General features: G+C 33.8%; 1 protein-coding gene and 1 pseudogene across 2 annotated transcripts; one reads left to right on the forward strand and one right to left on the reverse strand.

Moving 5' to 3' along the window:
* The first annotated feature begins 748 nt into the window (after positions 1 to 748).
* Positions 749 to 55090, forward strand: LOC133199869 (atos homolog protein A-like). 2 transcript variants are annotated; one of them, XM_061335689.1, is made up of 13 exons: positions 749 to 967; positions 5230 to 5423; positions 7011 to 7207; positions 7891 to 8025; positions 8382 to 10485; positions 10783 to 10902; positions 11370 to 11443; positions 12701 to 12827; positions 13246 to 13404; positions 15168 to 15236; positions 15856 to 16022; positions 16755 to 16958; positions 55012 to 55090. In XM_061335689.1, exons 1-12 carry the CDS (start codon positions 952 to 954, stop codon positions 16909 to 16911), a joined length of 3519 nt encoding a protein of 1172 aa, XP_061191673.1. In that variant the 5' UTR covers positions 749 to 951; the 3' UTR covers positions 16912 to 16958; positions 55012 to 55090. The 2 variants fall into 2 exon arrangements, with proteins under 2 accessions (XP_061191673.1, XP_061191672.1); XM_061335688.1 differs by lacking the exon at positions 55012 to 55090 and having other exon boundaries at positions 16755 to 17231.
* On the reverse strand, positions 22082 to 49064 carry LOC133199839 (uncharacterized; annotated as a pseudogene).
* Positions 55091 to 72089: the final 16999 nt, after the last annotated feature.

Here is a 72089-nt window from a genome sequence, read left to right on the forward strand (position 1 = left end):
GAGATATCTTATTTCAATATTTGTGTTTCTGCCGTGGGGAATAAAAATCAAAAACTGTATCCCGACAAAGAGAGGGTTCTTCAAATAAATGTTAGTAATTGATAATTGACCATATATAGACACTACATAACTCTGATTTTGAAAACACAATTTAAAGTGTATAAACTCTTGATGAAACGTTAATTGTTGCTGGTTCGAGTTGCAAGCAAGGCGATCCGTCTCATATCATAGTTTGTCGGACATACACATTGAAAAGATAATTAAACTCTCTCTCTCTCTCTCTCTCTCTTCTTGAGATTATTACAACAGATATAATTTGAAAAGCAGGTATAGGCCTATACATTATTTTTTTTTTAGATCCGCGCCTACAAAGCCTACTATTGAAATACTCAAGAGTAAGTTCCCTTACAAATCTCAAACAATAACAAACGAGTGTCAACAATAAGCACCCGCTAGAAAACCGTAAAATAAACAAAGCCGACCATATTTTGAGTATTTGAGAACTTTTACAGCAAAGGATATTTTTAAACGTTAATTTTCTCACAAAAGATTTTCGGAAAGAAAAATTCGTCTGTCCGTGAAAAGGTCAAAGGTCGATGAGATCAGCTGTCAAATTCTGTGACAGGAAAAAGAAGAAACTAGTCGCCAAACTCTGAATGTGGATATCCCGGGGATAATATTTACTTTTTAGGAATTTAAGAAAAAATGTGCCGACTCGCTTCGTTCATTTAATAAAACCCGAAAATTTAGCGAAGACCAAAGTCACGTGACCTTGGAAGTTTTTCGTAAACAAGAACGGAAAAGGCGAACAGATGGAGGGATAAAACTCCGCGTGAAATTTCCATAAAAGGAGACGATTGTCATCGCGAAATCGTCGGAAGATGTAGTGTTAATGTCCGTCTGTCTGTCTGTGCACACGATGCCGTAGCAAGCGAGGATTTGGGGTGAAATATGAAGCCAGAGACAGGTAGATATTGTTTTGCCCTAAATCCATATTTCCCCACTGTCTACGTGTAAACGGTCAAAATTGTAATAATATACACAAGGTAGATCATTCGTAGATATTTAGAGCAGTAACGTTTAATGAGAAGTTAAATATCTGTAGAAATTGTGAGTGTGTGTGAGTTTTCATTGTTTCATCATCAGGTTGTCGTTGTCCTGCATGAGTCACGTCAAAACAGCTGATTGGTCAGCGAGAACTCGCACTGATCCCCACCCTGCACATAATAATGCCCCCTCTACTTAAAGTCAATAATTGTATGAGATTGTATGAGGGTGTTAATTAATAGGCCTATAGGGGATTACTTCCCCCCTTTTTCAACACCAGTACGTTCTCCAACATGGACAGTGAAGGCAGCACACAAGTTTTCCTCTTCACCTAGAACTATGTCTAAGTGTAAGCTAGGAAGTACAGTCAAACCCCAATTCTTCAGCCTTGAGAAAGAAATTGAGATATTGATCGATGTTAAATTAAAAAAAGAAAAATTGCATGGCTATTATTAAGACTTCCAAATTACTTCAACATATTATCCAAGGTATTTGGATACTGATGATCGAGATAATGATGTTTAGTTGTACAAGAATATGTTGGGGGTAAGAATGGAAGAGAAAGGGTTGGTAGCAGTGCCCTCCCTAAGAACCGGCTACCGGCCAAATTGATTGCTTCAGTTGATAAAAATGCTTCTTTGAAATAAAAAAAATTCAAATTTAATTGTTGTAAGGTCAACAGAAATTTGTCTTCAACCAAAAGCCTGTTACAGTTTGATCTCTAACCCTTTGCTTTGAAATAATTGAAGGGAAAACACTGGGTATGAACTACAAATAACAAGGGCATATATTACGTATATCACAAACTCCCCCTCCCTCCTTCCCTCTTTTCATGTTCAATCCTGCTCACATTTCTGTCCTTAGATAAAATACCGGGTAGGAACTACAAAGAACAAGGGCATATATTACAGGGTTAGGGTCCCCCTCCCTCCTCCCTCTTTTCATCTTCAATTCAATCCTGCTCACAGTTCTGTCCTTAAATAAAGTGGAAACATATCTACACTAGTTTTTAAAGGTGTCAGTGCTGAGTGACATCATTTTGTTCAAGTAAATAAAAAGCTTTGATAGAGGAACAATTTGATTAAAATCAGATCTTTGTTACGCTCAGAAATTCTGATGCTCGCTGTACATGGTCGCTGATGGCTGACCATCAGAATTTCAGAGTGTAATGGGATCTGATTTTAATCAGATTGATAGAGGAAGTACTTTTCCACATTTGACCCCCCTCCCACAACTTTTCCGTGTCAGGGTTTTCAGAATGGTAGAATAAAATGGCACTAGAGCAGATTCTTTTGCCATAGCAACCAGAGCTTGACCAGTCTCCTGCCATAGAGTTCACATTTAAGTTGCTCCTTTATATACAGTTGAACTTTGCTACATGTATCTTGAACACTGATATCTTGAATACCATGGATATGTTGAAGTGATTTGGAATTTCCAACCCCTTATTCTTTACCATATATACTTGCTTATAAGTCGGTCCGCCTATAAGTCAGTTGTATTTTTTGAGGTTACTTTGGAGGGATTTGCCATTGACCTGCTTATAAGTCGGTACAACTTATTGCCAGAATTGGTTGACAATTTCAAATCAATGCTCTGATGTTTAAACCTGATTTCAATTCATATTTTTAAAAATAAAAATGATATTTAATTTAAATCATTAAACAAGTAAGTAATGCACACTTAACATGCTTAAGATAAAAGTAAAATTATTAAAAATGTGAAATACTTGTACTTTATGTATATAATCATAGAATACATAATGATATAATACATCCGGACTTTGTTAAACGATAGTCATTGGAAATGTTTATAAAATACTACATTTCATTGTCCAGTAAAATGCGAATTTTTTATGACTTGCCTCCAAGTCGAGCATGGGAGTTTTGGATCAAAATTTTAACTCCCCCAAAAACGACTTATAGGCGAGTTTATATGGTAAGTATTTTACCCTGGATATCTCAAATCCTCTGATATCTCAAAGTTTTTTCTTGGTCCCATTGAGTTCGAGATAATGAGGTTTGACTGTATTTATAACAGATTAGAGGTATCAGATTGTATTGAGCTCGAGGTCAGTACAATTTGTTGTTGTTTACAGTTTTTTTGGTCTGAAGGAGTTAGGTGTTCAGAGAAATCTGAATAACAAGTGTATACATACATGTAAGAAATTCCACATAGTTTTCTATAATTGTTTAGTTCTGAACCAGCAAGTCTAATGAACCCAAGATTTAAGTCTAGTAAATATATGATAGTTATTTTTGAGTAAAAGTTGCTTTAAGTTCTACAGTATACACTGAACATGTAGTGGGTTTTAAGAGATTGTGATAAAATTGCACTACGACCCCACCCCACCTCTCTGACTGTGAGGCATACACAGATTACCTAGATTTTTAGCTCTACTGGTCAGAGACCAGAAGAGCTTATGCGATAGTAAGGTGTCCGTCGTCCGTCCGTCTGTCTGTCTGTCTGTCTGTCTGTCTGTCTGTCCGTCTGTCTGTAAACAATTTTTCAAAACGCTACTCCTCCTACAGTTTTGGTCCGATTTCAATATAACTTGGCACACAAGTAGACTACACTAAGATACATAATTTAGTGCATCGGTTTTTGATTTCGATGGACGGTGTTTCCATGGTTACTAAAAATAGAAATTTCTGTGAAATTCCTTTAAAACGCTACTCCTCCTACAGTTTTGGTCCAATTTCAATATAACTTGGCACACAAGTAGGTTACACTAAGATACATAATTTAGTGCATCGGTTTTTGATTTCGATGGACGGTGTTGCCATGGTTACTAAAAATAGAAATTTCTGTGAAATTTCTTTAAAACGCTACTCCTGCTACAGTTTTGGTCCGATTTCAATATAACTTGTTACACAAGTAGACTACACTAAGATACATAATTTAGTGCATCGGTTTTTGATTTCGATGGACGGTGTTTCCATGGTTACTAAAAATAGAAATTTCTGTGAAATTTCTTTAAAACGCTACTCCTGCTACAGTTTTGGTCCGATTTCAATATAATTTGGCACACAAGTAGACTACACTAAGATACATAATTTAGTGCATCGGTTTTTGATTTCGATGGACGGTGTTGCCATGGTTACTAAAAATAGAAATTTCTGTGAAATTCCTTTAAAACGCTACTCCTGCTACAGTTTTGGTCCGATTTCAATATAACTTGGCACACAAGTAGACTACACTAAGATACATAATTTAGTGCATTGGTTTTTGATTTCGATGGACGGTGTTTCCATGGTTACTAAAAATAGAAATTTCTGTGAAATTCCTTTAAAACGCTACTCCTCCTACAGTTTTGGTCGGATTTCAATATAACTTGGCACACAAGTAGACTACACTAAGATACATAATTTAGTGCATTGGTTTTTGATTTCGATGGACGGTGTTTCCATGGTTACTAAAAATAGAAATTTCTGTGAAATTCCTTTAAAACGCTACTCCTGTTACAGTTTTAGTCTGCTTCTAATATAATTAGGCATACAAGAAGACTATACTAAGATACATAATTTATTGCATTGGTTTTTGAATTCGATGAACAGTGTTGCCATGGTTACTTAACATAGAAATTTCTGTGAAATTCCTTTAAAATGTTACTCCTCCTACAATTTTGGTCTGATTTCAATCTAATTTGGCACACAGTTAGAATACACTACAATACATAATATGTATTTCTGTTTTTTTTTATTTGGGTGAATGGTGTTGTCATGGTTACTAGAAATAGAAATTTCCATGAAATACTTTCAAAACGCTACTACTCCTAATTTGATTTCAATATAACTTGTCACAAAAGTAGACTACATTAAGATACATAATTCTATTTATTGTTGCATGTTGCAATGTTTCAAATCCAAGTGCTACTTTTCTTTTGTTATACAAACAGACCAGTAGAGCTACAGTCTCATCAGAGACTTCTGGTTTGTTTATGAGAACTGTAAAGCCACAATCAAATGTGAACAATGGGATCATGCAGTTACCTGATCCAGATTTAAATGCCTCTAATGAAGCTAATAGATCCACCTCTCTATTTCTAAATCCCTGTACATGCAAGTAAATGTAGGATTCACCTGTGTATATTTCAATGCCCAAACTGTAAAATCTTGGATCCACCTATCTGTATGTCAATCCCTGTAATGTAAAATCTTGGATCCCCTTGTGTACTTTTAGGATCGCCAGACATGGAGGAATGCGTTTGGGACCCAGTGATGTTCTTTGTGGATGTTGGAATTCTGATCGTTGAAGCAAGGACCCCTGACCTTTCACCCAAAGGTCGAAGCGAGGGTCTTCACTGTCCCCCAGCACAGGGGGGGCGTGGGGTCAAGGTGAAGCCCAGTCACCTCTGTGACTTACACAGAGAACAGGTCAGTGATGCATGAAAACAGTTTGGTTTAGTTTTGTACACTGACTTCCTGCATTTTATATAAAGACAAGGTGTCAAGTTTCCATTTTTTCTGTAATCTAGAAAAGTACAGCAATCTGTTTTTCATGTAACCTTTTTTGTTAACTAATAATGTAATAATAATGTATGTAATTGAAGTTTAACATCAAATTTTGAAATTGTCACTGAGAAAACCATTGGCACTAAAGGCATTTAGAAATTAATGTCTGACTCAGTTTAAAGAAATTAACAAACTCATTTGAGGACTGACCATCATGTGATGTTTACCTTTGCGAATTTCCAGCTCTGTACTACGTAATGTTTACATTTACAATTCATTTTCTATCTCAGTTATAATATAATGTGTATGTTTATGATTTGACATTTTCTACCTAAGTTATTAATATATATTGTTTGTGTTTATGATGTTACAATTTACACTATTTAATGTTAGTAATGTTTCTAAAGGTTTATGATTTTTTAGTGCAATGCCATATACGCAGCTATGTTAAGGCTGTCCGAAGGCTTAATATGCATTAGATATATACTATTTTATTTTGAGCTATGTTTTGATTTCAATTTGTAATCTATGTATACATACACAGTTAAGTTGTAAAGAGAGTAGAATAAGGTTTTATAAAAAATGATTTTTGTGATGTCACATGACTGTGTTGATCACGTGACGGACACTTATACATTTTCTTAAATGTTGCTCAAAAATCGCATCGGCACAAGTGAAAAACAAAATTATTGTGAACGGCTTGTTACATAAATCAATTAAACGTATTCTTACGTATATATAAAGTGCTGGGGCAAGTCTGAATTTTATTTCTTAAGAAAATATTTCACGAGAAATTCAACTTACCCACATACAAGGGGTCATTTTCCACTCTTCATCGCAATTTATACAAAAAGAGATAAATTACATACAATCCCCCAGCAAAATTCAGTTAGAGGACATATTTCTCTAGTAGATTCACACAGAATATCTTCAATTAATCCTTATTATTCACTTGTGCCAGTCTAATATATACACGATTTATAAATTCTCACTCTGTCTACAGACGCGTAAGGGGGAGCGTTACACATTTTTTTTTGTAATTGTTTGAATACGTACATGTTAGACAAGAAAAAGGAATAACGATATTATACTGCAAATATTCACCATCATAACAGCCTTACAACAACAATTCAGACACATGAATTAAACATCAACGTAAAAAATTCTACATGTGATGTAAAAGTTATATCACTTTCCCCATCATGTTTGCTCAAATTTGCAGTGACTTGACGTCATATGCCATTATGACGTCATATCTAGGTAGTTCAGAGAAGTTACTGCGGCTGGTACACTGTGACGCTCTTTGGACAGCCTTATCCTAGCCGCGTAATGTTTATGTTATTTGACAATTTAACAGAAACTATCTTGCTCTGCTATGTTATGTTTACAATTTTTATGATTTTACAGTGCTGTACTATGTAATGTTTACGATTTATCAGTGCAATGCTATTTAAGGTTTACAATTTTGCAGTGCTATGCTATGTAATATTTACGTTTACGATTTTACAGTGCCGTCGAGCAGACCAGATGAAGTCACAGATCCTGGGTCTCTCTCGGAATCACATTCCACTAAACATTGATGTGATGCTGTTGCCAGACTGTGATCATGGTCGTCTGGAGGCTTGTTCTGTAGATGGGAGTGGGGTGGGATCTAATGATGACTTGATTCTGCTGGAGAGATGGGAAATTTTACTACAGCAGAAGAGGTATCTATCTGTATCTGTCTGTCAATCTGTCTATCCATCTGTCTGTCTAGCTGTATATCTGTCTATCTGTCTGTCTATCTGTATGTCTATCTTATGTCTATCTGTCTGTCTATCTATCTATCTGTCTGTCTATCTGTCTATTTTTCTGTGTCTCTAATGACTGGAATTCAGGGATATAGCGAAGTTTTTTTGAATCCTTGGCAAAATTCTCAACAAATCGTAGGAAAATATAACAGTTATAACGAACTCTGATATAACAAATTTACAGAATAGCAAACTGATTTTCTGTCCTGTAGAGGTTAAAATAATGAAAATTATATCTTTTATAACGAATTTTCAATATCTTAATCTTCAAAATATAAAACTGACATTATTCCATTCCTCAGAAATATTTAGTACCCCAAGTAAAATTTTCTATTTAATACCTCCCAGAGTATATTTGGTAGTCATATTTGAAGGAAAAGATGCATATCGCGAATTCATTATATATACTTTAACGAATTCGTTATACGGATATAACAATTATAACTGAGTTTTACTGTATTGCCTTGCTGTCTTTTTATTGTATTTTACCTCTTACAGGAGTTATCAGGTGGATATAGAAAGTGTGACAGGGTGTTTCTTACTTCAGGCCCTCAGTTTGTCTGTCTGTCTGTCTGTTTTATTTTTTTTTTTTATTATAGGAGTGATCGAGTCGACCCGGGAAGTGTGACGGGGCGATTCTTACTTCAGGCCCTCAGGTCTTATCTCCATTTCTCACAACTGAGTTCCTGGCTCATCTCTCACCGGGGTCATCTACCCCTGCAAATTATATACAGGTTTGTTCCAAAATATTCTCCTTACAAATTATGTACAGGTCTGTACTAAAATAGATAGTTACATACCAATTTTCTTCAGGTCTGTACTTAAAAATGACCTAGTCTGTACAAAAATATACATAGTTTATAAATTATGTACAGGATTTACCAAAATATATACTTCACCAAGTTTTAAATTTTTTGTACATACCAAAAGTATTCAGCATATATTATATTATAGCAATACCAAAGTTATCTATCTGCATATCTAGCAAAATCATTAATTATGTGAAAAAATGTTTTCCCTAGAAAGATATTTTCAATTTTGAGAAAAGAAAGTGCAAATTATTAAGGTTTAATGGAGTTTCTATTTATAGGCTGTACTCCCCTGGCGAGACGGGGATTCACGGATTCACCTCTGACAGTGAGACACACAGCTTCCCCATCGCAGACCTCGGGACCGAGATACTCAAAGTCTCAGTTATCTCACTACCGAGACTTCCTGAGATCCCCATGCTTTTGTGTCAAGACTATAAAAATGTCTCCATGAGGAAAAAACCTAGCCCTGAGAGGGATCTGGGGTTAAAGGTCAAGTCTGAGTCAGGCAAACTAAATACCAACAAGATATCAAGTGCAGCTGAACCAAATGTTCAGCCCAGTCCATGTGTACCTGAGGGAAAATGGAGCAAGAAAACAGAAGAGTTACGGAGGACATCCCCTGAGTTGTTTCAGGATCAGGGGACCAGTTTAACCAATCTTAATCAAAGAACCAGAGTAGAAAACATACATCAGGAAAAAGGACTTTCTGGAGGTCAAGGTTTAGGAGCCATTCCAAAAAAGAAAAACTTGATGCAGAAGCCTGGTCCTGACTCTCTAGCCTCCAAACCACCAGTTGTCAAGAAACTTCAGGCTAAGATGGGGGCTGACCAACCATTCAGTCCAGATATGTCAGAACTAAAAATGTCCTTCAAGACACGCCCACTGCCACTCCTGCCTGATGATCCTACCAATCAGAAAGACCCAGACTTCCTGATTGCTAGGTTACCAAGTCCTAAAGTCCTGTTATCAACAGCTGGAAAATCTAATCAGACGTTCTACAAAAAGCGCCATTTAGACCTCAGTTCACCAGAATCATTCGAGGACTGTGTCCTGACCAGTAAGATATCGAGCTTCGTGAAGCCTCCAAATTCCGAAGATCTGGAGAGTTACCTAGCCAGCCTAACGTCACACCAACCAGAGAAAGGCACTGGAACCAGTCTAAGCAACATTCCCACAATGCATTGTAAATTCTTTGACGGAGATGAAGCAAGTAAAAGTTCTTCTTCAATGAAGTCACACAGAAAGACTAAACAGTGTCTCCAAGAATCGTCCGCTTCACCATCACTGGCTGAACAGGTTCAAAAGAAATATCCTGGATATGACTCAAAACAAACTCCACAGAAATGGAACAATAAAAGATCAGGGACATCTGTTATCTGTGACCTTCAGTTCTCACCAGAATCTCCCAGTACCTTACACACACAGAAATCATATGAACAGAAACATTCAAGAGACCAGTTAGAAACTGACAGTGTATTACCGTCCAGTGATTCTGTAGAAAAGTGTGAAATTAAAGACAAGTATACCTCATCTCAAAGACTGGACACTGACAGAGAGTGGAGAAGATTTCAGAGTCCAGAAAGACTGTCCCCAGAATCCTCTAACACATACTCATTGTTTGATGATTTTGTCGATGATATTTACAACATTAAGCCCCAGTCCGGTAGCACACTACAGAGTATACCCTGTGTTAATAGTAGGGCCTATGTCGACAACACAGAGAGCAAAATTGTAGATGCACAAAATCCCAACTCAAATTGTTTACAAAACAAATCTGATTTAGGATTAACTCCAGACTTCCATAATAACTCTAATCTGTACAGATACTCAGATTCTAAACCTAGTTTCAAGAAAAGCTTTTCTGAACCAGAGATGCTTGGGAAGCAGTTGACATTATGTCAGTTAGATGAATTAAAACTTTCTCCCGACGAGAATCTATCAGATCTAGACGCTGTGTTATCAAAATCATTCCATGACATTTTAAGTCTCGACAAATCGTCCAGTGACTCTACACCCACCAATAGTCTTTCAGAGTCCAACGGATTCAAGCATTATTGTGATACAGATGTAGGTATAAACTCAGACAGGAATGTGACAATTTCCTCCCCTTCAAAGTGTTCAATGGACCAAGACATAGCAACTCTAGCCAATACTGTGAATAACAAATGTGATGGAGAAATAGACTCCAGAAAAACAAAGCCTGTTAAGTCTGCAAGTAGTGAAGCTGAGAGGAATGGAATTATAGAAGGTGGATCCAATAGTGGTGGATGTAAAAGGAGAGGGGACCTAGAGGATGGATCTAACAGGGGTGGATCTCAGAAAAATAAGTCTTCACTGTGTAAACAACTGCTAAGGAAAGAACTACAGCGGTCTTATAACAGTGTAAGTACTGGGAGTGTTAATCTGATAAGAATCGTCCCAAAATTATCACATTATCAGGCATATTGTATTAAATTTATTTTATACTTCTACATCAAATTGGCTTTTATTTATCTCTTCTCAGCAGATATTAAATGAAACCTTTGGCTGGTAAATGAATATGTTAATACATTATGAATATGGAGTAATTGAAATTCAGTGATTTTTTTCATGTTAATTATAAGTAAAAAGAACTCGAAAAGATCCAGAATGATTTAGAAATATTGAGAACTGAGGCTAATTTTTAAAATGTTTTTATAGGATCCGTTGGAGACAATATTTCCAACTCAAGAGCAGGTGAACCACTTCCAAAGAAATCTTCAGCAATCGTCCAATATGGTATTCAACTCGAGTACTGGTCTTCCAACTCGATCTAGTCCAGTAAGTCACAAATCACAAGCTAGTTTGTTAAGTCTCTAGCTGTTCTAGTTAAAGTTACAAGTGAGTCAACTGAGTCACAATTTTGTCCAATGAGTCAAGAGCTTAGTAAGTCACAAGTTAAAACAACGGATCAGTGAGTCACATTGATACAAATGGATAATGATCAACCACTTATCCAGCAAGAATAAAACTGGACATCAACTCTCCTGCTCAATCTAAATAAATTAAGAACATAGAATATGTCAAGGGCTAGTAGTTTGTTAAGATACAACTCAGTCTTGACTAAAAGGAATTACATATGCTATAGACTCGTGGTTCATGAGCTAGTCTAGTAAGCCATGGTTTAGTCTGATAAATCATGATCTAGTCCAGTGTAAGCAGCACTTTGTGGTAAAAGACAGTCCTATATTTTCTAAAATGACTGAGAATTGACACCCTCTTTAATGTGTAATTCTTTTTTTTTACAGGCCCCTTTGAAGAGGAGGACTGTGGGAAGGTTTGACTACGACAACACGCTTGTCAACTCCAGAGCCATCAAAAAGTAGGTCAAAAACAATGTTACAATACTCTCACCAACTCCAGAGCCATCAAAAAGTAGGTCAAAAAACTGTGTATCAGTACTCTCGTCAACTCCAGAGCCATCAAAAAGTAGGTCAAAAACAATGTAACAATAGTCTTGTCAACTCCAGAACCATCAAAAAGTAGGTCAAAAAAACAATGTATCAACACGCTCGTCAACTCCAGAGCCATCAAAAAGTAGGTCATAAAATAATGTATCAACACACTCGTCAACTCCAGAGCCATCAAAAAGTAGGTCAAAAACAATGTATCAACACGCTCGTCAACTCCAGTGCTATCAAAAAGTAGGTCAAAAAACAATGTATCAATACCGCTTGTCAACAACAGAGCCATGAAAAGGTAGAACAAAAAACAATGTATCAGTACACTGGCTAACTCAAGAGCCATCAAAAAGTAGGTCAAAAAACAATGTATCAATACACTCACTAACTCCAGAGCCATCAAAAAGTAGGTCAAAAAACAATGTTTTCAATCGAGCCAAACAATATCAAACAGTAAGGTGGCTGTTGTATGGTTGCATCTGCTCCAAAACTGTAGTGAAATCAACAAATACTGTTTTGTAACACATTCTGCTTATAAATGGAGGTTAGTAAAAGAGGAAAAAGAGCCTTTTAACTGTCATTTAAAATATTGCAATACATATATCGCAATACAGTTAAAAATATCGCAACATATCGCAATACAAAATTTCCAGCCGATTCCCAGCCCTATATGAAAGTGTTTCAAGTTCACCATCATCAGTACAAACCAGTAGAGCTACAGTTGTGTGTTGTTTCAGAGATTTTTTTTTTGATTGAAATAAGAGTTTATGTCATGAAGTTTATATATTACTTACTAAATCAAATATGGACATAGGAGAAGAATGCAGACAAATGTGAATATGGAGACTATATAGAACTCACAGCATACAGTGTATAGAATTTATTTACGGCTTAAAGAATCTTACATGTACAGCAGAAATTATTGAATGTATTCAAATGAAATGTCTTTTGATGCAAGAGGGATAACTCTTGTTTACTTATCTCATAGTATATCTAGGCAAATCACAATTTCAGATGTTATAACTTGATTTTATTTTTAAATCTTCAGGAATAAAATAAGGAAAAAAAGTTAAAAAGTTTATTCAATCTCCACTAAAGTTCTTGATGATGTGTTTATACTTGTTATGTTATACTTTTGCATTAATTAAAAATTAATGTGAAATTAATTAACTTGACAGTGCTCTCTCCTGTTCCAAACTGGCCTTGGAGTCTGAGAGTTCAAGGTCATCTGTCACACCTGACCAGTCACGAACCCTCAGTACATCTGCACCGGCCTCCACCAACTGCCTTCTGGGAAACTTTGAGGTAAAGGGTCAAATTTATGTTTTTAGGCCAAAACCTGAGAAGCTCATGATGCTTAAATAGCTTGAGCCATGAGTCTCTGGTTTGCTAGAGTTGATAGAATTTTACAGATAGTTACAAATGGATATGTATGTGTTATATTATCTTGTTTAATTCACTAGACTTCATAATTGAGACAGTGAGAATGTACATTGGAGCATAATATGACATAATTTTAGCATATCTTAAATAATTTACTTTTGCTGAAATGCATGCATGTTCAGTGTTTTTAACTTTATCAGAATGAAATGCATCAATCCTTGTTCAATATGTTAAAGTATATTTTTCCTAGTTTGGTATTTTTTCAATGTTTTCATTATTTAAAATTTTAGTCTATTCAGAGACTTTGAAGTAAATTTGTTGTGTGATATTTACTTTACAGGAGTCTGTGTTGAACGGTCGGATTGAGCCAATAGGAGCAGTGGAGGGGTTTACCTGTGATATTGGAGCGGGTGGATCATTCTGTCCCAAACATGTGTCACTTCCTGTCACGGCATATTTCTTCCAGCTGTCGGACGACAACGCCCCCTCACCTTATCTTGTAAGTTACAAAACACAACATCATGCGCTCTTACTACTGACTGTGTGTTAGTCACAGAACAACATTTTGTAAACTCTTACTATTGACTGTGTGGTAGTCACAGAACAACATTTTGTACACTCTTACTATTGACTGTGTGTTAGTCACAGAACAACATTTTGTACACTCTTACTACTGACCGTGTGTTAGTCACAGAACAACATTTTGTACACTCTTACTACTGACTGTGTGTTAGTCACAGAACAACATTTTGTACACTCTTACTATTGACTGTGTGTTAGTCACAGAACAACATTTTGTACACTTTTACTATTGACTGTGTGTTAGTCACAGAACAACATTTTGTACACTCTTACTACTGACTGTGTGTTAGTCACAGAACAACATTTTGTACACTCTTACTATTGACTGTGTGTTAGTCACAGAACAACATTTTGTACACTCTTACTACTGACTGTGTGTTAGTCACAGAACAACATTTTGTACACTCTTACTATTGACTGTGTGTTAGTCACAGAACAACATTTTGTACACTCTTACTATTGACTGTGTGTTAGTCACAGAAAACATTTTGTACACTCTTACTACTGACTGTGTGTTAGTCACAGAACAACATTTTGTACACTCTTACTACTGACTGTGTGTTAGTCACAGAACAACATTTTGTACACTCTTACTACTGACTGTGTGTTAGTCACAGAACAACATTTTGTACACTCTTACTACTGACTGTGTGTTAGTCACAGAACAACATTTTGTACACTCTTACTACTGACCGTGTGTTAGTCACAGAACAACATTTTGTACACTCTTACTACTGACCGTGTGTTAGTCACAGAACAACATTTTGTACACTCTTACTACTGACCGTGTGTTAGTCACAGAACAACATTTTGTACACTCTTACTACTGACCGTTTGTTAGTCACAGAACAACATTTTGTACACTCTTACTATTGACCGTGTGTTAGTCACAGAACAACATTTTGTACACTCTTACTACTGACCGTGTGTTAGTCACAGAACAACATTTTGTACACTCTTACTATTGACCGTGTGTTAGTCACAGAACAACATTTTGTACACTCTTACTACTGACTGTGTGTTAGTCACAGAACAACATTTTGTACACTCTTACTATTGACTGTGTGTTAGTCACAGAACAACATTTTGTACATTCTTACTATTGACCGTGTGTTAGTCACAGAACAACATTTTGTACACTCTTACTACTGACTGTGTGTTAGTCACAGAACAACATTTTGTACACTCTTACTACTGACCGTGTGTTAGTCACAGAACAACATTTTGTACACTCTTACTACTGATCGTGTGTTAGTCACAGAACAACATTTTGTACACTCTTACTATTGACTGTGTGTTAGTCACAGAACAACTTTTTGTACACTCTTACTACTGACTGTGTGTTAGTCACAGAACAACATTTTGTACACTCTTACTACTGACTGTGTGTTAGTCACAGAACAACATTTTGTACACTCTTACTATTGACTGTGTGTTAGTCACAGAACAACATTTTGTACACTCTTACTACTGACTGTGTGTTAATCACAGAACATTTCGTACAGGCATTTTATGGCATACTGTATTGGGATTCCTCTCTCCAGTTCTTTTATGTCTGGGTTGTAACTTTTATAATGGGAGATCAAGGTGTATCAAAACTTGTTGGGAAATGCATCTTAAAAAGTAGTCACATTGCAAATATAGGTCACAAAAATAATTACATTTTTTTAAATTTTACAGGGTCATATAAATCTGGAGGGTTTGGGAAAGAAGGGCTACCATATACCAAAGTGTGGGACAGTGCAAGTGGTATGTATCACTTTCTTCTTATTGTAAAGTTTTTGAGTTCTTTTGATTTTTCTGCTCATTCAATTTTCCCAATCATAAATTTGAATTAATATTATGAACAATATCCTTTCTTTTCTCAAGCACTAAATTTTCCCACTAAGCTCTTCTGTATGCTTATACTGCAGTATCCACTAACAAAATACTATTAGTCTTCCCAAGCTAGCCAGACACAGAACTCCAAGCTTTATTTATAGGTCTTGAAGCCTTGTTCAGTTTAACTAATTACATTGTGTTTCTTTGGTTGACTTCAACTTGAGAAGAATCTCTGATCAGCCTTCTGTCTCCACTTTATATACATGTACTCTTTTGTCAAGTGACAAAAGACTCAGAGAGCAGTCAGGGATGAAACACTGGAAATTTTACGTTAATAATAAATACTCTTGAGAACTGAAAGGATTTTTCTTTTTTGATGATAAAAAAAGTACTATGGTTTCAATATAACTATAGCATAACGCAAGAAACACCAAATTTCTAGTATTTATTTCCTTTATAATGAGCCAAAAAAAAAAATTAAAAATAACTTGAAAGGTGTCTTTATCTCTACAGCAGATTATAAGATTATTTTTTTGTTTTTTCACAGACTTTATTTAACCCAAACAAGACAGTCATCAAAATGTTTGTCGTCTTGTATGATCTCAGTGATATGCCACCTCAGTGTCAAACATTCCTGCGACAGAGAACAGTGTACATGCCAGTGGAAGAAAACAGTTCTCAGCCATCATATCTCAGATACCTCATACATCTCAGGTGAGACATATCTCAGACATTTCATTTATCTCAGACACCCTATTTATCTCAAGTGTGATATTAGACCAATATCACATACATCTCAGGTGAGATTAATATAGTTACCTTACAAATTAAATACTTATTAGATACCTCATAAATCTTAGGTGTTATATTTTTCATATACTTCATTCATCTCAGGTGAGTCATATTTTAGAAGATATTAAATGAACCTCACATTTGGAGTGCAGGGAACAAAAATCGGCATAAGCCAAATAAGCATCAGTATCTTGCCAGGATGAGCAATTAAAAAATAGCATTGCCAGGATCAGCATAAGCAAGCAAAGGATAGATTTAGCATAGCTAGCATTGACCTGCTAGCATCAGAACATCAGTTTTTTTTTCCCTCAGTAACATAAATTAAAAACAGATAAAAAAGCTGAAAATCATGATGAAATTATTAAATAAAACATTTTAATGCTTTAAACTGTAATGCTGAAATTCAGATATCTACTTCTGGTAGCATTGTCCTAATTTTTAAACGGCAAAGGTCGCGTCAACTTTTCAGGATAAATCAACAAGCAAAAAAAGCATACAAATCAGCAAGCAAAGTATTGTAGAAATTCTGCATTGATACTCTAACATAATTATTAGTTCCCTGCACTGCATCTCCTTTTCCCTCATGATTTACTACAGATAACAGTCAACTTCCAAACCACATATAACATATATAAAAGTTTCTCTGTTTTTAAGGTTTGCCAGTTCTAAATCTGGGAAGATCTTCCTGCATACAGACATCCGTGTGTTGTTTGCAAGAGACAAGTTTGAATTTGACCCAAATGTTGCCAAATATGAACTCCGATCATTCACAGAGGCTCCTTCCAACCCCAAGTTCTCTCCACGGAGGTGATGACGGCCTTAACTAGGTCAAATCTGGTGAAAACTAGGTCAAATCTGGTGTAAACTATGAAAACTAGGTCAAATCTGGTGTAAACTAAGTCAAATCTGGTGTAAAGGAGGTCAAATCTGGATTATAAGAAAACCATTATTTTATTGAGGCCATGTAGAGACCATAAGCTTGTTAAGTCTGTTTATCTAGCTCAGATCTAGTTTATTTTGTTGTTGACTGATTTTTAATTGGTTGAGGCTAAAACTAGGTCAGTTTATCTAGGTCATTCCTGATCATGTATGAATGTTAAGGTCTACATGTATATCATCTTTTTTTTTAAATTTATGTCATAGATTATAATCTGTGTGTGCTGGGGTTGATTTTTAATTTATGTATGAGAATCAGTGAGTGTATGATCTTTATTGTTACCTGTAGCTGCCCTTATTGATTGAAACCTGTCATCTCAGAATACTAAGGAAATATACAAATACTTTAACAGAATTGTAAATGTAATACTGTCACTTCAATATTTGTAATATACTGCCTATTAACTTTGACATTAGTGCTGAAAACTATACATGAATTCTATCAATACATGTGCCTATTATGTAAACCTATGCATTGAAAAGGAAAGTGATGATTCTGAGTTCTTATCCATTTCTGAAATTTTTTTTTAATAAACATTGTTCCAGAAATATATGCGAAAGTAACACAAAGACAACAATATTTAATCGATCTCTCTCATACACAGAATTACAGTGTTTGTTAAATGATACCTTGTTTTATATAAAGTCTGTGTTGATTTTTGTCTGAATTATATTATTTAAGATTTGAGTGTGTAGTTTTATTGCTTATTTTAATATTTATTTGTTCAAGATCACTCTGTAATCATTTTTCCTGATATAAACTTGTGTAGAAAAACAATATTCTCACTTGTTCCTTTAAGGAATTTAATGTCGAGATTTTGTAAAACATGTCCGTTTTACTTAAACTCAAGAATTTCAAGCTCATTTATCAAGAAAGTGTCAACATTTAAAAAATCAAAGTACTGAAAGTACTGGGAAGCGCTAAGCATATTTGAAATTCATCAGAATTATTTTGAATTCAAATTGCTTGTTGTATTGGAATTTAAGCAATATCTTGACAGCGCGGCTGCGCTAGGGCGAGCACAGTTGTTTGATACATAATCAAACATGTGAGTCATGAAAATTTCCCGTTGGGAAATGAAATTCAACATTGTCTTATGCCTTTTTGTTTTAAGCATTTTACATTTTCTTTTACTGTCAAAAGATCACATTTACATGAAATTACTAGAAAATATTTCTCCGTTTCTTAAAAAAACAATATATACAAATTAAATGGCAGATATTTACTACAAACAGCAATGTTTTTCTCAAACCTTATAAAAAATATTTTCTTTCTCCATCTCCTTATAGGAGTCTATAAGAGGTAGCTTTGCGTATAAATCGCAATTTATTGGAGGGGGATGGTCGACGAGTTTTCCGACCAAATTTAGACTATAAATGTAGCTGTACATTTGCTGGAAAATGTATATTTCTAAATAATTTTGAACACTTGAAAATGTCGCTAAAATTCCTCCCATTTATGTGCAACACAGACAGCTAAAATGTTCTGGTGATAATTTTTAATAGTAAATTCATTCCGTGTTTACGAGTGTTTCAAATTCAAATTGAAGATTGGCTGTTAGTGACTGTGCTTTAATGTTAGAAACTGCACTCGGAAAATAAAGATGTCATTTGTTTATTGCGTCGATAAATATTTCCTTATTGATAACATTATCATTTATTAAAGTTATGAATAAAACATCTCAAAAATATTGAATACTAGTATTCCCACTAAATTGTTTTAGTATATCTCTTTTTTCATATTCATAATCGATTCATAAATTTACGATTTTATAGAAAGGATTTTACAAGAAATACATTAATGGAGTGTGTAAGATATTTACACAATCGCTACGTATTTATTAATGATAAATAAAACTTAGACTATATATTACATTTTGTTTTGAATATGCTACAGCTGTGTATTATACATTTTTAACACTTCACATTCATCACGCTGTGCAGCATATCGGCATCATGTTTGTAACAGCGTCATGTGACAAAACTCTATGTCAATGAAATGAGCACCCGTAGAGTTAACGTTCTTTTGTCAGAGATAATTGGTAAATATACATTTTGAGTATAAAGATATCATATTTGTCTTCGTCGGTTGATGATAAAACATTCGGTGCTATCCTTTTATCTCTGATTTTCAAATACAAGATTTATAATTTTGTCTTTTCTGTTGATCTCACAATATGTATATCTGATTTGTAAATATTACTTTTTTAAAATTTTAATTTTATACTTTTCTTCTTCGAATTAAAAATATGTCATTAAACCCCCAAAAGTATTTTGGACTATTGTTGAAATACTTTGAAATGCTTCAGTATTTTTTTTTTTTACGGACTTTGATGCTTGGTATAACAACCAAGCAAAACGTGTTTAAAGGGAAAAAAATATCCACAGTACTGTTGTGTTAGTTGAAAAGGTATGCTAAAAATAATTCTCCGTAATTTTTCTGCTATTTCCATGATGTATAATTCAACAGCCCAAGAAAGAAAATGCAGTATATTAATCTCAAGTATTAATAAATCTTCATGAAGGTATACAACATCGTTTTATTCTGTTTTTATGTAGTCCGTATTAAGTTGCTTAGCAATCAAATCGGCAACACCCGCACATCTTTACATAAACTATTTCTTCCTAGTTTCCTAATACAAGTATTACACTGTTTGCTTACATTTCACCGGCAGTATTCCTGTCCATTGCTAAGAACGTTTAATTAAGGTTTTTTGCATTTCTCGCTATATCTTGCGCACACAATTTTAAAGCACAATATTCCAAGAAATTATTTTTCCTATTTGAGTGATCCGTTAAAAACACAGCCACCACGTGGCCTACATGTACGTACAGTCGCAAACTGCCTTTCCTTGCGAATTATTTACATCATATTTTTTACCCATCTTACAAGTATAGAGTACAACACAAGTATAGACCGTCCATGAATGCATTCCAGTCTGTTACTAATTGATACCGAGATGCGAAAATCAACTTCATTGATAGCTCTCTGCATGGTGCAAGGGTGATAATAGGAAGACTTGTTTTTAGTTACATTGCCTGAAATAAGGGTCTAGAAGAAGAAATAATAGTTTACATGGATACAAGTTATATAGAACGTATATATGTAAGTACATTGTAAATCATTTTTTCTACTAAATAACTCAATTCCAGTTTGAGTTTTAAATACTTATTAAAATCCCATCTGAGTTTTAAAAATATGTACTTATTCAATCACTACATTACATGTACATGACATATAATAAACCGTTTTTAATTAAGTATTTGTGCCATAGATGCAGCAATTTTTAGCTACATGGTACACAAGTGATGAGTGCCGACACAATTTTAAATGAACCACAATGTATAGAGATAAGCGTGACAAGAACCGCCCTTATCTACTAACAGTGGATTTTCGTACAATGAACATTCATATCTTTACCTTACTAATTGACTCCTATTATTAGAACTACACGTAACTCAGTATTACCCTAAAATAGCCGAAAGAGAGTCGAGGATTTCCAGTTGCATATTTTTAGAAAACCCAGTGGAGTTATCTAGCTTGCTTAGTGGCGCTGGACCGCGAACGGAAGTAGATTTAAGATGACAGTAAGCGCTTTGCGCTGCGCTTAGCGCTTAAAAATTATACATTTTAGTTGAATCAAAACTTCTGAAAAATTAACTTATATAGCTCTGCATCTTTGGAAATTATACATATACATATTTGGAGAAGAAATTATAAAATAATTCCTATCAACTCTTACTTCAAAATATTTTATTTTTAATAAACACCACCACTTTTGCAAAAGTTAAACATTTAATACATGTATGTAAAAAATGTCTTTTAGAAAACAACATCAGTGTCCTACATACATGTATATAGCTGAAATTTAAAGCACTCTTCTGTAAGAGCCATAGCATAGATAGTCACAGAATTTCTTTGAACTTGCTACAAAAAAGTGATAAAAGAATTCTGTGAGCCAATGCTCACTAATAATACCCCTGCTCTGATGTGATTACACAAGTTCAGTTATGGACAGACACAGTGATAATCAGGAAGTGGACATCCCAACATATGACATGCCTAAACAAAGAGTGCGCTAAAATTTCAAGCATCTTTGATGAGTAGTTGCTGAGAAAACTTCCACCCAATTTGTTATGAATTATATGGATAAACAGTAAGTTGACATCGGATTCGTAAAGAAATGAATCCCACCATATGGCATGTCTAAACAAAAAGTGTGCAAAAATTTCAAGCATCTGCGATGAGTAGTTGTTGAGAAAACTGCGACCAAAATATGTTACGGACAGACACACAGACAGACAGCTAGACGGACAGACAGAAAGACAGACACACAAGGGTAAAACAGTATACCCATCTCCTTCGGAGCGGGGGTATAATAAACTCGTTTCAGACACAAATTAGTCACTGTTTTTCATTGTTATCATGCCTACTTGCCCTAAAGTTTGAAAATAGCATTTTTTTTAATATAAAGGAAACACAATTTTAAGATGCAAGAAGTTCCAGGGAAATTGCATGATAATATATGTACAAAGAATCTGAAAGATATATTTCTGGGACAGATACCCATGTATGTAAATTCCCACAACTTGAAACCCATGAACTGACTCTCAGTTCTAACAAACTCTGAGATTCCACATGGAAAAAATAAAAATTTTACAGAGTTTCTTAAAATCACAAGTTTAAACCATTTCACTTAAATACGCATGCTTCTTTTTAATGGGATGAACTTTTTTCTTAAATGTTTGTTAAGGCTTCATGTAAAATAAAAATTTAAAATAACTCAAAAAACTCAATTTTGAAAAAAAAAATTCAGTCTGTTTCCACGGCAAACAAGCCTTTGCAAACAAATGTTGAATAATTTATCTTATTGGTGTCAAGCTGTAATAATGAGCAAAGGTTTATCAAAATTAGTAACCATGCGTGTTAAAATTTTAAGTGGTTACAAAGGATTGCTCTAAATAATTTGCAGTCTTTTATCCTATTACACGTATCTCAAGCATATGATTGTGTAAAGTAAAACATAACAGCTGTATCGATTGTTCATTGATTAACATTTATATTTCATTGTGTTTATTTCGACTCCACCATTGTTGTTTTTAATTTCTCTGTTTCCTGTAGGTACTTGAACACTTTTATTTTGTTACTATGAATCCCTCCCACATAGAGGTTGTGTTCGTCGTCCACACACAGAGCCATGGGTCGGTGTAGTCCATGTTCTGTTGTCAGTAGGGGGCACAGGAACTGACCGTCTTGATCTACGAGATGAACACTGGAATCAAATATATCACACACCAGTACATGTCCAAGGATATCGGTACAAATACCACCGGGAAAAAAGTCAACATAGCGCTGACCTCTGTAGTTAAACCGATGTTGTCCTAATTTATCCATCACCATCACTGCTTTTATCCCGATGTCAGAGACCCAGATGTCTCCATTCTTGTTTTCTGTGATAAATGTTGGAAAATCAATCCCATACCCCAATTTTCTGCGATTGACCCCCGTCCAGTCACACCTCAACACTCCAGTTCCATAACCAACCAGTATGTCACCGTTAATGCGGGAGGAGTGGATACAGAATAAATGCTCACGTAGTTCGAAGAGTGTAGTGATGGTTCTATCTAACGTCATCCTCTGCACCTTACGACCATTTATAAATATCAGGTTTCCGTCCTCTGTGACGGAGTGAGTTACTATTGATCGATAATATGTAAAATCAATTTCCAATTTCTGTATTACGTGTCCGGTGAAGTCCACCTGTAGGAGACAGTTGTGATCACTGACCCACAGTCTTTCTGACATCACAAAGGAAATATGAAAAACACTGGTAGCTCCGGGTACAGTTATACTGGACGTACATACAACGGGCGGACCCAAGTACCGGGGTACTGACAAATCTATGAAAAATAAAGATATTCAATATGCAACAATGATTGGTTCTTATTTTACATTATGATTTACAATGAAGAAATGTAGAAAAATGAGATAATAGAATTTTATATGAAATCAGTGGAAATATATACCAATATCCCACCTTATTAAATTGATAAAGAACGTGGTTGTTGAATAGAATATACGCTCTATCCATGCTTTCTTGTTTTTTCCCGACAATTTTTAAAACGAATTTCGTTTCTAAGCATCTATTTCTGGTATAATTGACTCAGAAGACTTTAGTTTTTGTATGAGTTTGAGTTTGTCGGATTTTTAGGATTCGATAATTTTTTTCATTTTTGTGAATTATCTATCTTTATTTACCTGGTAGACACTCTACACCTCTAAATCGTTTACTTTGTTTTGTGATGTATAAACTCGGTAAAGAGGCCGTCATTAAGTTGAATAAAAAGCACCAGGATGAGATACCCTTCCAAATGAACATCATCAGAGCTTTTGGTAACAACTTGCCTCTTTTTTATATAAAGCCCATACTGATATTTTTTATGAAGGCAAAATGTCTTATTTACAAAGACTATCTGTAATAAAGGCGAGGAAATTTACTTAAAAAATTAAAGACCCAAGAGTTTAACGAACACAACTTATAAAGTAATGCCTTTTTTACAAAAGGTTACAAAATATATTGTTAATTAATGATTGATTGATTGATTGTATGTTGTTTTACGTCCCATTCGAGAATTTTTCACTCATGTAGAGACGTCACCATATACCGGTGAAGGGCTTCAAATTCTGACCTTCACTCGGCACTCAGGGCCATTGAGCAGTGAGGGATCTTTATCGTGCCAACGCCTGCCATGGCACGGGGCCTCGGTTTTGTAAAAGTAAATTTATTTCAGTGCGTAAGGTGCTGAGAGAATATTGTGTACATAGAAGACGGGCTGAGGGTCAGTTGACGACTGTTATAAGCGTTTGAGGTCAGTGGGGAGCGTTGGATGGAGGGCCAGTCGTGTCATGTCCAATTGTCGATGCTGAACAGGAACCGATGATGGTAGGATAACCAAAGTGGGAGGCGATAGACCTGGGGCTACGGTTAAAGCAACTACCACGTGGTGACGAGAGAACGGTACAGAACTTAGACGTTCCTAGATAGTGCTAATGGCGGATGCACGTGTGGTGTGGCTTCCGGTGAACGTTTATAAGCAGTTGTGATATAGTAACTATTGAGTAATTTTCAGCCGTTTAAGAAAAGGAAATTATCTTTTTGAGGAATATATAATTATTATTAACTAAAATTATTTGAGCTTTTTTTGGAATATTATTTTAAGTCAATTTTGGTGAATTTTTCATTTGATATAATATCTGATACTTACTGAATCAGAATTGTAGAAATTAATATTGAATTAATGTAAAGTATCAGAATTGGTGAAAACTGAGTTAACAGTTTACTATTACATTTATTTCATTTTCGGTGTGTGAGCCTGTATGTGAGAGTGGGTGAGTGACATAGAATTTTTTTTTTATTGTGTTAATAGATTTGTTTGTTTATTCTGATTGATATTATTTTCCTTCTCAACTCTACAAAATCAAAGAACTCATTACAATCGGCTAAATACTAGATTCGTGAATAACGATCTTGAATACTGTCATACTACTGTGAAACAGAAAAATGCAGATGACTATTTACTTTTCTCAGGCTTTGAAAAAGCATTTAACTCAGTTGAATAGAATTTTCTCTTTTTAGTCTTATAAAAAATTTAGTATATTATACTTTCATAACTGGACAAAAATTGTTTAAAATGTTCCAGATGAAAAACAACGGTTGGATTTCTAAATCTTGCAAAATTTCAAGCATCATTCGACAAGGGTGTCCATTTATTGAAACAATTTGTCGCAGAACTTTTTAATATTAAGATAAAATGTTATAAAAATATCAATGTTGTAATAATAAAAAAAACTGCAAAATTTAATACATTCAACATGCGGACGAACTATAGCTTAAAGATGAAAGCTAAAATTTTGTGAACATAGGGAATCTAAAATAAACGTAAATATTGTAAACAGAATGTATTCCTGTGTAAACTTGTATAATGAACATTACGATAATAAAATCATGAATTAAGCAGTGAAATGTTTACGAAATTTTCATTTTTATTGGTCAGCATAAAGAAGAATGTTTTACATAAAATTAGATTATCACGATATTGAGTAACTTTTTGAATCCTGAAAAAGAAGAAGAGGAACGAAAGAGAAAATACAAAATGGAAACTGATAGATTTGAATATTCTGGAAAAATTCTGAGGAAAAGGTCACAAAGATCACAAAGAATAAATCAACATCGGTAGACGTGAAACTCGTCCTACAAAAGGAGAAAAGTATTAAACAAATCACTTACAGAATCTCTATAGTATTTAGTAGTATTAAATTGAACCGCTCCCCGAGCAGTAACAGGGTTTAAAATTAAACTCAAATATATGTACACGAAAAGGTTGTGTCTTATAAAACTCACAGGGGCTTGAATGTGTATGATTAACAATTTAGCTTCATGTAAACAAGAAACAGCTTTTTCATGTGGGGTCATGATCTTAATGAGCTTTAAATTTATACTAGTATATTAATTTTCCTCCCCCAAAACAGATGAACCGTCGAAAGGCCTTTATCTTGATGTCAACTATTGGTGCGTGCGATAAACCTTGTATATATCTACATGTGTATCAAATGTACATTCAAGAACCTGTCGTCACGGTAGCTCAGTCGGTAGATCGCTCGCTCCGTGATCGGAAGGCCGTCGAGTGTTCGAATCACGGTCGCGACTGACCTAAGTCGATACAAAGATAGGTAGCAACTGTTCCTTCGCCAAGCGCTCGGCACTTTAAAGTGAAAGTTGCGGGTCCTTTGGATGAGACCTTAAAAACCGAGGCCCCGTGTCACGACAGGCGTTGGCACGATAAAGATCCCTCACTGCTCAATGGCCATGAGTGACAAGTAAAGGTCTAAATTTGAAGCTCTTCAATTGTGACGTCTCTGTATGAGTGAAACATTCTCGAATGGGACATAATTAAAGCAAAATCAATTAATCAATTATTCAAGAACCCCAGTAAATAATAATCTACTGTCAATATGTATAAATGTAAAGTCATACCAAAGCAAAAATTGGGCATTACACATTACTTTTATATCTTTCTGTCCGCTGGTTCAGCTAACTCCGACATATGCTCAAGATTCATGGCATGGTTTGGCGATTCATGTAAAGTATTGAAAGCACTGGGAATCCTTGAAGGAAATATTTGTTGCCCTCACAAAATTAACTGGGTTTGGTAATTGATACACGTCTTTGCCATGTTATTCTACTCTAATTAAACTTAAGAATACTTAAGAACTTAAGAGAAATGACCAATAAATCTAAAGGAAATGCAATCTCTTGAAGGTCTATTAAACAGTGGTATCTTCCCGCCTTAAACTGGCGATTTTACTGCGCAATGATTGGCATGAAGGGCGGCACATTATTTCATCCGTATTAAAAATGAATCAAAAATGATATGTTGATGGGGCTTAATTTTTGAATCACTTTAATGGCATTTGCTATGAACAATGTTGATTTATTAAGCAGCAATATTCTTCACATGTACACGGAAAGCGCAGGTGGAAAGAATATTGGATGCGGAAACTCCACATATAATTATACATCCGAGTACGGTCAATTTTTAAAACAAACAGGCTACTGAAAGATAAGTTGATGTTACAGGTATTTCAACATCTTTAAAGTCAGCATTTTGTAAAATCTATGGTCGTTTTAATAACCTTGTTAGCAACTATAACCTTTCATTGGGACGTATTTCATACCAACTGTAAGGCATTTCATTTTGACTACGGACTATTCTGTCTACCTGATCAATACATAGCGCTGAATGCGGGTGTGACCGGATGAAGGTTATGTATACTCCCAACTGATCCCATTTTCGCAACTACAATTCCATACACTTTGAAATCATTTATTTTCTAAGAAATATTTTTTTTTTTTTTTTAATCAGAAACTCTGGATGTGCATTATGCATTTTTTATTTTTCAAAATATAATTAGAATTTCTATTAAGAGTATTCAGTATGCACCAGTAAAATTCGCATTAATATTTACTCCAAAATTAGATCAGCACCTTTCTAATGTACTTATTAAAAACATTTTCTTAAACTGATTCTGATGTTGAAATGATAAATGTTTATTCTTAATTACTGAATTTCAAGTTATTTTTTTTTACACAATAAGATGGCATTTATATTTTTGAAATAATTTTACTAAAAAAATCTACTTAATATTAAATATAATTTAATCGACCTTTGACGTAACGTGACGTTACGTAACATTATACAAATTTTGACGTTCACCTTACAATTTTCTAGTAAAACAATGTCATACTGTAGAACCTCTTAAAGAAAAAGTAAAATAGTATTTTAAAAACAGACATAAAAAGCTTACAGTCTGTACTATCTGTAATCAAAATGTCATTACTTTTTTTTTTAAGATGATTCCATTTTTTACCCTTCGTTGTCTTAAAGAAATCATACACAAGGCTTACATTCACAAAAATGTTGAAAAATGTTTTTCTTTAAAATTTAATTTATAGCCTCAATTACTTGATCTATGAAATCTAACTCCTCCAAATTTTTGTTTTAGATTCAAATAGAAGATTTAGCAATTATATTAATGTTTTTTGAACAATTACATTACCTCTTCCCTGAATTATTGAAACGGTAATAATACTAATGATGAAAAAGCTGAAGTTGTCTATTTTCTCAAACAATTTAGCTGTTAGTTGGCATCTATCGTTGTCGTCTATAGTCAGTAAAACACCAAATATGAAAAACATATGACAGACACTGAAGTGTTTGTAATTTAGAATTCTCTGGGATATATCAAGGCAACATTTGAATGGAAGTAACTATTGCTAATTGAGAAAAACGTCGTCGATATATATCTGAATGTTAAGCTGTAGGAAACATAAATTTTTTTTCTTCTTCTCATTCTATCTGGCAAAGAGCACGCGGCGGGTATGACCGGTCGGCAGGGGATGCTCACTCCTGCATGGCACCTGATCCCACCTCTGATGTTTTGGAGGTTCATGTTTGCTCTTCTCCCAATTTGCATTGTTTAAATGAACTTTTGATCTTGAAAACTGTTCGTTATCTCAATATTTCACAACCGGTTTTTAAATAAATACTGCCATAGAAATAAAAAGCAGATTGGTTAATAAAGGAGCACTATTAGCGCCCATCGAAATTCCAACAGTTTGTTGGAAGACCTGGTCTCCGAAAACTTCATAAATGTTGTCAATGAGAAACTCTGGCATCTTTTTAATATCAACTTCACTCAAATTAGAAACATCTTCATGCCACCATTTTGCATACTCTTACCTCTGAATTTTTCCCGAGGGATTTCTTCTTTTTCCATTTTTTCTTTGTCTATTCTTTCCATTTCCTTTATGTTGGTATCCATTTTTGGATTTTCAAGTGCTTCTTCAATAGTTTCCAAAAGTTTTAAAATTCTTTTTAAGATTCGATCAAAACCTGATTGCCCCAAATACAGGGGAGGATTAAAAAAGTATTCTCTGTGAATATCCATAATACTGTCAATACAGGCGGCCATTGAAGTGTCCGATGGATCCGGTGTTTTACCCCATCCCATTCTATGGGGTTCTATCATACAAATATTTTGGAATAAAATATATATAAGAGGCAAATCTAAATGTTTGTAACTCCCAGAGAATGATCCTTTCTCGGGATAAAGCATACTCTGTTGATCAACAGTTAGTAAAGGTAACAGCTGATCTTTGGACTTTTGGATCCTTGTTATGAAATCTTCTTCTAGGACATGTTTTCGAAGGATTTTACGAAACAGATTTGTACAGGGACCAGATAAAACGTTTTGGACTTGGGATTTATAGGAACTCTGTCCTTCAACGTCCATTTTTTGTAGTCCAAAACTATAGGCTGCAATAGAAAACATCAGAAACTTTAAGAGGAGTTCTATACCCTCCTAAAAAACAAAAAAACATGAACAAGACAATTCTGTCATTAAACAAGGAACACAAAAAAATCATGAAAATAAAACAAATATATTTTTTCAAATAAAATGCATTTACGTATAAGTGCATTTTCTGTAGATTTTTCGACAATTAAAACTGAATATAAATTTTGCCAAGTGAAACGCCAAGTGTCATTAATGCCCAAGTTACAAACTAGACAGTGATTCCTTAACCAATTTCGCCAATTCTAATAATAGTTATCGTGCATTTCTACTGATCATTTAAGGGAGCCGACTGGATTAATTGTGTGAAAACTGCTATAGAGAAACTCTTTAATTTTATACCATATGTACCTTACTTTGACTTCAGTATACATGCCAAGTTTAGTGAAAATCTACCGTCTGTTTTTTTTTATGGAACATCTCAAAATATAGGTACATTTACTATAGGATTATATAGGAAAATACTATTTGTTCGTACTTCGGAGCAAATTATACAAATGCTACGATAGACTTTTTGCTCAAATTATATTATTTGATGAGTAATACTATATTGTACGTTTAATGTAAGAAACACAAAATTCTACCGTCTGGTTACCAAAGGGGGCATCTCAAAATGTCAAAATTCATGACGTTTTCCTGGTTTTAGGGAGCACTACAATAACATGACAGATACCACAGACTTATATACATAATGATATATGAAATAATTGTGAGATTCTCAATTTCCTATGTTAACAATTTCAAGAGCATCTGTTTTATATTCTTTATTTTTTGACATAATTAATAACCCCTCTTTAAGAACTTCCGTTATTCATAACGTCAAAAACACACTTGTACGACGTTTATCTACCAACCATTTGAAAATCGTTTAAAAACCACTTATTTTAAAACGTAATAAGATTTTACCTGAGAGATTTCTTAATTTTGTTAAATTTTGTAAATCATTTTAAAATGGTTGCTTTAAAAAGTAAATACGCTTTATTTTACTATGCTGCGCGAAGTATTGCGCAATGAAAACCCCAGTCGGTCCCCTTAAGAACCCTCTCTACACTGCACACTAAAGAGTTCTGATTCTGTGGTATTTTTCTGCAGTTAGAGTGATCTGCCCTTAGATCTGAATTCAAAGAAATTGAAATCTTCAGTGTATTATTCAATCTGTGATCAATTCAAGCATTCTGAACATTTTAAAAGGCTAAGATAAATTAACTGGACACTCCATTTGCATATATTTTATCCACTGAAGTAAACAACAGTGATTTCTGTTCATTGAAACTTTGCTGTCTTTGAACATTTTTCCTGGGGGTAAGTGCCACGTACCATATATTGAAAATTCAATAGATAAGCTTAATATTTACACATGTATACAGTATAATTTTCTCAATGTCCAAAAAACATTTTGCACTGGTGTAGAGAGGGTCCTTAAGAAGTCAATATAAGTTTTGAGATTTGATAAGGACATAGAAGTACACTTTACGCCGGCATATTTCATAAAGTGCATTAGCCTTTATGATGAATATGCAGGCGTGAAAAATTTTAGGTCTACTATCTCGTGAATTCTCAAAAATCCAATTATGTCAAAGTATTAGCATAAAATGATGGAATATCATCACAACATGAATGTTATCCACATAAGGCTGCTTCCATATAAACGCATGTTTGTACTATCATGATAGTATAGTTATATTGGAATCTGAAATGGCATATTTCATACATTTTTACTTATTTAGCGATATACCCTTATCACCTGCAAATGGGGTTTATGTCTCTCAGTTGATTCGATACGGAAGAGCATGCTCTACGTATGAGCAATTTCTAAAACGAGGCAAGCTATTGACAAACAAATCGATGAAACAAGGATATCAACAGTCTCGTTTGAAATCATCAGTTCGTAAGTTTTATGGTCGATAAAATGACCTTGTCAGCAAATACAATTTATCATTGAGTCAAATGCTGACTGACGTTTTTCATACTACATGTTACTACTTGTATTATTATACAATGAATTGTCTACGAATGTTTTCGTTTTTTCCCACTCATGACAAGGAGCACACGACGGGTGTGACCGGTCGGCAGGGGATGTTCACTCCTCTATGGCACCTGATCCCACCTCTAAATTTTGAGGTCCGTGTTTGCTCCGCTCCAAATTTGTATCGTTTCCTTGGAATTTCGAGATTGAATACTGTTCGTTATCTTCATATTTCATTACTAAAAAAACTAGAAGAAAAGACTTTTGTATTTTTGTGAAAAAAAGGACTCAACGCTTACTTGTAATGTTTAGCAACTAGGTGCATTTGTAGAAACCGACAACGTACCTTGTGAAATGTTTATAAGCTTGTTTTCAATTTTAATCCAATCTACATTGTATTGCAATAATCAAGAAAGTTGGTGCGGACCTTTTTGTCCAAGTCTTCGAGCAAAGCATTTTTTCATCGATATTAAAATGATGAAACTACTCTCTGGTTGCAAGCCAACCAGTTTTATAGAGTCTTTGTCACATCCAGCTATAGCCGCCACTGTGGCTAACAATGAATCAATATCTGTGAATTTTTCTATATCATCTAGTACGTGCAACTGAACATGCCTGCATCCATCTCCTGTCAAAAAGAAAGTATACAACTTTTGTGTCTTCATTGATGAAAAAAAATGTTCTTAACTGAATCAAATTCATATTAACGCTTGATATTGACTTAAGTGTCTTACTCTAGCTGTTTTTCCTGGAACAAAATTATCAATTAAGGAAAGCAAAGCAGTTTTATAAAAAAGCGTAAACTGTTCCAACCCACTTTATACCGTATAAATTGGGTACCTATTATTTTCATTCCTTATAATTTAATGTTCATTCATTAAGTGTAAGAAAAAGAATGATTGCCCTTAAAAAATGACTTCAAAATGAACAAAATTTAAATGTAACGTCAGGCGGATCGATACGTTTTTAACGCAAGTAATGTGACGTAGGCAACCCAATTTATACGATATAAAATAAATTTTTTATCCAATCAAATTGCGCGTTACAATCAAAATTAAATTATTCTTAGATCAAACAAAAAAGCTATTTTTTTCAAACAACCTGATTTGTTTAGAAGGTTAAAAAATAAATTTTTGGAAATTTGAGTATTAAGATAAGACATTTTTGAAAGAAAACTCAATTGTTGATTTTATCAAATTACAATCCTTAAATAATATCACTTAAGGTTATTTATGGTCGGGTTTGGTATTGTGTTGGCTGGTGTATTTATCGGTTCATTCGTACATCGGGATAGATAGTATCACCTTATACAGAACGTCACATCACAGGTTCGTCATCAAGCGTTCTGAGACTTTTACCCTTCCATCCATCCCTTACGATCAGTGATTGACCATGACATGTTTGCGAGTGTACAATCAACATTTTGTAGCAGCGGCGAGGTCACAAACTTAACAGTTGGGGGGGAGGGAGGGGGGGGGGCTCAAATCCAAGAAATATGTAAAATGTGTAATATAAAGAAATTAAAATGTAAAACATGTAATATCAAGCCCTTGTCTAAGTTGAATGAGAGGTAAAATAGTGCACTTAAAGTTGATTGACATTCGTCACAGCCAGGTATACCAAAATCAGAACCTACAATACTGCAGCTATCTTGTAGAAATTACTAATCTTGATGAGATTCGGAATGGCTAGGATATATTCTAAAGTACATATATGTAAATATAAAGAGTACTTTTGAATGCAAAACAAATTTATTAAACTTATAACGTATGTTCGAAAATGAAGATCCTTAGATAATTCAAAACTTTATTCTTGGAAACCAAACTGAAAGAGAACAGTCTTAATAAAGCTATTAGTTAATAGTTTCCAAAGTACAGATTCCGACTTGGAATCTTCTGGATGAATGGCTTTGCTATTTCTTTGATGTTGACTTGGTCTGTTCTCTCTTTGTGAACAAAACAAGTCATACAGTGATTCAATCTTGCCTGCGTCATTGTACTTCGGTTTTAATCCTCCTTAAGGATGAAAAAGATCTTTCTGGTGTGGCAGTTGTGACTGGAACGGTAAGATAAATTTGTACAAGCTTCGTAACTTCTGACAGAAGTTTCTTTGTGATAGGCTCCTTCATGTGTTGACAAATTGTATCTATCAAGATAACTTTTTTGATTTCATTTTCAGTGTCAACTTTGAAAATATCAGGCAACATTTTGAGCTGCTGTTCAAGCCTTGGAAAAGAAATATCATCTTTGTAGAGCATGGCAATTTCTTCAGACAGAGAATAAAACTCTCCATTTGCTGTATTTAACAAAAGTGGTTCGATTTCCTTGACGATGGTCATGTTCTTTTGTTCTGATCTGTTTGATCAGCTTGTTCTTATGCTTCAAAGAACTGCTGTTTAAAGTAATCCTTGGGATTATCACATCTATGGGGATTGCATCCATCATCTAATCTTTTGGGAGCACGCCTATATCTTGGAAGTGATGGTTCATCTGTCAGGTCTTTTGCCTCTGTGCAAACTGCATCATAAAAGTCAGAAATTACAGAGTCATTTCTCTGGCGCTCAAAGTAGGATACAGTGGCTTTTGAAGCTCTGATAGCATCCTGAGCTGAAGTATTTTTCCCCTGGATTGAAATGGATAACTGCTCAGATGTAGCAAATATTAAGTGTGATAGCTTCAATCTAACATATGTTGAAAACTTTTCCATCATAGCCAGTTGTCCACCTGCTCGTCTGGAGTATTCATCATTAGTATTAGTATGTGTGTCATCTAAAACGTCTTGTAGAACTTTGTAGTTCTGAATTACATATTCTATAGCATATGTTCTAACAGTCCATCGAGTTGGATGAAGAGATGTTTTCTCTTTGGAGATAGACAAATAAGTTTTTCAATTTCAGTGACTAAGTCCATTGAATCACGTATTGTGGAACATCTTTTGGTAATATCTTGAACACTAAGATTAATACAATGAGCAAGACAGTGGACACTAATGGTAGATGGATACTGGTTCTGGATCTGTTTCGCTACACCTGTTAAGTGTCCCGACATATTTGGCGCACCATCATATGCCTGACCCCGACATAATTCTAAGGGCAAACCACTTCTAATAAGAGCATCTTTCACTGCCAAAGCTATGAAGTCACTTGTTTGCGAATGAATTTCAAAAAGACCTAACATATCTTCATGAATATTGAAGCTGTTATCAACCCATCTGACACATACAACTAACTGTTCTTTGTATGCAACATCCATAGTCTCGTCTGCCATAATAGAAAACCATTTTGCCTGTCTTACATCATAAAGCACTGATCCCAGTCCAATCAGAGAAATTTGTTCATTCAAAATTTCTGGAAAAATATATCTCCCTTTTTCAATCCATGACAAGATTGTTGGGTTATCTTCAGCTCGCAATTTAAGTAGCTGAATGAGGTGATCTTCAGATTCACTGTGTCCTATGACTGCAAGTCCCTGTCGTAATAGACATTTCAAGGAAGGCAACTGACAGGAGAGTTCTAATTGTCTTTTCTTCTGGTCTTCCTTTTCCTTTTTCTCTATCTGCTCATTTACGGCCAAGGCACCACTTTGCAATCTCCTAATATTTGATTCCGCTTCTTTATGAGCTGATGAATTTTCATGTTCCCTGAAACGATTAATGGCTTTTTTTCAGGTTGCCATTTTTAGGAAAGGCCAATTCCGCATTTTTACTCAGCATCAAAAGTTTTTTCTTAGAAGTATCTCTGCAGAAAAAGCATAAGACATTTTTTCTGGTTGTGCAAAGTGTAAGCCAAGGAAAATCATCAAACCAATTTCCTTGAACAACTCTTGTTATGGTTTTATTCTTTCTCTTTATTGTGACTTTTGTTTGTTGTAGTATGTCTTTATCACGTGGTTGAAATGGAGTGGTAAAGTACAGCATATGTTTGCAGTCATCTCTGAGTGCTGTTTTTTTTTTTTTTTTTCAGAGCAACTTTCGTCAGCCAATGAATCGATAAAATCTGTATTTTCTGTGTCAACTAAATTCTGTTTTTCTTCTTGTACTATTTCCCCTTCCTTGCACTTTCCTTGCTGCTGTTCTCTTTGGCAGAATCCTTATCTTCTATGACTTGACATTTCTTTTCTTCAAACAGCGTGCTTGTTTCGTCTCTCTGATTGGATTTAATGTCCATTTTTTCTGTCTCATTATGTATGATTAAAATTGATTTTTCTTTATATGCTGTAAATGTTGAAGGTTTCGTACCTTCAGTTTGTTTCTCGGATGGTTTATTCTTTTTCTGAAAGAAAGAACTTATGGATTTTCTGTTTCTTAACTTTTTTCTTGATTTCTGACAGTTTTCTTCTTTGATGGACTGATGTTTGTTTCTTTACGAGTGGTACAAATTGATTTGGTTCAAACAAAGCACCATCACGTGTATCAAAATTGCCATCTCTAGTCCACATGATATACATAATCTCAATGTGCCCTTCATTTACTTCATTTGAACGAAGTGGGTAAAATAAATTGTTGAAAAGTGGCCTGATTCCCATATTAACCTCAGGATAAACAGAGTATATAGGGCGTTGGAGAACTGTGGCCAATGCCACGATATGTATTAAACCAGACCATGCCTTATCTGTACATGTAGAAAGTGCAATATTTCTCACATTGGTTTCTATTTCACTGCTAATCTCAGCTGTAGGAAATATCATTGCTATGGCATCACTTAAATTCCTAGACACAAATTCTGGGTTCTTGATGACAGTTTCTATAGAATAGGATGATCTCTGTACAATTGTCCATTGCTGAAGAGTTCGCAAGCAGTTAAAATGCGTAGACTTATAAGCAAGTGCTCATCTCCACAGAGCACAAGTGATGCACTATTATATAAGCAATTTCCATTTCCCGTGCATTTCAGCGCTTGTTGGCCACCTTCATCTACATTTTTTTCCGATGGAATTAACACTGACGCTACTTTCAAAATCAGATTGACATGATTCATCCTGGACTCTTCGCAAATGTTTTCAACGAATGCTAACCACAGAGTCCTCATCGGTTATCTTCATTACTGACAATAAATTGTCAAGTTCATTCATTGTTCTGAAATAAAATTCCAGGTGTTCAAATAAATTTAGGTTGATTTTTGTTTTTGCTACAGTAACATTAATATTTCAATTTGTTAACTCCAGAATAGCGTGAACAAGTGGTCTTATACAACAGTTTCATCTATGACTGTATTAATTCTATATGAATTTTAATCATTTTGCTAATAACACAAATCAAAATAATCATTAAAACTTACTAATTGAAAGAGATGGTCAGACTGCAAGCATATAATCACTAATGATCGCAAATAATCAGCAAATAATTAAAAAATCAGAGGTTTGACAAATCTTACTGCACAACCTATGTGTTAAACAAGAAATGGGATACAGCAAATAAATAATGGTTTTTAGATGTCAGCACAAGGGGCGGCTTGTGCTTCTCATTTAATTTTGTTAGATAATAGATGCTGAGTGAAACAGAAACGTCTAAACTTAGGTCAAATTAATGACCCACACTCCCTCTCCCAAACATGTGAACACAAGAGGTCTTGACAGATTTAATTACTATATTACATTACTATTACTAGCTTACTCAGTTGTTGCTGAAAATAAAATAAATTTTATTTTATTTCCTATGCATTTCATTCATTTCATAAAATGAGGTTTAATATGATTTCAACATAGCTGTGATTTTGTTCTACATTAAGTGGGGGGCACAGACATACTCTTGCCCCCATATCTGAAAGTGGGGGGCTAGTGCCCCCGCTGCCCCCCCCCCCCCGTGACTACGCCACTGTATATTTCAGAGTTGCCCTTTTTTCTCTGCATATTTGCTTACATTGTTTGATTTTCAAAGGTGGAAGCCTGATTTTAGAGCATACACCCCCCCCCCCCCCAAAAAAAAAAAAGATTTGCTCTAAAGTGATACTACCCCTTTGGGGAAAACCACTCTAGGGCCATGTTTCCTAAATAAACAATTTCAGAATGGACTAGTCAATTGGACATTGTTCCCAGGATTCACTTGCATTTATAGAGATGTAATTTACGGCTCCCTCAATGTAGCGGTTACGGCGCATTCAGACATATCAAATACTAGTCTGTTTTATATTTTTACTCTGTTTTGGAATACAATAACTCAAGTACTTATCTTATTTTAAGTTGATTTTATCTTTGATAATATATTTTTTAAAAGGTTCAATTAAAAAAAAACTTTTAAGGACAGTAAACATTTCAGGTCAATCAACAACACTGTTGTCATGTCAATGTCAATTTACGTCGATCAGGTACTCCTTACATTTTAAGAATAGAAAGAAAGAGTTTTCCTCACAAACAAATCGATAGACCTAAGAAAAAGTGATAAATTAGACATAAATACTAGTATTTAATTTTTAAATTTGTCTAAGTTCGATCAATTTTCAAAAATATCATTTTATATTTGTCATTAGTGTTAGCTCGGATGAACCAAACTAATCTACATCTTGTCCATTTAAGAATAAAACGATGATAAGTAATCAGGCGACCGTTTCACTAATAAATCGTAGACCGTAAACGTACGATTACGTTTACGATTATTTTACGTGAACGCAAACGAGCGTTTCACAAAACACGTCGTAGACGTAGCAATTACGATAAGCGAGTTACGACCAACTTATTGGAACTCTTCTGACTGAGGAGGTGTATTTGTTGAAGAGAAAGAAAGAAAAAAAGAACGAAAGAAAGGAAAAGATCATAACTAAAAAAAAAATCACCATGAATTTTTCTCAGTCTTCAAAAAGAAATAAAAGGACAATTAATTAATGGAAAATCGTTTACTAAAAAAAGTATATATCTATATTTATAATATATATTAAATGAAAGTTCCTTTTTCACCGGGATCAAATTATACATATCAATTATCTAAATTTATTCTTGCATTTTATGTCTTATAATTGACAAGTATAGTCCACGATGGTATATAACGTTCCATTTTACTTCAAGCTAAAATTGCAAATTTATGGCACACTCGTACATGTATATCTAAACATTTGAAAACAAAGTTTTCCGAATGTTTAGAACTTTAGACGATCCTCTGCCTTGTTTCCTGTTTCTGTCCAAAAACTAATCATTTTTAAACTCGGTATGTTTATTTATTTAATTCTACTTTCATTATTGAATTTTTAAAATAATATTGTTATTTTTTTTTTTTAAATATTGTCGATACTCCCCATATGCAGGTTTGTCAAAGTATTTTTAAAAATGAATTACTTCTATCATGGACGTATATACTTAGTATATAGATCCCCGCCTATATTAATATGTATTATTTCGATAGTTTTTCTGCTTCAACCACTTCTCAGAGAGCAACTAAATAAAGAAAAAATAAAGATGCCATTATGATTGAATATGCACAGGGTTTCATTATAGAATACACGAGAATTATTTTGAAATAAAAATTGTAAATAGATAAGCTCAAAAAAGAAATATTAAACTTTTAACGCATTTTTTTCATTGCAAGTATGTTTTGTGTATTTAAGATCGGACTCGGTCTTCACAATTTACTTGCAAGGAAAGCAAAAGTGACAATCTTTTGGAATCTTGCTTATATTTCTGTTTTGTGTTGCTTTTTTTCATGAAATTTCTTACACGTAAGTATCTTAAGAGTGCCCCTGACTACTCGTAGACTTACGATCAACTTTAATCGTAACTCGCAAATCGTAACTCTTAGTGAAACGCACTTACGTGCTACGTTCACATTTACGTCTACGTTTACGAGCTACGATCTGTTAGTGAAACGGTCGCCAGGCTCTTAAATCTCTTGCAATAAAACGATGACAATCAATTCATTGATTGCTCTTACTTTCCATAACATAAATCCATAGTTATACATAAATCTTCACCTAGGATGTTCGTTGCCTCAAAGTAGCACAGTGCTTGTTTGTCTTTTGTTGCGTATTTCACGCATTTAAGCTCAAGATCAGGGCGTTTTATGCTTCTCATCAAGTACTGCATCATAATTACATTTCTTTCTTGGAATTCTCTCTTTAAGAAGAAATGTGAAGAAGTCTTCAACTGTAGATAAATTTTCCAAAGACAGTAATTCCATTGACGTCAGCACTAAAATAGAATTAAACAAGAGGCCCATCGGCCACATCGCTCACCTGAGCACATTGGCTAGGCAAAAGCACAAATCAGTTCAGTATTGAAAAGATTATGGGGGGGGGGAGGGGGGGGGGGGGCTTGGGCTTGAATTTTAAACTACCTGATGATGCTTCCATGTCAGTATAACAAATGGCTTTGTAATGGCTTTGTTGTACTTGAGAAGAACTTGAAAGTTTTCCCATATATTCCTTTGTAAAAATTTGATCCCCCACTGTGGCTCCTCCCTATCCCAGAGGTCATCATTTTAACAAACTTGAATCTACACTACCTGAGGATGCTTCCATATCAATATGACTAAACATAGCTTTGCAGTTCTTCAGAAGAAATATTTTTTTCTATATGTTCTTATGTAAAATTTTCAATCACCTTTTGGGCCCCACCCTACCCCCGGGGGTCATCATTTGAACAAAATTGAATTTTTACTATCTGAGGATGCTTCCATATCAAAATGACTAAACATGATTTTCAGTTCTTGAGAAGAAGATATTTTCCTATATGTTCCTATGTAAAATTTTCGATCCCCCATTGTGGCCCATCCCTATCCCCAGGGGTCATCATTTAAAAAAACTTGAATCTACACTACCTGAGGATGCTTCCATATCAGAATGACTAATCATGGCTTTTCTTGTTATTCTTCTGAATATATTTTCCTATATATTTCTATTTAAGACTTTGATCCTCCATTGTGGCCCCGCCCTACCCCAGGGGGTCATGATTTGAACAAACTTGAATTTACACTACCTGAGGATACTTCCACATAAATATGATCAATCAGGGCTTTGCCGTTCCTGAGAAGAAGATTTTTAAAATATTTCCTATATATTTCTATGTAAAACTTTGATCCTCCATTGTGGCCCCGCCCTACCCCTGGGGGTCATGATTTGAATAAATTTGAATCTACACTACCTGAGGATGCTTCCATATAAATATGACTCATCATGGCTTTGCTGTTCTTGAGAAGAAGATTTTTAAAGATTTTTCCTATATATTCCTATGTAAAACTTTGATCCACCATTGTGGCCCCGCCCTACCCCCAGGGGTCATGATTTGAACAAACTTGAATCTACACTACCTGAAGATGCTTCCATATAAATATGACCAATCAGGGCTTTGCTGTTCTTGAGAAGAAGATTTTTAAAGATTTTTCCTATATATTCCTATGTAAAACTTTGATCCTCCATTGTGGCCCCGCCCTACCCCCAGGGGTCATGATTTGAACAAACTTGAATCTACACTACCTGAGGATGCTTCCATATAAATATGGCCAATCAGGGCTTTGCTGTTCTTGAGAAGAAGATTTTTAAAGATTTTTCCTATATATTTCTATGTAAAACTTTGATCCTCCATTGTGGCCCCGCCTTACCCCCGGGGGTCATGATTTGAACAAACTTGAATCTACACTACCTGAGGATGCTTCCATATAAATATGACCAATCAGGGCTTTGCTGTTCTTGAGAAGAAGATTTTTAAAGATTTTTCCTATAAATTTCTATGTAAAACTTTGATCCTCCATTGTGGCCCCGCCCTACCCCCAGGGGTCATGATTTGAACAAACTTGAATCTACACTACCTGAGGATGCTTCCATATAAATATGGCCAATCAGGGCTCTGCTGTTCTTGAGAAGAAGATTTTTAAAGATTTTTCCTATATATTTCTATGTAAAACTTTGATCCTCCATTGTGGCCCCGCCTTACCCCCGGGGGTCATGATTTGAACAAACTTGAATCTACACTACCTGAGGATGCTTCCATATAAATATGACCAATCAGGGCTTTGCTGTTCTTGAGAAGAAGATTTTTAAAGATTTTTTCTATATATTTCTATGTAAAACTTTGATCCTCCATTGTGGTCCCGCCCTACCCCCAGGGGTCATGATTTGAACAAACTTGAATCTACACTACCTGAGGATGCTTCCACATGAGTTTCATCTTTCTAGACCCTGTGGTTCTTGAGAAGAAGATTTTTAAAAGATGCTATTAATTTTTCACTAATTCTTTATTATCTCCCCTTGAAAAAGGGCGTGGCCCTTCATTTTAACAAACTTGAATCCCCTTCACCCAAGGATACTTTGTGGCAAGTTTGGTTGAAATTGGCCCAGTGGTTCTTGAGAAGAAGTCGAAAATGTTAAAAGTTTACAGACAGACAGACAGACAGACAGACAGACAGACGGACAGACAGACAGACGGACGCCGGACAAAAAGTGATCAGAAAAGCTCACTTGAGCCTTCGGCTCAGGTGAGCTAAAAAAAAACACAATAAAAATCGATCAACACAGACAGTTAAAAAGGGTCAAATCTAAATATATTGATTGATTGATTGTATGTTGTTTTACTTCCCATTCGAGAATTTTTCACTCATATAGAGACGTCACCATATACCGGTGAAGGGCTTCAAATTTTGACCTTTACTCGGCACTCAGGGCCATTGAGCAGTGAGGGATCTTTATCGTGCAAATGCCTACCGTGACACGGGGCCTCGGTTTTTAAGGTCTCATCCGAAGGACCCGCAACTTTCACTTCAAAGTGCCGAGCGCATGGCGAAGGAACAGTTGCTACCCATTTTTTATCGACTAAGGTCAGTCGCGGCCGAGATTCGAACTCACGACCTCCCGATCACGGAACGAGCGCTCTACCGACTGAGCTACCGTGAACGTGAACTCAGAATCAAATGACCGTCCCCTAAACCAAGTATGAAAGCAAACAAGAAACTTTAACAGTATTTATTTACATTTGCAAATATTTTTCTTAGATGAACCCATTGAAAAGAAAATATGTTCAATTCTGTATGAACTTATTAGGGGGTCAGAGGTCATGGCGTGACCGAATCACACAGCGAGATGATATCTTGTCTACATATTTCTGTCACTGTGACACTGGTTTCGGAACTTCTAAGCCGTTAAAGCGACGAAAAAGATAAAATTATTGAAACATATGTTTTTTTTCGTTCAACAAATGATCATTAGTTCTTTCTTTGGTGTGAAGAATGTGTTTAATTAGCCTAAAATGACGCTTACCTTTTTAACCCGAAATTCCTTTGAAGGTATGTAAACTGAAGACGATACCACCGCTTTTGACTTCATATATTAAGAACTCATACAATAAAAGTAAGATTATTCTCAGTAGCGATCATAGTTTTTTCCATTATGAACAGATATTTCCTGAACTGGACTGCTGAACATCAATGTAAGTATGGACTGTTTCACGATAACTGCGGTACTGCTCTTTTGCAGGGCAAAATGATATATTTTGGTGAAATATGACGTAAAATTAATTGTTTGATATACGTCATTTAATTATCTGTCATCAAAAACTTTGCCAAATGCTGTTATTTTGCCCTGCAAAAGAGTAGTACCGCAGTTATCGTGAAAGGGCTAATTCAAATCTTGGAGCGAGGCGAACTCTCACGACCAAACAGCTTCTAGGTCATTGCGCGTCACAACATAGCAAAACAGCGGGCCGTTCGTGTAATAAATGCAGTTCTTTTCAGAATATTCATCTCAAATGTAAATAAAAGTAATAAACAACAATGTTAAAAAGTTCACTGGGAAATAAACTTGGTTGGTACGTGATCAAATCTTCTGAGAAGCCCTTCGGGCTTCACAGGATTTGATCACGTGACCAACCAAGTTCATTTCCCAGAGAACTTTTTAACATTGTTGTTTATTTCTTAATTATTTTTAAATAATAGCAGATACCTTAGAGATATAGCACATGTTGACAAATTTTCATACATGGAGGAATACTTCTTCTGCTTCAGATAAAACTTATGTCAAATATTACCTGTTAAGGTTGATTTTAGTGACTTTAAATCTTTCTCAGATATTTCTCTGATGAGATCCAGCTTCAGGTTGTTAAATCTGATTGAGGATCCTTTCTTACTGAGGATGGTTGTAAGTGTACTGGTAACTATAAAACAATAATTAGAAAAAAAAGGGATGAACACATTACTGGAATACTTGTCCATTCTTTCAATTAGGCCTGCTGAAATTAATTCAGTATCATAATTACAAAGATATATAAATCTATGACAAATACAAGCACCTGGTATACTTTAATTTAGGTCAGTAACAGCTTTGAATTTCATATTTTGCGAGGTTGAAAAATTGAATCAGATTTTTATCAAAACGAATTTACCTTCAATCCCTATACATATATACTTTTGATTAAATATTTCTATTGTAGAGGAGAAATATGATTTTACACTATATGCCCTACCTTTGGTATCTGGCATTTCTTGCTTTGTACATGAGCACCTCTCGTCTAAAAATTTCAAATAGTCACATTTTAGCATAAAATGAACAAAATAGCCAAGAAAAAAAAATATGTATCATTCTCTTTGTTACACTCTTAATTTTACTTAAAGATAAACATGCTCTTAATTTAGTTTTCTTCTTGTATGAATTGTGGTAACACATATTGTACCAATTGTAATAACACATCGTGTATCAATTATGGTGACACACAATTAATTTTTACAATACCAATAATGTATTAGGAAGAAAATACTTTTCTCTTATAATAAATCAATGGGAAAATATTTAAGCTATATAAGAAAATAATTACTGAACTTAAATTGGTGAATATTGGAAGTCGTTGACTTTACAAAAGCACTCACAAGGTCGTCCTTTGCTTAGCCAACTGGAGCCAATTTTCACCAAGATAAGTTCAATAACCATATAGTATCAATTTGTTTTAAGAGGTCAAGATGGTCATGGTAATCTGACTATTTAATCTTCCTCGAAAAGAAGAGTTCAGTATGATATTGTAGTAAATTGCATAAGATATTACATAGATAATATTCCATAATAGTAGGAATACATTTTTCTTAAATAGAAATGGTTTATGAATATAAAAAGTATATATATTTAATTTGTTGATAATTTTTAAACACACTTGGGATCTCCTTTGCAGCGGTTCCAATGAGGTTTTGAACCTTTATTTGGAAGAGATGATTTTGTAACGTCACATTCTGTTTGATACACAAGAAAGGTTCAGGAAGACTGTTTGATGTTCCGTTGTATTCTTCACTATTGATGTCTAATGGTGTATTACTATTGCTGGTATCATTTTTTATGCTCCACTTAGCTTGGATTGGTTCTGGAACTGATCTTATCAAGGCCTTGAAAATGTATTTTCACTCCCTCGTAATTTTGATCCTTGCATTTCAATTTCAGGAACTCCTGGCGTGAATAAAATTTAAAAGGATTATATAATCATCTTAAATTATATAAAATCAATCAAATTAAATCAAAAGGTTAATAAATGGACGCTTATGAGAAAACCATACGACACAAAAATGTTGTTGTGAATGGTGTTTTCCAATAATAAATTAAAACCTGAGCAATATTCTATTACTAGTTTTCTTTGGATACTGTAAAACGATACAATATGGCGCACTTCTAATTTTAGCACCTTTGGTGCAAGCGTCCCTGAACGCTAAAATTTATTGTGGGCTTAAGGATTTCTAAATCTTAAACTTTTTTGGTGTTAAACATCGATCACTGAAGTACATGTTAATCCGAACGTGCGATTACGTAATGTAGTAGGGTCGCTGTATTTCTGTATACACACTCGCATTGAAAAACTGTAGGATCAATCGAGACAGTTCTATTAATTAATTAAAATATTGTTAGTTGTTACCTGGTACTTATCAGCAGCACATTCAAAGTTGGGCTTCTTCTATCTCCTCGAGGTGAACAATGCAATCAAGCTTGGGGATCGACCATACAGACAATACATGATTATGTTTACCAGTTATCCAAGTAACTTTCCTTCGATGCATGCATGGTTTTACTATGAATAAAATTCGTGAACACCCTACAATAATTTACTGAAATACATTGACTTTTATTTGTTTAAAAAAAAGTTTAAAATCGACAATGTGCCACGTCCATGTGCGTGCAACACCACGGAAAAGTGAACAAATATTTACTTGTGTACGCGAGTTAGACATCAATGCTATTGCGTTTGCCTGCTTGAATGACCACAAAAACAAATACGGGCGTGGATCAAGGGAAAAAAATATAATATTTATATATTTTAATGACAAGCGCAAGCGCTAAAATTTATTTGCGGCCACATATGATCCACATATGCATTGCCTATCATATGAGGATCATGTATTTTCAATCATATGAGTATCGTATGTGGCAAATCATTTGAAAACGCATATGTTAATCGCATGAAGCAATATACATATGATACACGTATGAAAGGTCCTACAGATGAGAGTCATATGGATGCTTTGAGGATGATCATGTCATAACCAAATGTTGAACGAAGTTGGTGTCCGACTCACGATCGCATCCGACTCACGTTCAGTTTAACCTATGAGAATCACATAAAACAGTATTTATTTATTTGTCCTCGTTATACACAGGTAAGATTCATTTTTATTTTTATTCAACGAGATAAAAAAAATACATTTATTCAATGTTAATCAGTTAACACTTGAATAATTCCGTATTAAGCTTAATATGAAGTTGATGTTAGTTTTTAACAAGTAGATTGCATGACTAAAAAATAAGTTCAATAACATATATCAAGATGTGTAAATTAAAATGTGTATTTATTCAAAAGAATCAAGATGTTAATTTCCTTGACGAATCATCTTCAATGTGAAAAATCAATATACCAGGTTATATACCGTATTAATCTGCTTTTGCAATAGGTCTTATAGCAAGTAGACAGAAGTATCGAAAGGGAATAAAGTTTGAAATATATGGATCAACTTTTATAACCATGAAAAGGTTCGTCAAATTTAAGAAAAATTGTGTTCTGAAATTAAACCAAACCTGTAGTAAAAGTTAGCATGTGGAAACAATTAAAATTGCATTTCGGTAATAATTACAACACTGTATATAACATTTCGCTCCACGAATAGAAGAATCATACCAAAAATAATTTTGTTCCCAACCGTTGATCCCACCGCGTTAGAGGCTTTACACTGATAAACCCCAGCGTCAGATTGGTTGACGTTTGTAATGGTTAATGATGGTTCATCAATTGTTCCTCTCGTATACTTTCCTCTACTTCCAGGTATGTCGATGACATTTTCATCTTTCTTCCATACAATTTCACTCATAAGAGGGGATTGTTTATGAAGAAAAATATGGCATGTCATTATAACAGAACGGCTTTGGATGTTGATTTCATGGCCGTTAGAAATGTTTGGGGGATCTAGAAATGTAAAGAGTACAAATCCTCACAAAAATACATTAGTTAAGTATAGTTTTCTATACTATAATATCAAAGTTTTTACTATACTAAATCAAAGTATTTTTACAATGAATTCAGTTTGTTATATTTCATATTCTCTTGCTCATACATGCAAATATATATATATACATATATATATATATATATATATATATATATATATATATATATATATATATATATATATATATATATATATATAATGGACCTATTAATTATATAATCACATATTATTTCCAAAATTAAAAATCACTGTTATCAAATTTAAGAGATTTTTAGCTTTGAAATCTCAAATAAAAGTTCTAGAGTAAAGTTTTACTATGTGTAAATCAAATTATCAAAGTATTTTACTAAACTATGATAAACTTAAGTTAACTATAGTTAAATATAGTACATTTTTGTTACGGAATATACCTGAAATGATTTAATATCAGTGATTCAGTTGACAAACTGTGAAAGATTTTTCTACGTACCTCCTGTTACATTAAGTAGAACTGTGTTACTGACACATTCTCCTATCCCATTCCATATATGAAGTCGGTAATACAGTTTGTCATCAAACGTTACTGATTTCAACCTAAGTACAGGATGACTCGGATATAATATACTATTTGAATATTTTCGATCTCCAACGTTGATAGTTTCAAAGATAACAGCGTCATAGCTCTTTTCCCACACTGCTCTTTCCGCCGGTGGACAAGATGATATAACAGAGTTTATGTCAGTGTTTTCCCCGTAACAAACCGACTCTTCTAAAACACTGACCTTTGGTACACCTACAAGTGCAATTCTGCAAGCTTAAACAATGAAATCTTTAATCAGCATCATTATTTTCATAATTGACCATACATTGAGGTACTATTATAAATCAAAGCTAACCTAAAGTTAGTAGCTCTGCCACAGCACCAACTGCATTGGCTATGATACAGTTGTACTCTCCACTGTCTTCAATCGATGGTGAAGTTATAGTGAGAGAAGTATCTGATAGGCCTCCACCAAGGTATTTTTCCTTATCTTTATTTATTACCTCGCCGTTTTGGTCCAAGCAATATGATGTACTTTTGGAGAGTCTTGTGATACTTCGTACTTGTAATGAAGAGTTATACCATCCTTTCCCGAGGTAACTTCTAATCTCTGAAGAACTGGTCGCTCTGCAACGGTTTAGTTATTTAAAGATATTCAGCAGAGAATTTTCATATATATAGTTTTGTTATTGCATATTTAACAGTGTTTATAAAAACCTTAGTAGGAAGTTAACTTTGATTAATAATGTGTCAAAAAATCTTTACAATAGCAATAGCTTCGCACAAGGTTTATATGAAAAACTTAAGAAGATTGGATTGATGCAAAGAAAAAAAATGCATTAGAAAAATTAAAGTTACTGTATGACTATTAAATGAAAGGAAGTATTCAACTAGAGTGTCGACATATTTATTATTTTCAAATGTCTTTTATTAACAATTATTCTGATTGAATTACGTAAAAAAATCTACCTCCGGTGACCTTCAAGGTCACAACGTTGCTTGGTATTTTTATGTGCTGCCCATTGGAAGACCCTGATATTATGGCCTGGTAGTCACCCTGATCATCCTTTGATACCCTCTGTATGACGAGCTGTCTATTGGTGCTGTCTGTATATTTCTCTGTACTGGTATCAATCTGTTCTACATTGTTACCTCTAACTCTGTGCCACGTGATAGGCCAGTTTTGTGTCGACATTGATGTTTGTTCTATGTCGGCTTCAAAGAATGCTGTTTCTCCACACATTATTGTCGCATTCCGTCATAAAGTAATTGATGGAAATTCTTGTGTAAGAAAATTAATATCATGTCATTACTGACTTCAGTGTAGGTCGATATAACTATAGGGACTCATGTTAAGCGATATTGATAGAAGTGATAGAAAGTGAAATCAAGAGAACGTGTGAGGGCGATAGCACTGATTATGAAGTTGATATCGCCTGAAACGGGTTCTTATATTGTCAAAAATAGCTATGTAATCCCCTAAAACTGATAACACAGAATATTGTAAGTGGAATGAGGGCTTATTAAGATACGGTTAAAGCCATGTGTACAGAGCAACGGTAAGTTATGTAATAATAAAAACGTTAGAACTGGCAGACAGATTTACCTTCCTTTTCTTTCAAAATCCTAAGTGTTGCTTCTAGCATTAGTTTGTACTTTTCTATATCTTCAAAACCAAAGTTATATTTCCTGATATCTGCCAGTTCTTTCTCATAATTAACTGCATTGAACCCTTGTTTACTTAAATATGAATCCATCCGATTCATCACATCTTCTATCTCCGTCCAACGTGATTCAAACATTGCATCAGGGATACTAGAAGATTCCAAATGTCCAAGCATATCGTTTCGGAACTGCCTGAGACGCTCGATGTCATCACCAATCTTAACATCAGTGGCTTTTGGTTGTTTTCCCCAACCTTGTGTTGGTACTAAATGCGGACACAGATTTTGTATGAGTTTATATAACAATGAAACATCGAATTTGCAATAGTCAGGAATATCGGTAGGCGAAAGAAAGCAGACTTTCCGCTGTTCCACATTCAGTTTGTATTTTCCGGTTAACAAAACAGTGCAAGAGCTGATTGCATTGTACAAGTCAATAGGCTTGATATAAAGTTTAAGAATATCTTTCATTGGTAATTTTATTTTGTCTACTACGGCTATTCCTAGATGGACGAAGTTCTGTTGATCAGTTGGTAAGAGTTTTGATGTCATTGTTATTTATCAGTTTGTGAACATTTCAAGACAAAATTAAGTTGATTTTATCCAAAACTTCATTCATGCACTTTTCTAACTGAAAAAAGAAGGTGAGCGATTAATAAGTTGTCATTTTTTCTGAACAAAAAGTGTGATTTTTTTTCAACCCCCCTCCATAATTATTAAATCTTACAAGTTACATATGTTTTATTCGTCAGTATGCCTAAGGCGTCGAAAACGTTGGGAGATAAATGTATCAGATGAAGATATTTAATTACAAAGTTATAAAACATGTTTCTCCTGTTTGATCTCATATAAATGGTTTCCGTTTCAACTCCTTCCACGGCGATATCCCTGTCAGCAATAGATCGAACTATTTGAATTTACAGTAAATAAATTCTTGCATACATAGTTTTTCAAATATGGTTGCCTTTGCCTTATGTCTCTTCAAGAATTTTTCACTCATTTTGGGACGCGATTAAGAGCCAGTGGTGGGCTGAAAATTTAGACTAATGTCCTACCATAGCACAGGAAGTTGGTTGTTACGGTTTTATCAGAGGGACTAACCTCCAAGTCCGACGGTGGGATTTGAACATGAGACATAAATATCTACTCATTACTCAGTGTTTATGAAAAACGTTCCAGCCAAAAGATTTTTTGAAACCAAAATTTTTTCCTACCCAAATACTATGAGGTTTTGTGAAGTCATGTGCCGAAATGATGTTTATTCTTTGAAGAAATTATGTACATTTATTACACATATTAATAGTATGGCCTGTTCACCATAGCTAGATTAATTAATCTCACCTTTTTTGATCCACTGTATTATATAGGCCATGATTGATTAAATAAACATATCCACATCTGGATTCTAGCCTTTACTCAAGTTCCCTATCCAAAGAAGAAATTCTTCAATTCACCCTAAAGTGTTAAAGAGACACCGTGACGTAAGAGCGGGAAAATTGACAAAATTAGAATTTTTGCATGACACATGCAAATTTTGTCCAGTTCTTGAAGATTTTAGGTTTCAGAAAATTACAGGTTTAGAACCTAAAAAATCTAATTTTATGGAGAAAAATGAAATTTAAAAAAATCTGTATATAACCCAACGCAAAAATATTGCTTCACTTCTTCCTCTTTATTGTACGCATGCGCTGAAAAGTTGAAGAATTTACCATGGTGTCATTTCTATAGATATAAATGTCAGATGACCGAGAATTTTGATACAATCTTCAAAAAAGATGATCAGAACTTATTCTTCACTTTTGCTTGCTCCAATTCCGCAGGGGTAATAAAGAAGCATACAAAATATTCTACCTTGACTTAATCAGTGCTACATTATGACGTCATAGTAGGCGAGATGACGTCAATTTTAGAATACAAGTTTTCTTAATATTCGTATTTAGAGATGTAATTTAACTCTAGAAAATGAATAGAAACGTGTAAACATTAACAAAAATAAATGCTGTTATGTTATGTTATGCCGTATCTGTCATTTTGATTAAAATCTACCACCGATGACGTCATATGTGTACTTCAAGTAACTTGGGAATTGATCATGTCGTGTAAAGAGAATTTGGCTAAGACGGCATGTACAAAGATACGTAAAATGGAGTTTAAAAGCAAATATTCTGAATATTTTGTGAAATTCATATGGAGTTCAGTTACTAAAACAGGTATGCTAACTTATTTTCATCGATTGTATTCTCTTCGAAGACAGTCAGCTACATACGTATCCCGGTCGGCCTTTCCTCTGTCATTTGTGACAAAAATAATGCAGCAGAACAACAATAAGCTGTATATTTCAAAACATAAGATTTGTACAGATGGAAAGTTTCCCTTCTAAAATACTTGGAAAGTGCTGCTAGAATCCCGAGTTAAGCATGGTTTTACGAAAAATCTCGGTTTATATGTATAAAATTCAAAACATCGGGTAAGGTTTCGTGCGAATGTGTGGAATTATTATTTGAATGACGGGACAGTGGGATTCTAGCAGCACTCTTTAGGAAAAATAGATGTTTTCCAACTATATTATTTACTCAAAGAAATTATTACACTTCGGGGTATTGTTGTTCTGTTAGCATTTTTACTAAGGAAAATTTTGCTATTAATAGAAGTCACGTGATGCCGTGGTGGTGGTGCACATCTTTGCGTTAGACACTCTTTTATCTTTATGCAATAGATAATAATAGTTTACATTTATCAGCGGTTTTGGTAAATTATCAAACTTAATTTTCTTTAAAAAGTCTAAATTTCCAGAGAATTGACTTATATGCTTCCTTAACATACCCGCGTCATTGTTGTTTACAAAATAAAGGACGCATGTCCTTGACATTGACGATGAAAACTTAAGCGATAGATACAACATTTGTTTTTCCGACACTTATATTTTGTAATTCTTTTCTTCTTTTACAGTGCAGCTGAGTTTTCACAAATTTGCTATATTCACATTTCACATAAATCTTTTGTTTTGTGATACAATTATCTTAAAAGAAACACATAATGTTGACTCATTATGTAACTTTAAATACTTTTAATATTCCAGTCAATTAAAGTGAGTTTCATTTCTACTTAATTACTTTCATGTTAAAAATTATTCTGAATCTATATACAAATTCTCTGAAGTTGATATTAAGAAAAATTAAGGAGATGCTCATTGACAATACAATAACTTGATTACAATACAATACATTATACTTATTTACACTACATTATACTTATTTACACTTGATTACGTTTCCTTAATATCAACTTTCTATACATTTATTTCCCACGATAATTTAAAGTCCGGCTTTTTTTTCTGTAAATAACGGAACGCTATTAGTAACAATGGGCAGAGGTGATCTCTAAAATATACATGTTGTCAATCAGAAACTCAAGCATCTTTATAATATTTAGTGTTTAAAAGTTTAATAAGGACTTTTTTACTCGTTGAAATATATTTAATAAATCCATTAAGGTTTCAAGGTGGCATAAATTCCATATCCAATATCCATCTCAAGCACGGATCAAGGATTTTATCCAAGGGGGATTGGATTGTAGGAAAAAACGTTACTAAAAACTTTTCTGATATCTTTAGAAACAATAATCTCCTTACCTTAAGGAGTCCGTGTTTCCTTGTTGGGGTGGGGGTCAACATTATTTTTCCTAATTTAAACATAGAAATCTAGTAAATCTCAAATATTTTTATACATTTTAAACATATCTTAAATATTAGAATACCTGGGGCCGGAATCGAGAACGTTAATTTCTTTTAAACCATCTCATTTGTAAACAAACCACTCCACCCCTAAAAAATACGCATCAAAATAAGGGTTTTCACTGGTCACAGCATCAATGTGGTAAAAGATACGACGAACTAGCGTTACTGTTGAATAGATAGGAAAAAAAATTGTTATTAAGTGTGATTTACGTCCACAGTCATTTTTGTCATACACGTCCTGAATAAGAAACAGCAATCTTTTAGAAAAATTATGAATTATTATCTTATTTAGAAAATGATCCTAATGTGGCTTTTCGATGATCAGTTTTTCTCCATTAAAAACTTACCTTTAACTTTTCTCCATTAAATACCTACCTTTATTTTTTATTTTAGAACATATTTATAAACATGTCGGTTATGGAACATGTCAACATTCCAAAGCGAAAGTAGATAAATTCGTAATTTTATGTAAATAATTTTCTTACTTATTGACTATTAATTTCCATATCTTTTCCATGTTTGTATACTCCCATGACCTTTAAATTTCTACAAAATAATCATAAATATCCTAAACCGTTACAGAGATATTAGGAGGTGCTTGGGGTTTCATTCTATTCCAAAAATAGCTATAGAATCAAAGTACTGCAAGTCGGTGTCATCGTTTTGTTGACCTATTTATACTGAGATTAATCTGCAACATGTCAATTGGCCGTATCTTGAGTAAAAATAATAATTATTTAAAAATCTCTTAATGAAAAAAAATTCAATTATTTATAAGATGGTGGGCAAAAAAGTAAGATATATTCAGAGGAGATTCAGAAAAGTTTCATATTATTAAATTTTATTCTATGATAGAATATCACACCAGATAATACATAGGTTCTTTATTCACAGAAAACTTTGATAATCATTATTAATGTGATACATATTTTCAAAATTCTTTTACAAATCGAAATAGGAAAGGATCATAATATTAAAGAACCTAGGATAATCTCAGTAAATCTTTTTTTTTTTTTAAGATAATTAGATTTGCAATTTTATAAACATTTATGCCTTAAGTGTTTCAAATTGTATAGAAATGTCCGTGAACATTTTGATCCTGAGGTATAAATTGTTAGGTAAAATCTTTTAGGTCGATTCTTCACTGACGTCTATCTTAAAAAAATGAAAAGTCATTAATATCACATTGATAGTCGTATTTGTTTGGTCTTTGCAGAAGCAGGCAAGGAAACTTAATTTCGATTTTCATGGTTTGTTAATGAGGTTTGCATTTATTATGTATACATAAAAACATATTCTACCCAATGTGCATAATAGCATATCCAAGGAAGTAAATTGAGATAGAAAATATTTCCAATACTGCTATGTTTTCATTTTTTTTATTTACAATAATCTTACTACATCTTACTCTAAAAAATATCATGCAAATTCGGGGATAAAGCTTTATTAGCAATTACAAAATAGGATTGTTTAATTTTCTGATGACGTCATTCAAATAAAAATGTTTTCGTTAATGGAAACGACCAACTCTTTCCGCTTACTAAGTTTATTACCAAACAATGGTATCTTTAAGAAAAATAATATATATCTTGGGCTCAGTATAAATTTTGTTATATACGTTAACGTTGAATACACATATATCCTTTTAAAGAATTAAGTTCCAAATCTGGGAAGATCCTCCTGCATACAGACATTCGTGTGTTGTTTGCCAGAGACAAAGTATGACTGCACTTAAGGACATGCGAAAATTGTGACAAAATAGAATTTCAAAATAAGCATTTTTCTTTTAATTGCACGAATGGTCAACATCTAATCTACAACTTTATGTAATTTCATTAAATAAATGTACGTATTTACGAAGTACGAAGCTGTTTTCTAAGGCGGGGGTCATCACAATTCCTTGAATCTCCGTACGATAATGAGGACGCCCACTTTTTCACTGACTTAATACATAGTTACCGCATGTTTGTCTATTGTTCTCCGTTTAACAGTGGTTGTATATTTGCATTAACAATGTTGTGTCAAAAGGAGATTAATAGACAAACATGCGCTCGTGGTTTAAAGGAGAAAAAACTGCTTCTTCTTACATTTGCTCTCTCTCTATTGTAACCAAGGGCTGTGACATGTTGAATGTTATAATTCAACACTTGATTTCTTACCTCAGGTAACTCTGTGAATACTAAATTCCGTCACGTGACTTGTAAAGTAGCATGTTTTGTGCTAACTAGGACAAAGTGCTCGAACACGTTAAATTGTTAGGCATTGATTTAAAAGATTCTTTACTTACATGGACGTCGCTCATATTGTTAATTTCGTTTTTGAAACCTCTGAAAATAGTGTACTTGTGCCATACAGAATAAAGAGGGAATGGGAAAGAGTGATATCATATTTTTTAATACATGTCATTGTTATTTATCTAGTCTAATTTTAGACCCATTCTTACAATATTAACTCCACCTCTCATGCATACCAATGTTTAATCAAGGGCAGATAAGTGTAATTTCTCTATATTTAGAAAGAGTAAGGACAGAAAACATAGAATCATTTTATTGTATCACAGTTTAAGATCATTTTAATATTTAAATTCGGCTCGAAATTGACAGGATTCTTTCATAAATATATAAAAATGAAATAAGATTATGATATGAAAGCAACAGAAGCGACCGAAAAAGACCCAAAACCCGGCGTTAAGTGCAGTCATCCTTTGAATTTGACCGAAATTTTTTTGCCAAATGTGAACTACGATCATTCACAGACCCTACTTCCTACCCCAAGTTCTCTCCACGGAGGTGATGAGGGCTGAAACTAGGTCAAATCTTGTGTAAACTAGGTCAAGTCTTGTGTTAACTAGGTCAAATCTAATGTAAACTAGGTCAAATCTGCTATAAACTAGGTCAAATCTGGTGTAAACTAGGTCAAGTCTGGATTTTAGGAAAACCGTTCTTTGATTGTCGCCACTAAAAGACCATAAGCTTGTTAAGTCTGTTTATCTAGCTCAGATCTAGTTTGTTTTGACTAATTAAACCTGTAATTAGTTAACTCTTAAACTAGATCAATGTATCTAGGTCATTCCTGGTCAGGCATGAATGCTAACGTTTATATGTGTATCATTTAAAAAAATGATTCATGTGTAAATTTATAATCTGTTTTTGTTTGGGTTTGATTTTTTATTGATGTATGAGAATCAGTAAGTGTTTGATCCTTACGTTTACCTGTGGGTGGGTTTATTGATATTGATTGATCATCTCAGACTACTAAGGAAGTACACATATACTTCAACAGAAGTGAAAATGTTATACAGCCTCTTCAATGTTTGTAATATCTGTGATATCCTGCCTATAAACTTTGACATTAATGCTGAAAACTGAAAGCTATACATGAATTCTATCAATACATGTAAATATGTAAACCTGTGGTTACCAGTCTAAACCTACGGTTGCCAGTGTAAACTTATGCATTGAAAAGGAAATTGGTGGTTCTGAGTTGTGCAACTCTGATTTTTTTTTAAATAAACATTGCTCCAGAAATAATTATGAAAGCAACACAAGGACAACTACATTTAATCTCTCTCTCATATACACAGAATGACAGGTTTGTATGTTAAATGAAACCTTGTTTGAAATGAAGTCTGTATTGATTTTTGTCTGAATTATATTATTTAAAATTTGAGTGTGTAGTTTTATTGCTCATTCTAATATTTATTTGTTCAAGTTCACTGTGTAATCATTTTTTCTTATATAAACTTGTGTAGAAATACAATGTTCTCACTTGTCATTTTAAGGAATTTAATAAGTCGAGATTTTGTCCATTGTACTTTTACATTTTATTAAATGATCAGAAATTGTAATGCTCTCTGATTGGTTAAGACGCCCTTTCCTGAGGTGTACCTAGGAGTGAGTTCCCCTCAAAATGAAGTTCAGGGAGCTTTATTCGGGTTTTCCCTCTTGGCCAACCAGAGACTTGCTCACATTTTTTTAACCAATCAAATCACGCATTTTAAAGCAGGTGTCTGTCAATGTAAACATGGCAGACGCCAGTACCGAGGAGACTTAACTCCTTTATTAGTAAATGATTATTTGTTGTTCGATCATATTGTTTTCCACTTTTAAACAGTTGTTAAGTTGTTGAAATATACTTATAATTTGTTGTTACACTACACTTAATATCAGGAGTGTTTATATCTTTTGGGGAAAAAATCTGAAGTGTCAAAAATGTGTTGAAATTCCTGATCATTCAATAAAACAATTATCAACATTTGAGTTCGGTCTACTTGTGACTATACGGACCTGGTCAGGTATTGGCCTTCAGCCTCGGTCAACCTGAACTGGTCCCTATAATCAAGAGTTGATCTTATGAAATGTCAATAAGTGTATAGAGAATTTCAAGCTCATTTATCAAGAAAGAGTAAACATTTAATAAAATAAATTTATACATTTTAATTGCATCAAAACTCCCGACAGCTCTACATCTTTGAATGCTATGCATAAACATTTAGAGAAAGATTTATTAAATAATTCGTTATATCAACTCCCACTTCCAAATAGCTCATTTTTAATAAACACCACCACTTTTGTTAAAGTTAAAAAATTAATATGTTAATGTCGTTTAGAAAATATTATTAGTGTCCTACATAGATAGCTGAAAAGCACTCTTCTGTAGGAGCCAGTATAGCATAGATAGTCACAGAATTTCTTCAAATTTGCAACAAAAAAGTGATAGAATAAATTCATATCAGACAAAAATTAGTCTTTGTTTAATTGTTTTTCATTGTTACCATGGCGACGCCCTAAAGTTTGAAAATAGCATTTTATATATAAATGAAAAGCAATTTTAAGATGAAAAAAAGTTCCAGGAAAATTTCAATATAAAATATGTATAAAAAATCTGAAGGTATTTTTCTGGTACAGATACACTTGCATGTAAATTCTCACAACCTGAAGTCCATAAACAACTTCACTCACTCTCAGTTCTTACAAGCTCTAACTGGGCTATTTAAAATGACTATGGAAAAATAATTGTTTAAAGAGTTTCTTCAAAGCATAAGTTTCAAATAGGTATGATTTTTTATGTGGTGAATTTCTTTTTTGCAATGTTTTTGAAGCTACATGTAAATAAAGATTAAAAAAACTCAACTCCTGGATTAAAAAATTCTGTCTGTTACCATGGCAAACATGGCAAACAAGCCTTTAGAAACAAATACTGATCAATTTCTGTTATTGGTGTCAAGCTGTAATAATGAGCAAACGTTTATCAGCATCGGTAAACAAAATTTAATGTGGTTTATCCCAATATCTCAAGCATTTGATCATGAAGTAAAGCAGAACAGCTTTATCAATTGATCACTGATTAAACATTTCCTGTAGATACTTGTATACTGTTATTGTGTTACTGTTCTCCTGCCCCAGATAAAGATTGTGTTTGTCATCCAAACACAGAGCCGTGGGACTATGTAATCCATGTTCTCTTGTCAGTAGGAGACGCAGAAACTGACCGTTCTGATCCAGGAGATGGACACTGGGATCTAAAATATTACAGACCAGTACATGTCCTAAGATATCGGTACAGATGCCACGAGGCCTGAAAGGAGACGGAAGCCCACAAGGATACAGAAAATGAGAGAAACCCTCAGAACCAAAGCTATGATGAGTGTGCTGACCGGTGTAGTTGAGTCGATATTGTCCTGATTTGTCAAACACCAACACTGATCCCAGGAAATCAGAGATCCAGATGTCTCCGTTTTTATTTTCTGTAATGTACATAGGATAATAAATCTGATGTGTCCTATTCATACTAAAGTCTGCGCTTCTCTTCCCCCACTTGTCATATCTCACCACTCCACCATAACAGCCAAGCAGAATATCGCCGTTCATCCGGGAGGAGTGGACACAGAATGTCTCTCTTTCTAGTTTGATGACTGTAGTGATGGTCCCGTTTGCAGTCAACTTCCGCACATTAGTTTGATCTATAAACAACAGGTCCCCGTTCTCTGTGACAGTGTGAACTCCTCCTTCTCTGTAAAATTCAACTTTTTCTTTCTGTTGTTCATGACCGAAAAAGTCAACCTGTAGGAGATGTCTGTCATCATTAACCCATAATCTTTCTGAAGTCCCACAGGAGATGTGATAAAATCCATTAACCGTTGATACGGTAAAACTAGACATGAGGATAGGATGATTTAGGTACGATGAAACTGAAACATCCGTTTCCTGTAGATAATCGTACACCATTACTATGTCACTGCCAAGCTGTCCCAGATAAAGATTGTGTCTGTCGTCCAAACACAGAGCAATGGGATGGTGTAATCCCTGTTCTCTTGTCAGCAAGAGACGCAGGAACTGACCGTCTTGATCCAATAGATGGACACTAGGTGTGCTGTAATTATTATCACACACAAGAGCTCGTCCTAGGCCGTCAGTACAGATACCACGAGGATAAAAGTCAGACTGAAACTGCTGACCTGTGTAGTTAAAGCGATATCGTCCTGATTTATCTACCACCACCACTGCACCCGCTTCATGTTTTTCAGAAATACTCTCAGAGACCCAGATATCTCCATTTTTGTTTTCTGTAATGTACATCGGATAATAAGTTATTTTTCGCATGTGCATCTTTTGTCCCGTCGTGTCGTACCTCGTTATTTCATCTGTACTCCCCACCAGTATGTCGCCATTGATGCGGGAGGAATGTATACAGAATAATCTTTCCCCCCTTACGTGGATGAGTGTATCGATTCTTTCGTTTGACGTCATCTTCTGCACTTTATCATCATCTATAAATAGCAGGTCCCCGTCTTCTGTGACGGAATGATTTCCTGCTAATGGTCTGCCAATTTCACGGTTTTTTTTCTGTATTCCGTGTCCGGAATAATCCATCCGTAGGAGATGTCTGTAATCACTGACCCACAGCCTGTCTGACGTCACATAAGAGATATGATTAACGTTATCAATGCCAGGAATGGTTATGCCGAACTTATAGACATCGGGCGGACTCGAGCCATGGGAAAGTGACACATCTATGAAAAGATGGAAATATTAAATATGTAATAATAATTGATATTTATTTATAGTGAAGAGAGAAAATGATGAAATAGAGGCACAAGTGGTCCAATTGTCCGTCCTTCTGTCTGTTAATGTAGAATTGTGTATTGACTGTGTAATATAAGAAAAGAGCGACCAGAAAAGAGTTAACAGTGATGTATTGGTGTATATATCATTCCCGTGGAGCATGAACGGTGCAAACACTACTGTAATGATTTTCAAAAAAAAAAAAAAAAAACAAAACAAAACAAAAAAAACGACGTTCCCCTGCCAGTCCCTGACATTTTCCTGTCTCCCCCTGACTTTCTCCTATGATCCCCTGTCGTTGTCCCTGACTACCCTGTCTACTCCCTGACGTCCCCTGACTTTGCCCCTGTTACCACTGTCCAACCCCTGATGTCCCCTGACATTCCCTGACGTCCCTGTCAACTCCCTGATGTCCCCTGACTAAGTCCTTGACCACCCTGTCAACTCCCTGTCGTCCCCTGACATAAATTTTGACCAAGAAAAAGGGTTAAAATATGTTTTTGTTGCAATTTACTTGTGAGAAAATTGATATCTTACTCAAAGCAATTTTCAAGTTTTGTGAAAGTATAGTTTATTCATTAGTTTTTCTGTTTGATATATAAATTCTTTCAAAATATGATTGTACTGATTGTTTGGTAGCTTTTCAGAGAAAACTTAATAAGAATAAATGCCAGTTACTTGAAAAAGAGTAAATTACTGATTTATTGCGTTTTGTGTAGCATGAATGGCATGCAAATATATTCTTATTTATTTATTCATTTGTTTATTTATTTAATTTATTCATGTATCTGTTTATTTATTAATTTGTCTGCTTATTTATCTATTCTTTTGTCATTGATTTATTTATTAAATTTATTTAATTTTTCTATTTAATTTCACATATTTGTTTTAAATAATTATCAATAAACAAATTAATTAATTAATTTTTTTATTTATTTATTCTATTCTATTTATTTCATTTATTTTAACGTAGGTAGCGGGTTTGCTGACGTCATTAAAAATGGGTACGCAATTTATATGATTTGGTGTTCTTTCTTGTGCACATTTGATTATGACGTCACAATGAGTGAGTAATCTGCGATTACTTTTTTTGATTCGTCAATTATGGTGGCATATTTCTGCCCCCTACACGGAAGATAAATTATGTTAACATGCAAAATAATTATGTTAACATGCGACATATTTATGTCAACATGCAGAATACTTATGTTGACATGCAAGTTACCTATCTTATTAGAAAATGTAATTAAAGTATGACTGAATTATTGACTAACGCCAGTATCTGACACACTCAAAAATTCCAGGTGCAACATGATTATGTAGACATGCGACTGATTTATGTTAACATGCAAAAAAATTATGTAGACATGCGACTTATTTATGCAACATGCAAGATAATTATATAGACATGAAACTTACTTATGTCAACATGCGAGTTAATTATGTCAATATGCGAGATATATGTTGACATGCAACTTATTATCTTGCATGTTGACATAAATATCTTGCATGTTAAAACATAACTCGCATGTTGACATAAATAAGTCGCATGTTAACATATTTATCTTGCATGTTGACATAAATAAGTCGCATGACTACATAGTTATGTTGCATGTTAACATAAATAAAGCGCAGGATGACATAAATATCTTGCATGTAAACATAATTATCTTGCATGTTAACATAAATAAGTCGCATGTCAACATAGTTATGTTGCATCTTGCATGTATGATGTCAGATACCGACGTTAGTAAATATATTTTCTCATATTAAAATAATATTCTCTAATAAGATTGGTAACTTGCATGTTAACATAATTTTCTTGCATGTAGACATAATTATCTTGCATGTTGACATATTTTTCTTGCATGTTGACATAATTTATCTTGCATGTAGGGGTCAGAAATATGCCACCATATTCAATACATTAAACTGGAGTTATCATATATAGAAAAACTTTTTACGATTTAAATGTTGGAAAATCGAAGGCGTTAGAAAGCGTTTATTTACCACAACAGTGTCACGAAAAGATATGAAACTGCAACAACTAAACAAATATTAACTGCATGATTTTTTTCCCTTGACGTATTTTAATAAAAAGTTTGTTACACTGACAAACTGTCATTATATAAACAAGCGCAATTACAGCTGTTACATCAAAAGTTTAAACTTTGTTTTTTAAAAAGGAAATTTTTAAAATACATGTATATCTATATCACAGTTGAAAAACTGCTCAGGTACTCATGAAGCGTAAAGTATAAAAAACGACAATGAACCTTTTATTAGTAACGGCTTACAATACTGTTCATGCGCGGATCTAGAGGAGGGGTTGGGGTCCGCCACCCCCCCCCCCCCCGGAATTTGCAAAGTCATTTAAAGTTTATACTGAAGCAAATAAATTACCTTGGAACCCCCCCTCTTTTTTTTGCTTGTGAAGAAAATTCTGGATTGGAAATTTTTTGGACTTTGGTGGACCCCCCTTGGAAAAAAAATCGTGGATCTGCGCCTGCTGTTAGCTTCAGAATTTATCTAATTTGTTTACCTGGTCGAGCAAGTTGCGCTATAAATTGAAAAGTCGCTAAACCAAAAAAAAAAAAATCTGAGTAGTTATTTTTAGCCTGTTGATAAGACGAGATATAATTAATTCTCCATTTACCACTCTCAAAGTGTTTCGTCCAATTGTTTTCAAAGCTTTTAAAAAATTCTTTTCAAAAGTATTTAATCACATACTTCGTAAAATTAAGGCAAAACTTTGGGAGCTATCCCCCATTTGTATGAAAAACAGAGTACAGAATAAAAAATAAATCGGCGAGGAATGCAGTTTAAATGCCGTATAAATACAGATAATATACATCGTATCGGAGGATGGGCGTGTCCCCATAATTTTTTCAATCTATATAAATTACTTTAGAAAATCAAGCCAATTTACAGTTGTTTTTCCCCTCAATAATTTTGCCATTACATGAAAATATAAATTAGAAAACAGAACTAATTTGCGGTTGTGCCTGCCCCCTCAAGGATGTCTGCTTCAGGCCCGTAAAAAGGGGGATGGGGAGGAGCAGGACCCCCACTTTTTGTTCCTGTAAGGTCGAGCACTGGCGCATCCAGGATTTGGACAGCTAATTAGGTTTGTTTGTTTGGGGTGTTTTTTGAGCTAGGTTGCCCCCATCCCACAAAAATAAAATAAAATTGGAACCGTTGCTACGGGCCTGAGCTTGTTTATATCTGTTGGGTTGTCTCCCCCCACTAAAAATTGCATCCTTTATTTCTGTATATCTTAATATCTTTTAAAAAACGCTCATCAAAGGCTAAATTCTTTAGAATATTATAACACAATGTTTTGCAAATACTTTGACAATATCGAACGGCGTCGAGAATGAAAAATAGGAAGTTAAAAAAATGTACAAAGTTCGGTGAAAAATTGTGATCTCAGACAGTAGACGAGTAGTTCTTGGTATTTTTTTTATTTACCGACAGAATGGGATTAATTTGGAAAAATGCTGACGATATGTGGTGATACGACAGCGACATCATGTTAAAGTCGCATTCTGCGTGTATACTCGTATAGGCATTACCAATGTGAAAATTCCGTATACAAAGAAGGGTTTTGTATAGCCTTTTTGAAGAATAAGAATATAATTCATCCATATTAAACACAAAAAATCCACCAATATAGGAACTAGCTCCCAGTGTGTAAAAAAACTCTCTTTTTCTCTAATTAAATTCTCTAATTAATATTCTCTCCGCTATATTCTTGTAAGAAAAAAGTCTCTGAATTACGCTAGGAGTACTGTACCTGCTAGCCCCACCCAAGCCTGCTCCCTCTCTCTCTCTCTTTCTCTCTCTCTCAAATTAAAGCTTATAAACAATTGAAACCCGTAAAGTGTTTCAGATACATTGTTACCTAACACATACATCTGTGCTTATTCTACATTAAATGTATATAGACATAAATTTCTTCATTTTTTTTATTATATTACTTAGTTTTTCTGCATTTTATACCGGCCCGTATTCACAACGTTAAGCGTGACGACGCGATAGTTTATAGCGTCATTCTTAAAAATGTTACATTTTGTAAAGTAAAAGCAATAATTCGCATTAAAATTACGAGAAAACTAACTCGAAGACAAATTAATTTTTTTTTACATAGATTTATCGGAAATCATCTCTGTGTGAAATGACCAAACGGGAAACAATTTCGTCTGCACCATTTAAAAATTACTGAGATTTTTTTAGACGAAATCTTGCCTGAAAACGAGTCAAAAATGACGTTTTCCCTATAGAATTCAATAGAAAAGCGTCGAAAGTGTTACGACAACGATGGCATGTTTGGGATTTAATAGCGCAAAAACGATGCAGACAAATTTTATAAAATTTTCAGAGAATGTACAACAAAAGTAAGAGATTCAAAAACAAATTTTCATAATATGTTTTCAAGCAATTTTTAAAGGTCACCAACCCCACGACCTACGTTAATTTATTGATTAATTCAATTTAATTCAATCTGGGTAGTTCTTCAAACTCAATCTCCAGTTAAAATAAATTTTGCTTCAAACTATTTGTTAAGCATATTCAAATTACTTTCAATTCTTTTAATTTCATGATGGGTATCAAAATCATCATCTCATTACGCACAATCTGAATCTGGAATTTGTTTTATTGCTCCCTTTTACCTTGGTAAATAAAAATTTCCTCAAAAACCTGTCATGGTTGTGAAAGAAATAACACCTGTAAAGTGTATAGGGTCGTGTTGTCACAGAATAAACAGTGAACAGTGGTCAGTCACAAGGACAATAGGTATCTGGTCTGTGTACCCAAAGTCACTGGTCAACTATCAACAGCTCAGAATTATTTTCACAGCCGTACAGTTTTTAGGAAATTTCATTTTTTTTTAATTTCGTACTAAAGTAAAAGAAGCAATAAAACAAATTTCGAATTCAGATTGTAAGTAATAAGAAGATTATTTTGATACCCATCATGAAATTAAAAGAATTAAACGAAATGTAAATATGCCTAAAATAGTTTGAAGAATAGTTTGTTTTTCCTTAAGACTGTTTATGTTTAACTACAGAAATGAATAGTGCTTTAAAAAAAATTAATTAATTGAAATAAAATGAATTAACAAAATAAATAAAGAAAGAAAGAAATAACAATAAAAAATTAGTTAATAATTAAATAAAACAAATATTTTAACAAAAGAAATGAATAGATTAAATAAATAAATAAATAGACAGATAAAAAAATAAATAAATAGATTAAATATACGAGGATTGTCCAAAAATGTCGTGGACAATGAGGTTTTTGTTTAAATGAATGTTTCAAGATATACTTATTGTATACCAAAATATTAGTTATGAAAATCCAAGTCAGAATAGTTTTTTTTTATTGTTTGAACTAAATATTTTTGTAAAATTCGCTGTCAATAAAGGTCGCCGATAGTGCGCACGGACCAGGGTTAAAATGCCATCAACTTTTAAATAAAGTGTTCTGATTAAAATGATTATTTTCTTTATAAAACGAGTCAAAGCGACGTCGGCCATCCGAACGGGACAGCGTCCAAACATACAATTATGTTTTAATATGGTTGAAAAGAAGTCAGACACAAAATATTTACTCAACCAACTTGAAATCATTGGAATATATTTAGTTCAATGATTTGTAATTGGTGTATATGATTTTTCAACAGTGTGTAAAATTTCGGAGACACTACAGGAAGTGGAAAACCACTGTTATTTGATGGAAATAGAATATCTCTATTTATGACGTTGTTATAAATCTAGCTCCGTCGGACTGGGCTGTGCAGCCTGTGTATACGATGTGTTTATATTAATGACGCTCGTAAATTATCGTGTTGTTTTGAATTTTAAAAATTAAATCAATTATGGTCTAAACATGAATATTATTGCACACACTTTGGCAGTGTGACATAATAAAAAAAAATTAGCGGGTATTTTTGAACATGTGATAAAAATTCAAAATCCATATTTTTGACGTAATCATGAAATTAGCGTTACGTCAGACTGGGCCGTGCAGCTTGCATATACAAGTGTACATTGTTTAAATTTTTTACATATTTACTAAATCATGGTCTATATTAAGATATTATCGCACACGTTTACCATTGCGGACTTCATTAAGAAAATAAAGCATTTGTCCACGAACTTTTTTGACAACTCCCGTATAAATAAATAAAAAAAAATATAGATTTTTTCACTAGTTTTTTGTTTGAAGTATCTTTAATAAATTTATTAATTTGATTTAATTTCATTTATTCACGTATCTTTTTATTTATTTCTTTGTCTGTTTATTTATCTATTTATTTTTTTTTATTTATTTATTTTATTTATCTATTTAATTCATTTTTACATATTTGTTTTATTTAATAATCAATAAATTAATTAATTTATTTAAAATTTTTATTCATTAATTTTATTTTATTTTATTTTATTTATTTTAATTTATTGATTAATTTAATTTATTTCAATTTGGGTAGTTCTTCAAACTCAATCTCCAGTTAAAATAAATTTTGCTTCAAACTATTTTTTAAGCATATTCAAATTACTTTTATTTTTTTTTTTTTAATTTCATGATGGGTATCAAAATCAACATTTCATTACGCACAATCTGAATCTGGAATTTGTTTTATTGCTCCCTTTTACTTTGGTACATAAACATTTCCTTAAATACTTGTCACGGTTGTGAAAGAAATAACACCTGCAGAGTGGATAGGGTCGTGTTGTCACAGAATAAACAGTGTATAGTGGTCAGTCAAAAGGACAGAACAGCACAAAATTACTCTCACAACCGTGACAGTTTTTGAAGAACATTTCTAATTTTTGTACCAAAGTAAAAGGAGCAATAAAACAAATTTCGGATTCAGATTGTGTGTAATAAGACGATTATTTTAAAACCCATCATGAAATTAAAAGAATTAAAAGAAATGTAAATATGCTTAAAAGATAGTTTGAAGCATATTTTGTTTTACCTTACGACTGTTTATGCGGAACTCACAAATAAATAAAATAAAATAAAATTAATTAATTAATTTATTAAAATAAAATGAATTAAAAACTAAATAATATATAACATTAATCAATTACTTAATAATTCAATAAAGCAAATATAAATAAAAAGAAATATATATGAATGAAATAAATTAATAAAAAATAGTCAATAAATAAGTAATATAAGTAAATGAATAAATAAATGCATGTGGATATATAGATTAACAAATAAATAAATATAGATATATTTTCATGTCATTCATGACAAGACGCAATAAATTGGTAATTCATTCTTTTCAAAGTAACTGGCATTTATTCTCCTTAAGATTTATCTAGAAAGATACATGTACTACTAAAACAATCAAATACAATCATATTAAAAAAAAATTAATAAAGATATTTAAAAAAAAAAATAACAATTGACTAAATATATATTTTCACAAAACTCAAGAATTGCCAAGAGTAACGTATTTCTCACAAGTAAATAGCAACAAAAACATATTTTAACCCTTTTCTGGGTCAAAATGAATGTCAGGGGACGACAGGGAGTTGACAGGGTTGTCAGGAACTTAGTCAGGGGACATCAGGGAGTTGGCAGGGACGTCAGAAAATGTCAGGGAACATCAGGAGTTAGACAATGGTAACAGGGACAAAGTCAGGGGACGTCAGGGAGTAGACAGGGTAGTCAGGGACAACGACAGGGGATCATAGGAGAAAGTCAGGGGGAGACAGGAAAATGTCAGGGACTAATAAGGGAACGTCAGGCTGGGTTTTTTGTTTTTTTTTTTGTTTTTTTTTTTTAATCTAAGGGGGAAATCGTTACAGTAGTGAAAAGAACGTAGGGCTTTTTCTTAACATAAAGTAATTGTAAATACACAAATTGATAAATGCCAGCACGTCCATGACGATTAAAATGATTAGCTGATATTATTTAGACACAAACTGTTAAAACCTTTGATGACATTATCAAACTTTTACTGCAATAGCTTGTAATTCTTATAAATACTTTGTTATATTTTATCTCACAGGAATTTGAAATAATTCAATTTCAGTATTAAAAAGCAGATGGTGGTACGAATACAATAATGTATGTTACATAGAATATCAAACTGTGCTTTCTCTGAGGTGTGTGGTAATGAAATTTATTTTGAGCACAATGCAACAATATGTCAGACAGTACCCACATGCAAAAAAAAAAAAAAAAAAAAAAAAAAAAAAAAAACTCGTACATTTTTCAATTGTTTTTATGGGCCTTGAGTTAAGGTCCTAATTTTGCCACTGACTTAAATAACGAAAATGTTTTAAGCATGAAATTTAAATGTTTCTAAATTATTACAAGATACAACCAGGACAAAATTTATTTTCTAAACTGAACTTTAGCTTGACAAAGTGACCATGGGTCAAGACCATGACACATTCTTGGGTCATAGGCAATCTTTTTGTGAATTATAACTGAATTCAACATGCTTTGCCATTAGAAAGAAATAGACAGTAAACGATTATTACACTTTTCCGGCCAGTGGCCTTGAACTTGTCCATATGAGCTTAGATCAGAGTAGTAACACACTCTCTGGTCCTAAATAATCTTTAATGTGAAAAATGATCTTCCAATTTTTTTTTTTAAAGTTAAGGACAGGGTATTATTGCACAGAAAGACGGATATAGTGATATCCCCAAAACTCGGGTCATACGAAATCTTTGTGTGAATTATAAATTTCTCATGTTTCGCCATGAGAAAGAAATAGAGAGACGGACATGGTGATATCCCCAAAACTTTGTTTGCTGGGGCTATAATTATATGTATTACGGTACAAGATTGTCTATTCTTTCAGCTGGAAGAGACAATCTCTTTTATGATATCAATAAAAATTTCTTTTAAAAAGTCATGTTTAGTAGTGTAAGTTTCATGAAATACATCGTTACACTCATACAGGGCAATGGGCACCAACGTGATCCTAGATTCGCACTTTTTTCGTTGAGTTGGATCCAGGGATGCGACTTTTTCATATTTAACCAGATGCTGCCATAAGACAGTAATACCAACACTAAGGTGTTTGCCTTTAAATGCGCTCTCCTTCAAATTCTGGTAACCAGGGAAGAAACACACATCTACTGCAAGCCTAAAATGCTCAGGTTAACATGAAGACCATATGGGCCCCATGTAAAAATTTTATTACCAGTCTTATATTACATAATTTGATAATGTAGATTTTTACCGGGAATTTTGAAAGATTTGTGTAAAAAAAAAATGGTGGTGGTGGTTGATTTTTGACCCATGATTGGAACTTGTTCAATTTCTAGTCAAAACAACAAATATTATGATCTTAGTGGATAGCTTTTTTGATGAACTTAAAAAAAAATTAGAAGCCAAAATGACTTGTGCAAATTTCTGTCAGTATTTGGGTAGGAAAACCCTTTTCCAAACCTACACCCGATCAACTTTGTCAAAAATCAACCACTACCCACGATTCATCTGTTTTCCTGTCATATTTGGAATAGATAACACAAACTTATGTAATCATAATATAAAGTTTACAAACGTAAACCTTTTTGGAAAATTCCTTGGCGTTGGAATTACGTCACACTACGAGCACTCCTTTTACCATTATCATTGTTGGATTGCACATGGTGTATGTACATCATTATCACCAGTGGGAATATTCAAAGTGTGTGTTTTAAATGAAAGTAATTTATTATTCTATGAAGTTAACAGTACCTATAACAGACGGTAAGTACATTATGAATATATTATTTCAAAAGTTTAGTATAGAACGGGGTAAAATAATCAGAAATGAAAATTGTTAGGGGTCTATAGTTTGAAAAGGCTCAAAGATCATTGAAATGCCACATGCACATTATACACGCAGCTATGTTAAGGCTGTCCGAAGGCTTAATATGCACTAGATATATACTATTTTATTTTTGAGCTATGTTTTGATTTTAATTTGTAATCTATGTATACATACACAGTTAAGTTGTAAAAAGAGTTGAACAAGGCATTATAAAAAAGCATGTTTGTGATGTCACATGACTGTGTTGATCACGTGACGGACACTTATAAATTTTCTTAAATGTTGCACAAAAATCGCATCGGCACAAGTGAAAAACAAAATTACTGTGAACTGCTTGTTACATAAATCAATTAAACGTATTCTTGGGTATATATAAAGTGCTGGGGGCAAGTCTGAATTTTATTTCTTAAGAAAATATTTCACAAGAAATTCAACTTACCCACATACAAGGGGTCATTTTCCACTCTTCATAGCAATTTATACGAAATGGGATAAATTACATACAACCCCCCAGCAAAATTCAGGTAGAGGACACATTTCTCTAGTAGATTCACACAGAATATCTTCAATTAATCCTTATTATTCACTTGTGCTGGTCTAATGTATGTAAGATTTATAAATTCTAACTCTGTCTACGGACGTGTAAGGGGGGCATTTCACATTCTTTTTTTGTAATTATTTGAATACGTACAAGTTAGACAAGAAAAAGGAATAACGATATTATGCTGCAAATATTCACCATCATAACAGTCTTAAAAGAACAATCAAGACACATGAATTTAACATCAACGTAAAAATATTCTACATGTGATGTGAAAGGAATGCAAAAGTTATGACACTTTCCCCGTCATGTCTGCTCAAACTTGCAGTGACTTTACGTCATATGCCATTATGACGTCATATCTAGGTAGTTCAGAGAAGTTACTACGGCTGGTACACTGTGACATTCTTCGGACAGCCTTATCCTAGCCGCGCACTGAAGCAAGTCCCTGGGGGTCATTCCCAGTCTTTGAAACCGGAAATAAAATAGCTTTCATTAAAGCAAAAGCCCCTAAGTCATCTTTGTATTATAACACACTAAATATGATGTATGGGTCATGACCCCCGGAGGTTATTCCCTACCTCTAAGACTTCAAATGATCATATATCTTGAAAATGGCTGAAAACTTCTCCTCCTAACCATATATAATTTTGTTCCTTGAGTCATTATGCAGTAAATTGTATAAAGGTTATGACCCGCTTTAAGTCATCCTCACTCTGGAACTGGAAATGATGACTCGCGTCAAAAGTGTGTCAGTGATAATCCGCTTGACATTTATTCATAGCCCCCTAGGGTCAGCCCACCTTCCTAAATTTAGAAAAATGAAAATCATTCAGAGACCCACCATTAAACTTTGTGTACTGTACAATTTTGTATTATTCACAATACGTTTTATATCAAAACGAGTTATAAATAATGAGCCTGGGGCTGGGAAGGGGGAAACGGGAAGGATTTATGTCTGAATGCTCTTAAATGGTGAAAACTTCTAAAATTTGTGAATATTCACCCGGCCGCTTCCACTTGTCATCATTATTCACTGATCTTCTCACACATACATGTTTATTAAATCAAAAGATCATGGACTTTTTGGTCATATGCCTAGCTCTCCCTTGAAACAGGAATGGTGATGTAAATATTTTAAGAATGATTAAGAATTAAAACAGGTCTTGCACAATCTCTTAGAATCGATTAAGCTCTGTAGGTGTTAGCTATACTGGTACAGCTGGATTTTGCTATTCAAAACACTTCGATTTAGCTTTTGAATCATACTTTTTTAAAAAATGTAATATGAAGATGTGCTGACCAGGTCATTGTATCAACCCTTAAACTTGCGAAAAGATGACTTCAAACGGGACTGTTGATATCCTTGTTTCATCAACTTGTTTGTCAATAGCTTGCCTCGTTTCATACGGATTTCCTTAACCTTTTCAAATAAAACATATAGAACTTTCAAAGGGACAGAGTAAAGTTGGTGCGAATGTGATGGATACCTAACTGTTTATTTATATAAGGTAGTAGTGAATCAAAAGAAACACCCTTTATTATAGGTTTATTGTATGATCGATGTCCATGACTACGCTTACGTCTCTGAGTATTGTTAAAAAGTCCCATCACATTCACATTGCTACACTGTGGACTTGAAAGATTCCCAACACTATCGACATTGTCATTGCTACCATATGGAAAGGCCGTGCCTAGTTTTCTAATCCAGTATTCTTCTCGTTGTCTAAGGAAAGGTGTACTCAATGATGGACTATAAGTATGATGCTAAATCTTTTCTAGAATTCTAACTTTCATTGATAAAATAGAATGTTCAGGTAATGAAGGAGAAACTTCAGGAGTACTGTACAACAGTTTATTCGAGAGGTGGTGTAAATCAGATGTGGATACTTTAAAAACTCCAAAGAACTTTTGGAAAATTTGAAATCACAAAAGAGGGTGTTGCAGTTCTTTTGTTATTTTCCCTAAAGTTGTAGCAGTTTAAAAGAAAAAAAATTAAGTAAGAGAAAACGGTCTTAATTTTTTTCAGATACAAGGAAATATACAGCACAATGTAGAGCGATATTTAGAAACTGCATATCGACTATCAATTTGTCATTAAATGAAGTGTAAATTAGTCACATAGCAAAATAAGTCAAGTTTTCTGTTTTTCAAATAGGTCATCCCCATTGTTCTGAAAAATTGCCTCCTGGAAACAAAATGAATTTGATATACGCACAAAGAGAACTGCCATTTCCGAAATCGAATAAAAATTATTATCCATCCGAAATGCAAAATATGCAGACAAAATAGCACATAATATTTCAGTGTCGGAGTTGGTCTAGTGGTAAAGCGATGGACTCTATGCGAAGATTCTTTTACCTGAGAATGGGATCGAATCCTAGGATGGCTTATATTAATAATTATTTTACAATGGAAGTACAATGTAACATCGAGAGAGAGAGAGAGAGAGAGAGAGAGAGAGAGAGAGAGAG

Source organism: Saccostrea echinata, unplaced genomic scaffold, assembly GCF_033153115.1.
Source record: "Saccostrea echinata isolate AGI-Se365-2 ecotype Australia unplaced genomic scaffold, CSIRO_AGI_Sech_v1 ptg000036l, whole genome shotgun sequence".
In the NCBI taxonomy this organism is placed as follows: domain Eukaryota; kingdom Metazoa; phylum Mollusca; class Bivalvia; order Ostreida; family Ostreidae; genus Saccostrea; species Saccostrea echinata.

Bases quoted from the DNA above. Each gene is read 5' to 3' on its own strand.
- LOC133199869 (XM_061335689.1), top strand. The intron at 8,026-8,381 runs GTTTGTTCCAAA...TTCTATTTATAG, and splicing joins CCCCTGCAAATTATATACAG to GCTGTACTCCCCTGGCGAGA. The intron at 11,444-12,700 runs GTAGGTCAAAAA...TTAACTTGACAG, and splicing joins AACTCCAGAGCCATCAAAAA to TGCTCTCTCCTGTTCCAAAC.